The sequence below is a fragment of the Acomys minous genome, assembly GCF_964271855.1.
Source record: "Acomys minous genome assembly, chromosome: 13".
Lineage (NCBI taxonomy): Eukaryota > Metazoa > Chordata > Mammalia > Rodentia > Muridae > Acomys > Acomys minous.
The window spans coordinates 58,527,226-58,598,644 of record NC_140495.1 but is presented as its reverse complement, the minus strand read 5'-3'; the positions used below and the strand labels follow the sequence as shown (position 1 = coordinate 58,598,644).

Here is a 71,419-nt window from a genome sequence, read left to right as displayed (position 1 = left end):
ACACACACATTAATAAATAACAATAATAATAAACATAAACACCGGGTGTGGTGGCACACGCCTTTAACCCCAGCACTTGGGAGGCAGAGGCAGGTGGATTGCTGTGAGTTCGAGGCCAGCCTGGTCTACAAGTGAGTCCAGGAGAGCCAAGGCTACACAGAGAAACCCTGTCTCAGAAAAACCAAAAAACAAAACAAAACAATAAACATAAAATGTAATAAATAAGCAAAACAAAACATGAAAAACCTGGTTGCGAGGGCAACATCTGGTTGCAGATGTGACGCCACAGGAAGACGGGTGGGATTGGGCTGCACAGGGTGAAACTCACAAAGAATCAATGAAAAGTTTAAAAAAGAACAAGTAAAATTTAAATTAAGACAGGATCAGATAGGACAGTTTTGGAGAATCTGCTCCTCTGTTTAAATCCTCTCGAGGACTTTAGACTTGGACAAAAATCACACACCTCACAGTCTCCAACCAGATCCAGAGCATTAGAGTGCTCCCCTGCCATCTTCTCTCTTCTGCTCCAGCCAACAGGCCAAATGTGTTTGGCCGCAGGATCTCCACACAGCTCCTCTCTGCCGGAAGACCCTCCAAACGTTGTCTGCCACGCCCCCTGCTTCATCCTGAACTCGGGTGGAGCACGCATCCTGCATCCTCCTTTTCTCACGTAGTGAACAAATCTTCCTCCACCCTCTGCCTGCCTGATGCCACCTCAGGGGCCTTTGTGACAGGACCACGTCCCAGTGTGCACACTCTGCCTGTAGGAAAGGCTGCCTCAGAGACAAGTCTTTGAGTGGCCCCTACACGCTGAGGGACAACTTATGTGATAACGAGTTAGCGACTTCACTAAAACACGCAGTATAGGTCTGTACTCTGATCTTCCTGATGGGCTCAGAGCCAACAGGAGGAGGAGCCCTGGCCTCACACAGGATGACGTGTAGCCTGAGTTCCACTGACTAAGGGTCTTCAGGCCTCAGGCAGAAGGAGGCAAGAGGGACAGACCACCAGGATTGGCTGTAATGGTTTGGAGGAGAAATACTCTGATATTTAGACACTTGGGCCCCCAATCAATGCTGCCGTTTGGGGGATTTAGGTGGTCCAGCCTTGATGGAGGAAGTACGCCCCTTGGGGGGTGGGCTTTGAGAGTGACAGCTTCCTGCCGTTTCCACTTGGTTCTCTCTGCTCCTGCCGCCATGCTGTCCCTGCCATTATGGGCTCTAATCCTATTGAACTGTAAGCCAAATAAATTCTTCTATAAGTTACCTTGGGTGTGGTGCTTTAATCACAGCAACAGAAAAGAAACTAGTGCACTGGCCCATCCCACACAGAGGTCTTTGTTGTAGCTCTGCATCCCAGCCTCCCGCACCAGGCCGTGGCTCTCCACAAGAGGCTGCCACTTGCTCTACCCATTGCCAGCTCAGCCATCTGTGACAGGCCCCAGCTCTCCCTCTTCCATCGTGGGGTCTCCTAGGCTGTTCTTGGACCTAGATACACTTCCTCCTTGAATCAACCCATAAGCTCATCTGCTTCCTTGGGAGGCCCCACGCCCTGCATCCCAGGACAGACAGGATGCCCAGCCACATCTCACACCTCTGATCCCAGCTTCACAGCATCCTTTGCTGTGAAACTCCCTTGCTGAACTTGTTACTTCTCTCCCTGCTGTGACAAAACACATGACAAATACAGAATAAGAGGGAAAGGCTTTATTTTAGCTCATAGTACATATAATGTGCTATGTACATAGTACATAGCTCATAGTTAAGGAGAGAGTGAACCGAGCACCAGCCCCACCTCTCTCTGCCTCCTATAGTGTGTGACCAGCTGCCTCAGGCTTCTGCTGCTTGGCTCTCCCCACTGTGACTGACTGAACACCGAACTGTGAGCCAAAATAAACCCTTTGTCCCTTATGTTGCTTTTTTTCCAGGCATTTAGTTACAGCAACAAGAGAAGTAACTAACACAATCCCAGAGGCAGGGTATTGACATCTGAGTGGAAGAAAAGCCCCAACTGGTCTACATAAAAGGGAGAAATGTGCAAGTTTTAGAGGATTTCATTATAGCAGCAAACTGTAGCCTTTTCTAACTGGTACAAGATCTGAAAGTATTATGTACTTTAGACAAATGCCTATGACATGTTTTCCTGACTTTGTCACCTATGAAACTGAGACATCATGAGCATTAAATGACTACTACATATATGTTATTAGGTATGTGGCTTTCACATCATATTTTCTGTGGTTGGGACTAGTGTCCCCCCCCAAAGATCCATGTGATTAATTTTAAAACTAAAACAAAATATGAAACAAAAATAAAAGCATGTCAAAAGCTTTTTCTTCCCCCAGTTTTTCTTTTCCTTTCTTTCTTTTCTTTTTTTTTTTAAGATTTACTCTACTTTTTAATTATTATATATAGTGGGGTTGGCATGTGCATGTGAGTGCTGTGGCCAAGGAGGCAAGAAGGTACTAAATTCTCTGAAGCTGGAGTTATGAGTGTAGCAAATGCTCTTGACTACTCAGCCATCTCTCTGGGCCCTTACATCACTAGCTTGCTACACAAGAATTTTAGTGCAATTTAGTGAGGTACCCATGGGTGTTAAATAACAAAAATACCAACTCCTGATTGAAAAGTCAGCTTCAAAGACCCCTACAGAGGGCAGCAGCATCTCAGGTCATCATCATCTTTGCCCTCTAAGCCGTTGCATGGGCCTGCGCTTCAGCTTAAAAACAAATGACAAGAAAGTTTTGAGAGGAAAATAAAATTGTACCTCAGGCCCAGTGAAAATGACCTGGAAGAGTTCAAAAGAATGACTATACGTGTGTTCAAACAATGAGTGTGCTCAGGAAGATAGAAATCTACTCCAAGGGAGCAAAACAGGGAGGAACGAAGTGATGAAGTCGGTCCTAGATAGGGAAGTTGAGATGTAATGGCTGAGCAAAACCCAAACTGAAATGATAGGAAATAAAAGCTGAATAAGTGACATAAAAACCTCAGTGGTGGAACGGAACGTGTGCAAAACAGAATCGGAGAGCAAGGCAGAGGAAGCGGGCCACACAGACCGAGTCAATCAGACATTTTAAAATAAAAAAAGGAACAAAAAGTGAGCGCTCTGAAATGCCACGAGAAGACCTAATCTTGGATTATGGGCATGGAAGAAGGAGAACACCATAGCAAAGGCATAGATAAATAAGATCATAGAAGTAAACAAACAAACAAACAACAAACAAATGGAGGGAAAGACATGCCTGACCAGGAACAGAATTCCAAATAGACAGGACAAGGAAAGAATCTCCACGTGACATACTATAGGTTTTTTTTAAATAAATAAATAAATAAAGGATATTAAATGCTGCACGAGAGAAAGGTCAAGTCACTTATTAAGACAAACCCATGAAAATAATACCTGATTATTCAACAGAAACTTTATAAAGCCAGGAGGGCCTGGGGCAATGTATTCCAAGTTCTGAAAAACAACTATTTTAATCCAGAATATTATACCCAGAAAAACTATCTATTAAAAATGAAAGGGAAATAAAAAAAACTTTTCATGACAAAAGCAGGCTAAAGGAATTTAGCAAGCTCAGCAGAGGACAACAGGCGAGATGATTCAGCCTGAAGGCAGGAATAAACACACTCAAGCAGTCACAAGGAAAAAAAATTTTTTTTTAAAGATTTATTTATTACATATGTAGTGTTCTACCTGCATATAAGCCTGCAGGCCAGAAGAGGACATCAGATCTCATTTCAGATGGTTGTGATCCACCATGTGGTTGCTGGGAATTGAACTCAGGACCTTAATCTCTGAGCCATCTCTCCGGCCCCCAAGGAAAAAATTATTATGGAGCAGTTTATCGAAAGACACCTAAGAAAATACCACAAAAACAAAAAATAAGGATATACATAGTTCAATAATAACTCTTAATATTAATGGTTTAATTCCATAATAAAGAGACGCAGACTAGCAGACTGGATTAGAAAACACAACTCAGCTTTTTGCTGTCTCTAAAAAGCACACCTCACCATCAAAGATGTAAAAGGATAGAAAAAAAAATTCCAAGCACCTGACAAAGAAATAAACAGGCACAGCTAGTCTGACATTGACCAAAAAACAAAAACAAAGACAAAAACAACAACAACAAAACCCTTCAAACCAAAACCAGTCAGAAGAGCTGAAGAGGGTTACCTCATACTCATTGGAGGAACTATTTATTTATTTATTCATTTATTTACTATAATTTTTGAGACAAGGTTCCTCTGTGTAGCCCTGGAAGTCCTGGAACTTTCTCTGTTGCTTCTTTGATTCCTATATGCCAATAACAAATATACCAAGAAAGGAATCAAAGAAGCAACTCCATTCACAATATCCTCAAAATTTATTGAACAAATCTAACCAAGGAAGTGAAAGATTTGTACAGTGAAAACTTTAAGACTCTAAAAAAAAAAAAAAAAACTGAGGAAGATATCAGAAGATGAAAACTGCTCTGATCTCGTGTGGTTTGATAGAATTAATAATGTGAACATGGCTATTCCGCTTTTAAGACTCTGCATCTGTGCTGTGGTTTTGTCTTGGACTCCTCAGTGATCTCAAGAAAAAGAAAAGGATCTGTCACAGCCACCTGCTAGAGGCTAACCTGATGTGTGGCTTTGAGGCCTTCTAACTGTATGCAGGTTTGATAAAGTTTTGTCTGTCTTGGGAGTTTATTTAACACAGAACCTCCTGAGTGCTTTTTTCCCCCTCTCTGAGTGCTTTTTTAAAATCTAAGCGTGGCTTTTAATCCCAGCACTCGGGAGGCAGAAGCAGGCAGATCGCTGTGAGTTCAAGTCTAGCCTGGCCTACAAAGCAAGACCGGGACAGCTAAGGCTACACAGAAAAAAAAAAATCTAAATTTGAAGGACTTTGCCATAGTTGTGCCCCAATTGTCCCTGTGCCCTGTGTAGAAGGATCTGCCTGTAAGGTGTGAGGCCCTCTTTGGTCTCCCCGGGTAGAAATTAATGGTGCTCATGTCCGTATTCCCTGTAAGATCACACCATAGGTTCAAGACCAGACTGGGTTACAGAATTTATTTGTATTCTAAATATTTGTGATATACCCCACAATTCCGATGTTAACTGTTCTGTGAATTAAAGTAGACTTTTAAACTTGGGGGGAAAAAAAGGAAAAGAAAGAAAAGAAAATGGCTATTGTATCAAAAGCAATCTACAGATTCAATGCTACCCCATCAAATTCCCAATGTAATCCTTCACAGAGATTGAAAAATCAATCTTAAAATTTATGTGAAAGCAGAAAAAAACCCTGGACAATAAAAATACTGCTGGGGAGTGAGAGGAATCAATAAACTAAAATTCGGATAGCAATTGAGATGTAATATGAATGATTTTATTTTTCAATTAAAAAAAAAATAAAACCAAAATTCAAGTTGTATATAATAGGGAAAACAACATGGCACCAGAAAAAAAGGGCCACAGCTATCAATAGGCCACCATCCACACACCTGTAGCCACGTGATTTTCAACAAACATTCCAAAAACATACATTGGAGAAAATATAGTATCTTTACTATATGGTGTTAGGAAACACAGGATAGCTACACGTAGAAGAATGAAACTAGATCCTTCTCTCTTACTCTCCTGCCAATCAGCCCAAGGGAACTGAAGAGCTCAGTGTTAGGCCTGAAACTGAAAGGTCTAGAGGAAAGATCACGTGTACACTCCAGGACAGCTCGGGTAAGTACTTTCTGAGGAGGATTCCAACTGCCCAGGAAATGAGACCAACATAAATAATCAATAAAGGGAACTTCATGCAATTAAAAGGTTCTTTACTGCAAAGGAAACTTAATCAGCTAAAAAAGGTAGCCTGCAGGAGAGAAAAGCCTTTCTCAGCTATACATCTGGCCAAAAATTAGTGTCTAGAATATACAAGGTACTTGAAAAACTAAACAATAGGAAAACAAACAACCCAATCAAAAAGTTGGCTGTGAAAGGTCGGGCATGGTGGCGCACACTTTAATCCCAGCACTCAGGAGGCAGAGGCAGGCGGATCAATGTGAGTTCGAGGCCAGCCTGGTCTACAAAGTGAGTCCAGGACAACCAAGGCTAACAGGGAGACCCTGAATCAATAAAACCAAAAAGAAAAAAAGAAAAAGAAAAAGTTGGCTGTGAAAGTAAACAGTGTTCTCAGAAGATATAGAAGTGCCTAAGAAGCATGGTTTTTAAAATATTTATTTATTTATTCTTTATTTATACATATTCTGCTTGTGTGTGTGCCTGTCCACCAGGAGAGGGAACTAGATCTCATTGTAGATGGTTGTGAGCCACCATGTGGTTGCTGGGAACTGAACTCAGGGCCTTTGGAAGAACAGACAGCGCTCTTAACCTCTGAGCCATCTCTCCAGCCCCAAGAAGCATGTTTTTAAAAGTATTCACCATCCTAAATCATCAGAGACTTGCAAGTGAAAACTACTCTGAGATTTCAACCTGCCCCAGTCAGAATAGCCAAAAACAAACGCTGGTGAGGATGTGGGCACTGGGGGACCCTCCTTGCTGGTGAGAGAGCACACTGGGGCAGCCACCGTAGAAAACAACGTGTTGGGGACCCACCATATGACCCAGTTATACACTCCTGAGCACATACTCTAGAGACGCCTACTCACCCATGCTGTGGCTGCTCTATTCACAGCAGCCAGGACATAGAGACATCCTAGATGCCCACCAACTAATGAATCGATAATAAAAACACATACCTACATACAGTGGAATTTTATCCAGGAAAAAAAAAATCTAATTATGAAAATTTCAGGTAAGTGGATAAGTCTGGCAAGCATACTGAGTGAGGTAACACAGACTCAGTAAGACAAATGTCACACTTTCTTACTCATACGTGGGTCTTAGTGTCAACTCTCTTGATTCGTGCGTTTAATTTGGAGTTGTTATGGAGACACGGGAAGCTGGAAAGGGACCATGGGTAGAGAGGGGGAAGGAAGAGCCATAAGGGCCAGTGATACGGAACGGAAAGAGAGGAAGGGCTTCAGTGGGAAGAGGGCAGAGGTGGGGCTGAGGGAGGGATAACTAATTCCAAGGATGTTTGGAAGACCATACGGAACTTGGTGGTGAGACCCTATGGCCAAAGTCACCACACACACTGGCCACAGAAAATGGAGCAATCAAGTCAGTACTGGCCAGGAAGTCTCCTCCTTTTGGTTAGTTTTCATAGTGCTAGAAAGTGTTATGCAGGGTTGGTTGGTTGGTTGTTGCAGTGGGGGAGGGGGTCACCAACAGTCTTCTTACCCAACTGTGAACACTGTGGACTACAGTTATGACCAGCATGGAAAGATATGCCCATTGGTAAAATAGTGACATAAATATTATGGCGTCAACCAGCGACTTACTGGTTCAATTTAAGACCTGTTCCATGGAGAAAACGCATGCTTGGTACAATAAAACTGGCCAAGAGCCGGGCGTGGTGGCGCACGCCTTTAATCCCAGCACTCGGGAGGCAGAGGCAGGCGGATCTCTGCGAGTTCAAGGCCAGCCTGGTCTACAAAGAGTCCAGGACAGCCAGGGCTACACAGAGAAACCCTGTCTTGGAAAAAAAAAAATAAACTGGCCCAGAACCCATGGTTTGGAAGCTCACGGGTCTCCAGATGAGCCTATGACCATTAGAGTGTTAAATCAGCAAAGTACGAAACTTCCTTCTAAATTCACACCTCTCTAGCCACAGGCCGCTGTTACTCCAAACTTTATCAGAAAAGTTCCTTTGTGCAGTGAGTGGTGGTTAATGCAGAAAGGCACTGCTGGTTAGAGGGCAGGGAGTAAGTGTCAGTGGAGTGTCCATCCACAGATGAGAGATCTATCTCACTCCCTCTCTGAGGCTCAGGGAACACTGTGAAAAGGGATATAAAAAGACCGAGAGAGCCAGGGGTCAGGCGTGAGTGGCGTGTAACAGTGTCTTCTGAACACAGCATGACTGCTGCCTTTGTGAGCTCACAGGGCTGCGATTGCCTTCACGTGACCTGCATGCGACCGAGCCAGCCAACATTCCAGCATGTGGTGGGAAAGTGGTTCAGGAGCCACTCGCCTGACTGAGAAACTATGGGTATGTGATGGCTTCTGGGCGATGAATAGTCAGTTTTGTTCTGTTTTTGTTAAGGGTATGTATGTATCCTGGTAGACTGACCATGCTCTAGTGGACACACTCAGAAGAGTATGGACCACATGAATCAGAGTCAATGGGTTTCTGACCAGGCTGGCCTTGAACTCATGGAGATCCACCTGCTTCTGCCTCCTGAATGAGGGACTAAAAGTTTGTGTCATCACACCTGGCAAATTTTTTTTTTTAAAACAATTTTTTTTTTAAAGAACATAAACTTGAGTGAGTCATGAGATGAGGGAAGATCTGGGAGGAATTAAGGGGAAAAGTTGGCATGAATGTGATCAAAATACATTGCATGAAATTCTCAAATAATTAATAAAAAAATGCTTTTAAAAGAAGGCAAATGGCTCCTGAGGAATGATGGTGCTCAGGATGAGCCTCTGATCCCTGAACACACATACATACCGTGTGTGTGTGTGTGTGTGTGTGTGTGTGTGTGTGTGTGTGTGTGTGTGTGATATATATATATATATATATATATATATATATATATATATATATATATATATATCAGAAGAAAAACAGGTCTGTGCAACAAGAGAAGAGCAGATGTGATGCAGCACTCATGGCCATGTGCCTTGCGGGCCCAAGTTTCCTCATTTCCAAAACCATCACACCTGTCAGTACCAAGTAACAAAAAAAGACCACTGTGGCTAAAACAAGTAGGGATTATTTTTTTCCCAAAAAAAAAAAAAATCTGTAAGTCAGAAGGTAAGCCTCTGTCTGCCCGGGTCCAGCTGTTCATCTGTGGTATCGGAGTTCCTGGCTCCCATCTCTCTCCACTTAACTTCTCTTAGTAAGTCACCGTCATCTATCAATTTATGCTCTGCTGTCATCATGACCTCACGGCTATGAGAGAGCTGCGGTTCCTCCAGCTTCTATGTGGTTACAGGAAGGAAAGGGGGAAATAATAAATACATCTATCTATGCTTTCTTCAAACCACCATGACCACCACCACCACCACCACCACCATCATCATCATCATCATCATCATCATCATCTCGGCCCACATCATGGCTCTTACCACCAACACTAGCATACCATCACCATAGCTCATCAGCATCATCTTTGATGCCACCATCTCAACACCCACCCACCCTCAGCATCAACATCATTTCATCACCATCATCACCATCACCACCTCCAACATCACCTCTATTGCAGCTCGCCTGGCAAGGATGAAGACATTCTAAAGAGATGCTTGTGTCCCTCATTTTGGATATCAGACTATTGAAATAATAGGCCCCAAGAAATTAGAATTCCCCTCAGGAATCTCATGCTAGGAGAAGAAACCGTCAAGAGCTTGAGATAGTCAGGTAGGTAACTTTTCTCTCAGAGATTTACTTTTTTGTCAGGACATCTTACAGAAAAGACAATGGTGTGTCAATGATGGGTAAAAATCACAAATTGACCAGGACTGCTTAGATATGCATAACTATAGCCGGCTACTTACAACTTAAGCTCACTTTAAGATCCCAAAGATCTCAGGATCACTGGCTCTCTTTCCCTCTTTCCAATGTGATCACACTGAATAAACGTCCTTTTTCTGTTTTTCAGCATTAACTTGGCTATTTTAATTGTCTTATTGAGAACAGATGACTGAACTTGGCTTGCTGGGACATAATCTAGACCTTAAGTCCAGTGGCAGCAGCATCCCTAACATTGCCACCACCACTGCTACCACCACCATCACCTCTAACACAACCATCATCACCACGACAACCATCATCCCTAACGGTTACCGCTACCATCATCCCCAGCAGTACCACCACCACCATCACCAGCAGGCTCATCATCCCTGAGGAGTACCTATCTTCCACACTGTCCTCTCTCTATGTCCTCTGAACCCTTTAACCTGTACTTTGAATCAGTCAGGGGGTGAATGGGTGGTGCACCTCACATGTTCCTGGCCTGGCCTGAAGTTAGGATTCACACATCTGTGACAATCGACGCCAGAGACTGAGATCCCGTTGTCCTCGCCACTCTTACCACCCTCTGTCTCTGCCCTTCCAGTCCACACACACACTTATTTCCACAAGATTCCAGGATGACAAAGAGGACCTTGGTGGGGACACTCTTGATTATAGGTGCATTTAAGGAACTGGCTGAAGAAAGAAAAAGTGCGATCTCACTGATGAGATGACTTTAACCAGCCCAAGAAAACACACTGTTCAGTTGAACTCACAGTTGCCATTATATAGACATCTCGGGGGACATTTGTGTAGTGAGTACAGAAGCAAGATCTGAAGATAAAGTCTATGGTCCAAAGTCTGCTATCGGCTCTCAGCTTTGAAATGTGTCCTTATTTAAAAGTAATAAGTTTCCACCTTTTAAAAACCAATTAAGAGCCGGGTGTGGTGCCGCATGCCTTTAATCCCAGCACTCGGGAGGCAGAAGCAGGCGGATCACTGAGTTCGAGGCCAGCTGGTCTACAAAGTAAGTCCAGGACAGCCAAGGCTACACAGAGAAACCCTGTTTCAAAAAACTAAAAAACAAAAGAAGAAGAAGAAGAAGAAGAAGAAGAAGAAGAAGAAGAAGAAGAAGAAGAAGAAGAAGAGGAAGAAGAAGACTAGGGGCTGGAGAGATGGCTCAGAGGTTAAGAACACTGCCTGTTCTACCAAAGGTCCTGAGTTCAATTCCCAGCAACCACATGGTAGCTCACAACCATCTATAATGAGATCTGGTGCCCTCTTATGGCGGGCAGGCACACATGTGGACTGAATACTTACTGTATACATAATAAATAAATAAATATTAGAAGAAGAAGAAGAAGAAGAAGAAGAAGAAGAAGAAGAAGAAGAAGAAGAAGAAGAAGAAGAAGACTAGACTTGCAGAAAGTTCCACCTGAATAAGGTAAAAAGTCCTAGGGTTTGATGACACTGTGGAAGCTGGACCCCATGTCCCTAGTGGGAAGAACAAAAGCCATGCACACATCTGTGTCATATGGCCTTTGGTGGAATTTGACAAGACCCAAAGTTGTTTCCAGGTGTATGGGAGCAAAGTGCGTGGAAGTGCCTTAGAGGTGAGAGGTGAGCCCCTGGTTCATTAAACAGTTTGGGTGTTTTATTTTTAAAAAGCACAGAATACTTTGTTAGAAGGTAAGCTGAAGCAAATGACATTCAAGGAGAAAATTTTACTTTCTGAATTGCAAAAGGAAAATCTGTTAGGAAAGATATTACCACTTCCAGATTTGCATGCTTAAATCCACTAATGTTCTAAACGCCTACTATTTCCATTTTTTTTTTCTCCTTGTGCTATTCCTACTGGCAATGAGTTGAATTTACTTTTCAACAACTGAGAGGGATTATGTTAGCTTTCCGTCACTGTGCATTAAATCCACTTTTAAAAAAAAAATAGTTGCCGGGCGTGGTGGCACACGCCTTTAATCCCAGCACTCAGGAGGCAGAGGCAGGCGGATCGCTGTGAGTTCGAGGCCAGCCTGGTCTACAAAGTGAGTCCAGGATGGCCAAGGCTACACAGAGAAACCTGTCTCGAAAAACCAAAAAAAAAAAAAAAAAAATAGTAAAGGTGCAGTGAGGAGACGCCTACATTGGTGAAGTACTTGCTACGCAAGCGTGAAGACTTGAGTTCCGGTCCCCAGAACTCATGCACGAAGCATTAGCACAACACTGCACAGCCGGAGCCCCTACACTGGGACAGGGAGAAGGAACAATTCCTTGGCCTCCTTTCCAGCCAGGCTAGCCAAATTGATGAGCTCTGGGTTCAGTGAGAGACCCTGTCTCAAAAAATTAAGCTCGAGACGTGATTGAGGAAGGCACTGACGCACATACATGTACATGCACAGAAATGCACAACCAGGAAAGGCTGGTCCTGGTGCTATAGTTGTTGGATGTTTGGGTTAGGACTGTGGCAAAGCAACAAGCTATGGCGGGGGTGCTTGGGAAAGGTTCACTTACCTCAGTGCAGCCAGAAAACAAAGACAGACAGGAAGGGAATGTGCTCCTTTTTCCCTTCCGAAGGAGCTTCGTCTCCAGTGGCGTAACTTCTTTCCCAAGGGCTCCACCTCCTGAAAAGTCTCACTGGAGCTCATCAGGGTCCCAAGCCTCAGACAAGCATGACACAACGGGTCAGACCTCCAGGTCTGTGATGTCATCACTTGCGGATGACTATCATACCACAAGCATCTGCAACCCCAAAGCATTGAGAACAAGATAGAAAACAGAAGCGGGTGACAGCCTGGAACAGTAGTTCTTAATCTGCGGGATGCTTTCCCCACAGGGGTCGCCCTGCAGATAGCCTGCCTATCAGATCTTCACATCACAGTTCCTAACAGCAGCAAAATTACAGTTAGGAAATAGCAATGAAATAAGTTTGTGGTCACCACAACATGAGGTCACAGGAAGGAAGGCTGAGAGCCACTGTCCTAGAACATCCACACATCAGAGAGAAAGAAAGAGAGAGAGAGAGAGAGAGAGAGAGAGAGAGAGACAGACAGAGAGAGAGACAGACAGACAGAGAGAGACAGAGAGACAGAGAGAGAGAGAGAGAGAGGGAGAGAGAGAGAGACAGAGACAGAGAGACAGAGACAGAGAGACAGAGATAGAGAGACAGAGAGATGCATGCAAACACCATTAAAAAAGAGATCCCAAGCTGGGCGTGGTGGCGCACGCCTTTAATCCCAGCACTTGCGAGGCAGAGGCAGGCGGATCGCTGTGAGTTCAAGGCCAGCCTGGTCTATAAAAGGAGTCCAGGACAGACAAGGCTACACAGAGAAACCCTGTCTCAAAACAAAACAAAACCAGACCAAAAGAGATGCAAACCACAGTGGCATCTAAGGTCATTGTGACCACAGCTCCAGGCACCAAGACAGATGGTGGAAAAGCAGTACCAACCCATAGAGGGGCCAAGCAGGACAGATCAGGGTGAGCTTGGGCCTCTTCTATTTTGCTCAATAAACTTTGACAGCTGCAAATGTGCAAATCAAGATCTGTCATATTCTCATCACCCCAGGAAGTTTCCACACACTCCTTTCCTCTTCTGACCCACACAGACTCAACCACTGTCTTAGTGATGAAGTACCGTGACCAGAAGCAAGTTGGGGAAAGAAGGAATTTACCTCATGTGAGGTCTGGGGGCCATGTGACTGAGGAAGCTAGCCTGGGACAAGAGTGACGTCAAGGTGTGTCCAACCCTGAAAATCTCGTGTGGAGACCTGCAGAAGTAGGACTAATGCCTCCCTGTTCTGGGCCCGCATGTCCCGGCCCCCACAGCATTACAGCCCCCCACCTCTGCCACTCTTGAGGGTTAGCCTGGCATGTAGCCTGGAAGCCAGGTTACAGGCTAAACTTCCTCTCCTTATAAGGTCATGTCCAGCAAGGACCTGGAATTCCTCTTTGTGCAAATAAGGCATTCCCAGCACCTTGCCCAAGCAAAGCCAGTGACGTACACTCACCCGGAAAGCCTTACAGCTGACAGCCCATTATAAAGGGGAGTCTGTGCAGGAACTCAAGGCAGGATCTGAGGCAGAGGCCATGGATCCAGTTACCCTTAAACCATCAATCCTCCTGCCTCTGTCTCCAAGTGAGTGTCACCACATCCATTCACACCGTTAATATTCTGAGGCTATTGTAGATATTTCAAGAGACAGATGAACCAAGGAAATGAATGAGAAATTTGTAGAAGGAGGAGAAACAAATGCCATGGAGAGACAGAATAGTTTATTACTTCATGTACTGGAATGCCCTTGTTTATTTTGGTTCAATGCTCCCTCCCTGAGTCCTGACCACAGTTCTGAGAAAACTGTAGCTTGTTACAGTTTCCATAAATCTGTTAAAATACCTGGAATGTGCTCACACATGTTGTCTCTCTTTGCTGTTGAATCCTTTAACATATGTTTCATAACTGCATTCACATCTGTCTGATAATTCCCACATCTGGGCCCACTTCTGCTGCTGTGGGTTATCTTCCCTCTTGGCTGTGGCCGTCGTCTGTTATTTCTTTGTGGCCTCACCACTGGTTTTGTATACCAGAGTCTATCTGTAAAATGATAGTTGAGACCGAAGTTAATGACATGCACTTCCAATGAAATATCCCTTTTCTTGATGTAGCCTCTGCCTTGCAGAGATAAAGCACATTTACTCTTAGTCATCTGGAGTTGGCAGGTCACGTGGATCCACCTTGTGCTGTGTGCTCAGGGAGCTACCAAGCCACATGGGGCTTCACAATGCATCAAGATGTTGGCTGTCATCTTTAGTATGGTGGCGCACACCTTTAGTCCCAGGGCTTGGGCAGCAGGGAGTAGGTTCTCTGTGGGTTCAACATCAGCCCGGTCTGCATAAGAGTTCCAGAAGTACCAAGGCGACATGGTGAGACCCTGTGTAACACAGAACAGGAGTGCCGGCTGCCTCCCCCCTCCCTCCACCACACTTTCCCTCCCCCCTCCCTCCCTCCACCACACTTTCCCTCCCTCACCGACCTTCCCAGATGAAAGCTGTCCTGACCTCCACCCACTTTCTGAAGTTCAGTATCTCATCGCTTCTTAAAAGCCCAGCTATCTGCTGAGTTTCTTAAAACAATGATCTGTGACTGAAGTGGTGGCTTATGGGGGCAACCCTTGACCTGCAGATGTGAGGACCAGCGTCTGAATGCCCGGAACCTATATACAACATACATACATACATACATACATACATACATATACATACAACATACATAGATACAACATACACAAACACAACATACACATATGCACACATACAGTCAACATACACACATACAACATACATACAACATATACATATATACATGCACATACCGTACATACACACACCATGCATATATACAGACATACCATACATATATGCATACATACAAGATTGTTTTAACTATGTTTGTAGTCTGTCTATATACACTATACATATACACACTATATACACCACACACACACAACACATCATACACAAATACACACAGATACTCCACACATACACACATCTATCCTTCTTTCACATGTAGGGTAAAATTAATAAGTGCTATTGAGAAATTGACTCATAAGTGAGTGTGGCGGCGCATGCCTTTAATCCCAGAATTCAGAAGGCAGAGGCAGGCAGATTGCTGTGCCTTTGAGGCCAGCCTGCTCTACAAAGCAAATCCCAGGACAGCCAAGGCTACACAGAGAAACCCTGTCTCAAAAACACAAAGAGAGAGAGATTTATCATTTGAATTGATTCATAACTTTGTCGTGTGTCAAAACTAATTCTAACTAAGTCTGAATTTTAAATATTAGAAAGCTAGAACAGGAATGAAGGCACAGTATAGTGGCGCAGCGAGAGGGCGCTCACCTAAGCACTTGCCCTGGGCCAGATCACTGGAACATACATGTTTATCTAATATGATTATATAAAAGAATGCATAGTTATGAGGTGTGAAGTGTTATAAATTATAACAGTAAGATAATAAAAGATGAAGGAAATGGATGGATTTGACTAAATAGAAAGGAAGAACTTATACATGGCCCCCAGATTAATTGAACATATAAAAACCTATGGGGGGCTGGAGAGATGGCTCAGTGGTTAAGAGCACTGCCTGCTCTTCCGAAGGTCCTGAGTTCAATTCCCAGCAACCACATGATGGCTCACAACCATCTACAATGTGATCTAACGCCCTCTTCTGGCCTTCAGGTGTATGTGCAGGCAGAGCATTGTATGCATAATAAAAAAAAAACCTATGAAAAGTATTTGTGAAAACTTCACAACTTGGGAGTTAATACCATTAATATATTTAAAATAATTAGAGGGATGAAAAAAATGACTTTGCTGGTGAAAGTACTTGTCTTGCAAGTCTGATGACCACTGTTCAGTCCCTGGAACCCACATAAAGGTGGAAGAGAGAACAGACTCAGCAAAGTTGTCCTCTGACTTCCTCACAAACAGCCAGGGCATGCGCGCCCACATGGACACATCACACACACATACTGTGCCTGCTAGCACTGCGTCAGCTTGACACACATGCACACATGTACACATCACGCACACATACTGTGCCGGCTAGCACTGTGTCAGCTTGACACACATGCACACATCACGCACACATACTGTGCCGGCTAGCACTGCGTCAGCTTGACACACATGCCCACATGCACACATCACGCACACATACTGTGCCAGCTAGCTTGACACACACTAGAGTCATCTGCAAAGGGGAAACCCAATTAAGAAGATGCTTCCGTAAGGTCAGGCTGCAGGCAAATGACTCACGGTTACCCCTCCCCCAACTCCTCTTGGATCCTTCCTACCTCTCCATCCATCCAACTCTATACCCTTTCTCTCTTGAAGACAAAAACAAATAAAAATACCTGCCCCCTCAACTCACAACAACACAAAAATGGAAGCCAAAATATACAATCAAAAGATCAATAAGACAAAACAAATAAAAAAAAAAAAACCAAACCAAAAACCAAAAAACTAAACAAAGAAAAAAGAAAAATACAATTTTTGAAAAGTATACAGAAATGTCATTGAGTTCTTTCTGTGTTGGCCATCTACTGCTGGGCATCGGGCCTGCCCTCAAGTGTGGTTAATATTCCCAGTAAGGCTCCACTAGTGAAAAAAAATTTTTTCCTACGTCAGCGGGTATCAATTGCAGATAATTTGCGTAGAGGTAAAAGCCCATGTGCAATCTCCAACACCCCCCCACACACACACACATCCCAGTGCTGGGACCCTAACTAGCTCAATCTCCTCAGGCCCTGTGCTTGCTGCGGCAGTCTCTGTGAGTTCATATGTGCATCAGCCCCGTTGTGTCTGGAGGACACTTTCCTAGAGTCATCCGTCCCCTCTGGCTCTTACAGTCTCTCTGCCTCCTCTTCTGCGGAGCTCCTGGAGCCCTGAGGAGAGGCTTTGATGAAAGCATCCCACTTAGGGCTGGGTGCTCCAAAGTCTCTCACCTCCGCACATCGTGCAGCTGTGGGTCTCTGTAATTATTTCCCATCTGGTGCAAGAAGAAGCCTCTCTGATGACGGCGAAGTGAGTCCTAGCCTGGTGTGGTCACTGGGGTCCCTAGTAGAAAGTGTTGCTGAGGATTGCAGCTGACACAGGGGGTGCTGATGAGCTAGAAGAAACGGCTAAGAAGAGGCTCTGTAGGAAAGAGCTACCCTGGGTACAGGTACAGTTTCTAAAACTTCCATTTCTTTAACCGGTTACTATTTCCTGTGTGTATGTGGTGTGCACGGGCACGTGTGGGTGTGAGTGCAGGAGCATGTGTGGAGGTCATAGGACCACCTGAAGTGTTGGTCTTTGCTTCCTCCACTCCCCATCTCCCTGAGGCATGCTGGGATTACAGATGCCTTACACACACATCCTGCTCACAGAGCAAGAGCCTAATCTACTCGGCAGTCTTCCCAACCCTTGTAGCTTCTATTTCTTGTCTACGACTTTCTATTTTTAAAGTGTTTCAAGAGAATTTCTAATTGCTTATTGAGGCTTTTTTTTTTTTTAAAGGATGGCTACTTGAAAATCCTTCCAGATAATTCCAACACCTGACTTAGCTGTGTTGGCATCAGCTGATTTCCTTTCCCTGCTCAAGGAGCAACTTGCCCTGTTTTTTTTTGTTGTTGTTGTTGTTGTTGTTGTTGTTTTTGGGGGGGGTGGGCGGGATGATGAGTGCTTTTCTTTGGTATGTCCCTTACATGTTTTCTATTAGATTAAGAAATGCGAGTTTTGTTTCGGCAGCCAGTCCCCACTAGGCTGAGCAGGCAGGCCACAGCCTGTGTGGCGGGCCTGGCTCTCCCGCACCGCCTCTGTCTGTGTGTGGTTTGTCTGGTTTTTCCGGTGCTTCCGTGGGCTGCTGCTGGTGACTGGGGGCCACGTGAACCAGCTAGTCCTCCAGGATGGGGAGAGATGTTCCCGCCAGTTGCGCACGGCAGGGCCTTCCAGGGTAAGAAGCCCCCCACTCTCCAACAACAAGGTCAAGAGACTATCGAAAGGGAAACAGCCTTTAATGCCACTCTGCAAAAAAGAGGACACCAGCCTAGAGAAAAGGCAAAAAGGCTTTGAACACCGCTGATTATGAGAAACCCCACCCTTTTCCCTACAGCCTGGCTTTCCACAGTTACACCCCTGCTCCCCTAGTCTTCACCCTATTGGTTCAGAAAGCAAAGCTTTGTCAGGCAAGGGGGTGCAAGCCTTTAATCCCAGCACTCAGGAGTCAGAGGCAGGCGGTTATCTGTGAGTTCAAAGCCAGCCTGGTGTACAAAGAGAGTTCCAGGACAACCAAGGCTATTACACAGAGAAGCCCTGTCTTGGAAAAACAAAATAGAATGCAAAGTTTTATCAAATCAATGTCCTGGGGCTTGAGACTGCCCCCCTTTCCTGATAGTGGACTCCTTCACGAAGCCTGCAATTTCCCATCTGTCAGAGAAGTTTCCAGCCACTTGCCAGGGAAGTGTGAGGCCCAGAGCCTCCTGCCTATCTGTGATTCTTTAATGAGCCCTAAGCACACTATGTACTCACAACGGGCCATAGTGATTTACCTCTTGTACAAGCTAGGCCACTCTGAGTGTGTGTAGGGGAAGGGTGGGGGGTGCACTTTGCTGGTGCCACCCAGTGACATGTGGGGACAGGGCAGAGGCCTCAGGAAAGGAAATGTCCCAGTCTAGTCTGTTATCACAGCACAGCCCTTACTGGAAGGAGATGCAAAGCTCACCTGGAATTCTCAATTGCATTGCTGGCCTATCTAGACAGGAACTCGCTAGATGGTCCATCTGTAGGGGTCTGGGGAGAGACACCCAGGGAGCCACACCCAGAGAGGAGGCACACCTCTTGGGGAAGACCCCGCCCAAATAACCCAGCTTTTTTTTTTTTTTTTGCTGTTTTTCTGAGCCCCGGGTTTCAGATCAGCTTCTCAAGGTCTCTCGCCTTCTTCCACCAGCCTCCTCTGCCTGTCTCGGATGCCATCCAAATGGTCCAAACAACAACAAAAAAGAGTCTAAACCACCTTGTCCAGACCAGAACTGGGACCACTACTTTGTCTCTACCTGCTCCAACCTGCCTGCGAGCCAATCCATTGTGAAGGCCAGAAAACCTGACAGAGCCACACCCCAGGGAGCTGCCTGATCCAGTAATTGCTGAGGCTTTCTTTTGTGCCTTAAGCTTTTGTTTATGACACAGAGCAGGTGGCATCACAGTGGACTTGCTCTTTCCAGTCTGTCCCACCCCCATCCCCCCCCCAACCCTAGCTAGAAGCACAGCAGGTGTCCCACAGCCCCAGGGCCTGGGGAACATTAGAAGCAAGCCCTAGATTTCTTACAGAGCCTTGTGCTGTTATCTCCCAAAGTCATCAGACAACCACTCGGCCCTTTGGACAGTCTGCTGTCTATTTGCATGGCTCAAGGGCATTTACAGTCTTTGAAGTTTCTAGATTTAGGGGATCTTACAGCCCCCTCCCCCAGCAAGCTAGAGGGTGTGTGATGTAAGGGCAAGCATTTCCTTGTGTGTCCAAAATCCAGCACGGTGAGGCTCTGAGCCTGCAAGAGGTGTGTGCCTAGGGTACAGGCAGGTCTGAGACTTGCAAGGACAGCCCCAGGTTTGACTGTGCTGGGGAAAACTTGGCCCCCGTGTATCTATAGCATCCTTCCTACCTTAGCCTAGATCTCTGAGCTCTGCATTTCCATTTGGGGCACAGTAGCCTCTGGGCCCTCTCTTTGCACCAAAGACTCCAGGGACAGCCTAGAGTGACTGCTGGATCCTTCTCTCCAAACTAAGGAGCCATGTGTATAATCTTCTGGACTTTCCTCAGTGATGGGCTATGGTGGGGAACTGTAAGCTAACATAAAGCCTCTACTCCCTAGGTTGCTTTTGGACAGGGCGTTCTATCACAGCAATGGGAACCCAAGTAAGGCACGAGGATTAATACACACTGGGTGAGCACTGAAGCAGCTAAGCTACATCCTCAGCTCAGAGCTGATCCTCATAATCTGACTCCAAGGCTATCCTTGGACCCTCTAGCCTAGCTAGGAAAAGTGGAAGAAATATGCAAAGCCCTGGTCACTCAAAAGCCATTCCTGCCCCCAGCACTTGCCAGGAGGCCTCTGTGTCTGTAGGGCCCTGAGCTCCATTCAGCTTAGCCTGAAGCTCTATGTATGGCCTTACCAGTGTGAGTTTACCCCCAAGCTCACAAAGAGGAGACAGAGAAGTCCCCGCCCACAGCATGCCCAGGGGGCAGCAAATGCTACCCTTGAGGGCTGAACACAGTTCCCCTGCTACCAAAGGGCCAGCTATTGTCACGTGACACACAGAGCCCTGAGCTGAGTGACCACCCCTCAGACCTGAGCACCAATCTCTACTGCTGAAAGAGAGCCACCCTGAGTGCTCCTAGTCCTTTAGGCCCTGGCTCCTGGTGGCCCCTGCTGGGGCTGCCCCTGCTACAAGGATCTGTTAAAAGCATAATCAGGTGGTGCCCTGTTTCCTGAGTGCTGTGGGATTATGTAGGGGTCACCCCACATGCCTGATACTCTTCTCTTAGACCCACAGTGGGTTGCTAGCCTCCCCCTCCACCCCAAACTGGTATGCACCCCTAGACCAAGCCCACTTCATTTGAAACCCACCCCTTAGGGGAGGGCACTTTATGAGGGCAAGGGTTAGATATGGAGGCAGGAATGTTGCTATTTGGGAGTGCTGGAGAGATCACTCAGTTGGTAAAATGCCATAACGAGGGCCTAAGTTCAATTTCTAGCACCTCCACCAAAAGCCAGGCATGGTGACACATGCTTCTAAACCTGGCCCTGGAGTGGAATTAAATGGACCTGCTGCTCTGATCAACCAGTCAAGCTCTATCAGCAAGCTCCGGGTGCTAGTAAAAGACCTTGTCTCAGAAAGCACAGTGGGTGTCTTTGGGGAGCAATACCAGAGGCTTTCGGCTTCCGTGTGCATGCACACGCATGTGCACCCAAGTGTAAATGCACCCCTCGCCACGGCCAGGATCTTGCTGGCAAAGGCCATCTCTGAAACACTGGCTCTCCCCTCAATGAACCCCAGAGTCCTGCCCTAAGAAAGCAGCTCCCACTGAACTCAGTCCCAGCTGACGTTAACCTGTTAGGAGAGCAACCGTTAATGTCGGTGGAGAGAAGCAGCGAAAGGCAGCCAGGAAGGGAGGAGCTCTGCAAGCACAGCTTCTACCACAAGAGAGATACAGAGAGGGCTTCTCAGGTGAAAAGAGGAGTCATCCAGTGCAGGAGACAAAGGATGTGAGCTGCAAGGCTGCAGAGTGCTAATACAGGCTCTGTGGGGCACAGGCAGGACAGACACCCTCTGTGCCTGCCCAGGGTGGCTCTAGGAAGGCCAGGCACAAACAGAACAACAAGACCTTCTGGTCCAGGTGGCTTGTCTCAGGCTGTAGGGTTCATGGCTCCATAGCACCCACTATATCCTCCCCTGTGGCTCCCTTACCTCAGCTGGGCCAGGGCCCCTTCTGGGAAAAGAAAAGCCTGGGCAGGAATCTGGTAGAAGGCACCCCCCCACACACTTTTTCAAGGCAGGTTCCAGCAGATGTTCCATGCAGAAAGGACCAGGCAGGGGTCTGATAACACTGCTGTAGAAGTGTGAGGGCCAGAGTTCCAATCCCCAAAGCCCATGTAAAAAGCCAGGCGGTCATGGTGGCCTGCCTGTAACCCCAGTCTTGGGAGACAGAGATAGGGCACCCCCAAAGCAAGGGGTTATCTAGATTAGCAAAACCTCAGGGACAGCAAGAAACCCCAACTCAGTGAATAAAATAGCAAGACTCAAGGAAGACACATGTTGTCAAACCCTGACCTTCACACACACACTCAAGCGCACGTGCGTGCCTCCTTACGTAGGAGGAAAATGCATAGACACACACATGCACAACAGTCGCACATGCGTGCAAATGTATGCACACATGCAACAAACAGGTAAAACCCTTTGGGTTACAGTACGGCTGCTCAGGTCTCGTCCCTTGCCCAGCCTGCCACTGGGGAGCTGCCAGTCTCAGAGATGTGCCGTGGGAAGAGAGGGTCAGCGCTGGAAAGGTTAAGAGAGAAAGAGGGGCTTGGAGTTAAGTTTCCACTCCTGGATGCACGGCCAGTGATGCCAAGAAGTGCCATAGTCCCCCTTACACAGGCAGCCTCCAGCAGGGAAGCGGGTGGTTCCTCAGGGGTGGCGCCAGCTTGCAGTAGACTCTTCAGACTCCGGTGAAGGAGGGTACAGTAGGCATTCCAGGGGCTCTGGTCACCACTTCAAGTCCGCCGGAAGTAGAGGTTTTTAGGAGTCAACTTGATCATGTATGTTCTCCTTGGATCCGAGCAGGCAGGCCTTTGCGGAAGACGTTGATAGAGCACTGCGAAGTTCTGGAGCAGGGGCCCACCCAAACACAGGACAATTCTGCCCTGGGAGGGAAGGGAACGGGAGAAAAGGTTGTCCGGTGGAGGATGCTGGGAGCTCCAAGAAAGAGACCAGGGGACAGCAGAGGGTACACAGAGCAGACGGGGTCTACGGGGACTGATGGGCTCAGATTCCACGAGAGCGGCCCAGCTCGGCTCCCTGGCCCCTAACAGTAGCAGCTCTGGATTCAGTCCATTAGCTTGAGATTCCATGGCTACACCAAGTCACCTTTAAAACTTTGTCCTCAAGCAAAACCTCTCTCTGCTCCCTGCCTGCAGCCCCAGGGGAGGCTCTAAAGACAACGTGACTGCCCCCTCCACTCCTTCAGAAACAATGGGCAGACAGCCGACGGAGAACCAGGGAAGCAAGTGTGGAAAATCCCCCAATTTTACAATGTCAACTGCTAAACCAGGGAGCAGCCGGTGGCTGTGCCCCCGCGTGTCCGCCCGCGGGACTGCACGCCATGGGGTGGCGGGGCTGTGGAGATTGATCTCCTGGTTCTCAGACTATAAAGACACATGGTGGGTAGGGAATTGTGTTAGCTTGTTAAAAATGAAATCTTAATCTTTTCTCCAACACAAGTACGGTGATCTGTTCTCTTGGGTCATCACATCCTACCACTAGCCCCGTCCTTTTCTTTTTCTTCTATATTAGCTCAGAGTTCTGAAGTCTGCATTTTGAGGACAAAGGTAGGGGACTAAGTAGAATCATACACTGAGGCTGGGCACTGCCTCCAAGGACCGCTTGGGGGGGGGGGGGTGTTCCTCCGCTTCGTGTGCCCTCCTAGGGCTATGGGGAGCCTTGGCTACCAGAAAGAGAAAGGAAACAGCAAATGGAGCCCTTCCTGAGTGCCAGATGACAGCTGGGCCTCATCGGTCTCACTGGCAATCCACAGCAAACCCTCAGTGTCACATTTCCGCCAGTTGAACAAGGGAAAGAGCCTGGTGAAGCCTGGCTAGTCAGGCTGCAAAAGCCTCACTCCCTGACCCAAGACTGGGGGGACCTGCCTTCCGGGTAGCTTCCATTCACCCGAGTATCAATCTGCACCTGGCCTTAAATCAGAAGACTGAGGAAGAGACAGAGAGCTTCCTGGCTATTAAGGGAGGCTCTTCAATCGTTTTTTGGCAACAATGAAGTCTGAAGAAACATCTTCTCTGGATGAGATGTTGTCCATCCTTGGCCCGAGGGTCTGTGGTTACCACTGGGTACCTGTCCCAGACTTCTGCTTTCGTGGGTCTTCGCTTTTCCCTTTGAGACAGCCAAGCATAGGTGGTTTTCTCTGGAATGTTCTGGGGCCACTTGGCAATAAAGAGCGTTTGGTGACCCTCTGCTTTGCCCTCTGGCCTTGGGGAGCAGAGATGAGCACGGGGCCAGGCAAGGAGCTTCATGTGGCCAGGAACAGAGGGGGAAAGGGTTTGCCTGGCTATGGAAATCCTCCCCTAAACCTGGCGCATAAACTACGCCCAATCCCACAAGCAAGCCTAGCAAGCACAGGCTAGACAGAATAACCTCTCTACAGAAGCGAAAACTCAGTATTCCTGCACGGGACTTGGTTGACTGCAGTGCAGACTTACAGGGCGTTGCTGCAAGCGAACCCATCACATGTTTTTGCTCAGACGCTGAAGGCTCTACCAAGAGGCAAAACTTAAAACAGAGCACCCAGCTTGCAGGCCAGAGCCCAGGCTGCACCCCACTTGCAGGCCGACCATCAGTCAAGGCTGGAGGTCCTGCTGCCAACCTCAAAATGTCAAAGAAGTTGGGATGTTTGCTTATCTTCATTGAGGGCTTTGGGTCATTGTCCCTATTGCCACCAGGAGAATGGTGAAGTCCACTTAACACTCGCATCAATGCCCTCAACCTCTCTTTTCCTTCCCCCACCCTCGTTGGTAGCCCCAAACTGCTTGGTGGTCCCGACTTCGAGCGCTCTCGAACGTGGAACTTCAGGTCCTTTAGTGTGAAGGTCAAAGCCTCCGTATTCCGCTGGGAGCCAGCACAGGTCAGACAAACTGTCCGGACCAGAGAAGGTCAAGAGACTCGGGCTCCCAAAGCCACTGCCAAGGCCCAAAAGAACCACCCACTCCGGGGCCCGGGACAACCCAGTCTCCAGCCACAGGTCTGCGAGCTGGAACAGATTCCCTTTCCGTAGCAATCGGCGATGACGGTGTGAGAGACACGCGACCCGGCGCCGCCGAGCACTGGCCGGTGCCTTGGTCTCCTCCCCCCTCCCCCAACAGGGCGCTCCAGAGGCGGAGCGGAGGATCGGAGCGGGCGGCGACAGCAAGAGACGCCGCGAGGGCGGGCCGGGGGCGGGCCGGGGCGGGGCCGCGACGGACTGCGGAGACGCGGCGGCGCACGGGGCGGTGCAGAGCGTTCTCGGCGCTGGGCTCTGCGGGCGGGTGGCGGCGCGCGAGGCTGCGGGGCGCTGTGGCGGGGGCCGGGCTGTACGCTAGCCAAGCCGGGGATCGGGGCGGGGAGCAGCCACGGCGCCGCGGAGGCCCGGGGCCCGCGACGCTGCGCACAGCCTGGGCGCCGAGTAGCCCGGCCGGGCCAGAGCGCGGGCGGCGGCGGCGGCGGCGGCGGTGGCGGAGCAGCTGCGCCCCCCGCCCTCCCAGGCCCGGCGCCCGGGCCGCCGGCGATGGTGACACATGCGGCGGCGGCGCGCCGGCGGCAGGACCATGGTTGAGCGCGCCAGCAAGTTCGTGCTGGTGGTGGCGGGCTCGGCGTGCTTCATGCTCATCCTATACCAGTACGCGGGCCCGGGGCTGAGCCTGGGCGCGCCCGGTGGCCGCGCGCCACCCGACGACCTGGACCTCTTCCCCACGCCGGACCCACATTACGAGAAAAAGTACTACTTCCCGGTGCGCGAGCTGGAGCGCTCTCTGCGCTTCGACATGAAGGGCGACGACGTGATCGTCTTCCTGCACATCCAGAAGACCGGCGGCACCACCTTCGGCCGCCACCTTGTGCAGAACGTGCGCCTCGAGGTGCCCTGCGACTGTCGGCCGGGCCAGAAGAAGTGCACCTGCTATCGGCCCAATCGCCGCGAGACGTGGCTCTTCTCTCGCTTCTCCACTGGCTGGAGCTGCGGGCTCCACGCTGACTGGACCGAACTCACCAACTGTGTGCCCGGTGTGCTAGACCGCCGCGACCCAGCAGGTCTTCGTTCGCCCAGGTGAGCGCCCGCTGCGGGCTAGTGTGATGGGGGTGGGAGGTGGGGCGGGGGGGGGGCGGGGGAGGCAGTGCCCTAAAGCCGGGGCCAGATCTGTCTCTTGGGGCTCCTTCCGATGTTCCGTATCCCATCTCATCTGTCCCTGCAGCTGCCACTCCTGACCTCTGATCCTTCCTTTCACCCTCTGTTCTGTGCCTCTCCTCACCACTGGCCTGGCTGCGCAGTGCCCAGACTTCCTCCTGGGTCACCGCCTGCTGCCCTCTGTCCACCTCACCTGCGCTGCACTGCTTGCTAGCCTGAGAGAGAAACCTTGGGGGACTAAGGGTTCAGTCTAGAGTCTAGAGGCAGAAAAACAGGTGTGTTTGCGTGTGCGTGTGTGTAGCCCGTACCTGTCTAGTACCAAAAGAGGAGCAAGAGAAATACAGTTCTCTTTCCTTGCACCTGAGGGATCTCTTCAGGCCCTCCGGTGCCCGCCAGCCCAGGGAGGAGCTGCCGGGAAAGGGGTGGGCTCTGCCTGCCGGTGTGTGCAGGTAGAACAAAGGCCCGTATGACCGGGCTGAAGGCGGGGAGAAGGCAGCAGTAGTACCTGGCTACCCCAGCCACAGAAGTGGAACAAAAGCCTCGGGCTGGGGACTGCCTTCCCTGGAAACCTATCCATCAACCAGATTAGGGATAGCTGAGGCAGTTAAGGCTACTTTTGCAGCCAGGGACTTTCCAGCAAGGCCCTTGGTTCTCCTCCTTGTTGCGGGTGGGGGCCGGTCGGGTTGGGCTAGCCGGTCAGGAAGCACTTTGTAAAGTTGAGATCGTAGGCCATGTTGGTGGCTCACAGATGCTTCTTGGGATCATCTTCCCCTTACCCACCACCTCACCCCTGAAAGGGCCCAGGAATTACGGTTTCTTGCCTGCCTTTGTTTCTCTTCCATATTCACTGTAGGACTGAATTTCCAGATGAGCTGGGAAGTGGGCGTGGGCTAGTCTTGACTGATGTCGCTTATTTCTTTGGTACTCTTGGGGCAGGAACCCGCTGGCTTCCTGGTGGTGTTGGGAGGGAGCGTCCAGGGTCCAGCCAGCCTGGAGCTGTTGGTGGGCTGCTTGCTTTCCAGTCCCAAGCCTTTATTTCCCAAACCATCAGAACACCAAGATAACCAGAGCTGAGTGATAAATCTACTTTCTTTTGCCATATACCCCCCGCGCCCCACCCCCTGCAGCTCCCAGTCTCAATGGAGGTAGGTGTTTCCAGGGCCCTATCCTGAACCCAGAGTCTCCTTTCTGGGCCCTTGAAACTGCTTGCTGTCCACAGTAGCTCTGCTGTGCACACATACAGCAGCCAGTGGTTTAAGCCATGGGCTAGATGGAGCTGGACCCGTCTGCAGCAGCTGTCCCCTGGCCCACCAGCCCCAGGCCCACGGGGGCCCTCTCTCTTGCAGGATGTGGGGCTTGAAACATCCTATTTATAGGCAGTGCAGGCAAACTGCACGCTGCTCTTAGAGCTACTAGAGAGGCCATAGCTTTGGAGTGAGCCTACCCCGTACGGACAGATTGTAGCCAGGGTGCTTTTCTGGCAGCCCATTGGGTTCCCAGGGTGAAAATCGCCAGTGCACCCTTGGCTGGAGTCTCAGGTGGCCTCATGGCTGTGAATGAGAGGAACAGGAACAGGGGAGCTGGGTGGTCCCCCAGACCCTGGGCACAGGCCTCCACTGCCTGCATAGGGTGCGGGGGGGGGGGGGGGGATGAAAAATGCTGTGTGGACTGTTAACCCCCAGCCAGGAAGTTGCTGACTCAACAACAGTGGGCTAGGTGGGGGAGGGGCTTCTAGGGCCCTTGCTTCTGAAAGCCTCTAACTGTGCCACCTAATAGGTGATACTGGTGGGTTCCTCTGTTACTGTCTTCTACCTCAGTCTGTTTGTTTCTTTCCTAGGCACTAGGTATATAGTTTCACACACACACATGCGCACACACACGCGCGCTAACCTAGGAGACTTATACATTGAGCTCAGGGGCTACATCTGAGTTCCTCCACTGAGTCCTGTCCTGGGCAAGAGCTTTACTCCCCCATGTACCCAGGACCCTGCCACTGTCAGGACACGGGCAGAGCCCTTGATGGCAGGGTGGCTGGTGTTAAGTGACACTCAGTATCTCTCTGTAAGGCCTGTTTCCTCTCCAGACCCCTTAAGAACTGGTAGGGTGGGTGTTCTCTTCACCTTCTCTCTGCCCTCAGGGTTATGCTTGGACAAATGGCTACCCCGCTCCCAACCTCCCTGTGGCACATCTGCCTGTGGCTGCTCTGAACTGGGCACACATTTGGGTGGCTGACGGGGCTGGACAGGTCTTCCGCTCCTTCCTAGGTTTATAACGAACAGCATCCCTTGTACTTCCTGCCTTGGTAGGGGGACAGGTGTGTGAGCAGAGCGTTGGAGGTTTCTGTGGCCTCTGTCTGCTACAGATGTCTCACATCTGCTAGCATAAGCCTGTGTGCTTACGAGGCCGGTCTGGGGAGACAGAAAGGTTGCTGCCTGGCCTCGGCCAGATGGAGCTGCCACGGGATGGTTGGTACCGAGGACCGCTGGCACCTGGGCCCGCTCTAGTCTGACAATATGACTCTCTGCTTCAGAGAGCTCTTTCTTCCAGTGGACACAGCATGCCCCTGGGGGCCAGTGAGTTCCACAGTTGGTGCCTATGGGCTCAGTTTCGTGACTTCATTAGTGGCCAGGGGTGGGAAGTGTGGCTGCTACTCTAGGTTGGTTCCGGCAGTCCAGACCTACTGGGCCCAGTAGAGAGGAAGAGGAGGAGTCTGGCGTTACAGTAAGAGGCCTTGAGTCTTCTGCTGTCGAGATGGTGTTCTGTGAGCCGAGAGGAGCCCGTATTCCCCTCCTGCGGTTTTGCGTATTCGCTGTGGGTTATACCGAGCTCAGCCTATGGCAGCTGCAGCCGGGCCCTCTGTGTGCCGGTGTTTAGCTGCCACATGCTAAGTACTTTACTTCTATAAGGAATGAGTGCCGAGTGGACACCCCTTTGGGAATTCCTCTGAGTAGAATGTGCAGCTATGGAAAGCATCCATGTCACCTTACGCTTGGGGATGTTCTTGCTTCGTGCACCCCAGCCTGCGCCATCAGAGTACCCTTCCCGGCTGCCGCCTCCCTAGGGTCACGCTTGTGGCTTTAAAAAGTTTTCTCAGGTTAAGAATGCAGCTCGGTTGGTGGAGTGCTAGCCCATCATGCAGGAGACCCTAGGTCCTGTCCCCAGTACAACATCAAACCAGATGTGGGGGTGTGCCCCTCTACTTCCAGCACTCCAGAGAATGGGAACATGGGGGTCAAAGGTCGGATGGTCTTTGGCTATATAGTGATTTCTAGCTTGCGCTGCACAAACAGTAACAACACATTTTTCTATTCTTCTCCTTTAAAAACCAGGCCCCAACCAGGAAGCCACTTTTCTTTTTTGGTTTCTCAAGACAGGGTCTCTCTGTGTAGCCTTGGCTGTCCTGGACTCACTTTGTAGACCTGGCTGGTCTCAAACTCACAGTGATCCACCTGCCTCTGCCTCCCGAGTGCTGAGATTAACGGCATGGGCCACCATGCCCGGCCCCACTCTTATTTTAAAATGCACTATTATTATTTCACTTATGTAGTGTGTGTGTGTGTGTGTGTGTGTGTGTGTGTGTGTATACTCAACATGGACATGCATCCAAGGCTAGAGAACAGCTTGTGAAAGTCAGTTCTCTCCTTCTTACACGCGGGTCCAGGTGATCAAGTCCCCAGGGTTTATGGCAGGCACCCTTTATCTACTGAACCATCCACCTTACTGGTTCCCCCAAAGCACTTATGTTTTCTACTGCAAATACCTGCCCTACTCATACCATTGATATGAGTAATAAGGTAATAAGACATGTGTCCTGTTACCCTACTTACCTCCCCACCTGCTTAGGGACGTCTTCAACAGGGGTCAGAGGGCAGACTGAGGTGCCGGGGTTGGGGAACACTTGTCCTCAAGCTCTTAGTGACAATCTCAGTTCCTGTGAAGCTTGGACCTTTAAGAGGTGGAGCCTAGGTATCTGGTTCTGTGAGGACATCTTCCTGAAAAGGGATAGGGAGGCCCCAGTTAGTTCTTGACAGAGTGAATCTGGGCTTCCTGTCCAGCCATGTGATCTCTCTTGCACGTGGTCCCGCCATGATGTCAGCTGTGCACCATAAGGCTGTCACTAAAGGTGAGCTGCTTCTGGCATCATGTATGTCCTTGAACCCCTGAGAACTGAGTCAGTAAACTTTGCTTTGGAAAGCACCCAGCCCCAGGGATTTCATTGTAGCAACAGGAAACACTGGGAGATAGTCATCAACACCCCCACAAAGCAGGTGTGTGAAGACTGGCCCACTTAGACTCATCAGAGTCTAAACCTGAAAGGCTGGGGCAGCATTTGGGTCTTTGTCTATCCTGAGCTCGGTGCCTCAACCAGCCCTCTACTGTCTCCTGCCCCTGTGGGAATGATTGTCCCCAGGGCATCTAAGCTTCCCATACCTGGGCAGAAATGTATGCTTGTACATGAAACCCGAGTCATCAGCTTACCAGAAACCACCTGACAGCCTTTCACTAGCTAGCTGTAGGGCAGGAATCAAGCCATGTCCTCTTGGCTCTGAAAAAGGGAACACTGGCAAGTCTGCTGATGGTCAGCAGAGACCAGCCATGGCGGCACAGGGCAGCTTCTAGTAGCCTGCCCTGCATGGCTGGACTATTGGCCAGTGGTTCCTTAGCACTAGGCTGCCCACTCCACCTCATACACTGGAAAGGGCAGACGGGGTCCGAGGCCGTGCTATGGGGACGTGCCAACCTGTCTCTGAGTGCTTGGCACTCTGCACACTGAGTGGGTGAGCTGGAAGCCAGGTGCTTTTCCAGCCTTTCTCTTTTGTCCCCAAAGCAAAGGACTTGAGAGATGTTTCCAGAACAGACATGAAGCCACTGGGTTCCCCACTCACCTAGAGGGTTTGAAAAGAGTAAAGCACAAGAGGCTATGCTTACAGAACAGTGAGAGTGAGGGCCAGGTGAGTTCATCAGGCCAGGCTCCAATCTGAAGTGGGTTGGTTGGTTGGTTTGTTTGTTTTTCGAGACAAGGTTTCTATGTGTAGCCTTGGCTGTCCTGGACTTGCTTTGTAGACCAGGCTGGCTTCGAACTCACATCAATCCACCTGCCTCTGCCTCCTGAGTGCTGGGATTAAAGGTGTGTGCCACCACACCCAAGACTTTTTTATTTTGCATTTGTGTTAAAGGGAAAGTATGTTAGTCTGGGAGTGGAGAGGAGGGTGTGTGTGGTGCCAGTGGGAAGTGATCTGGGCAGCAACCTCTCCTGTAGGTAGGGTCTTGCCCGATGGAGGAAACTGCCCTCTGGAACCAGTTAAGGTTTGGACATGCTACCCAAAGTTGGTGACAGGGATGAACAAGAGCAGAGCGGGACCTAGAGATAGCCCAAGTGAGAGAAACAACCCAGGCATTAGTGTCTCATCTGCCTTAGAATTCAGGCCTGTCATTTGCTGGCTGTTGAGCTGCTGGTCTTGTTTGTCCCTGAATAAAATGCCCCTTCCTGCTTTGGTATCGTCCCAAGTCCCCAGAGTACAGGCCCTGTCACTTTGCAGAAACAGCATGTGCATTTTCACACACAGGAAGTCTAAAAGCCATTCACTTCCGACCTCTGACCCAGAGAAAAGTCTCTCTCCAGCTTCCAGGTAGTTTCCACTGGAGACAGTACGCCTTGCGTCAGCCTTGGTGGGAAGCTGGGGCCTGGCAAACCTGTCTTGGGCAAGCCTTCTTTCCTCTACCACTGGCCCCTCTGAGGCCAGGCCCGTTCTCTGGGCATGGGGGCTTGGCTAGAGGCACCCCCGCCCCCAGCACCCCTTTCCTGCTGCTTTTAGTCTACACACCTAGTCATTCATGTTGAGGAGGCTTCTCTACCCTCTCTGGCTGGCTCATGCTCCACCTGAGATACCAGCCAGGCAGTTGGATCATTTGGGGGGGCTCCACCCATACGCCCAGTTACCCCAGTTATTCATTCACGGATTCACTGAGCCACAGACTTTGGCCTGGGCAGCCTGTCACAGGAAACAAAATCCAAGTTCCAGGAATGTTCAGATCTTTTGTACACACAGGGCTTAGGGACCAGTAACCTGCCTGCCTGCCTGGGGTTCCGAAGCTGAACCCTTGAAAGAAGAGGGAGCCTCTTCTGCCTTGTGACCAGAGCCAGTGACTCTGGGACTCAGTAGGACACATCTCCAGCTTTATAGTAGAGATATCTGTCCACCACGGGGATCTAGAGAAGGACAGGTGACCTCACAGTGCCTCCCTCTTGTGGGAGCCGCAGCCACTCATGACCACTAGAGTTCCACAGTCTGCCAGCAGGGAGGGCCCAGCTCCCCATCTGGAGAGCAGGATGTCTTTGGTACCATGGTGGGCACTGCTGGGCGGCCTTGCGCATGTGCTTTGGAGAGAAGCCATTCCCACAGCCCGGCATCTGGCCCAGCTTTGAAGGCCATGAACGGAGAATTGCTTCCGTTTGTTTACATGGAGAATGTTCCCCAGCAGTGAGGAACATCAGAACAAATCAGTTGTCTGGAAAGATAGTAAGTGGACATGTTAAACTGGGAATTAATGGGTTACAGAATGGTACAGCACAGAGGTCAGTGGCCAGAGGCATCTAACTCCCCACTCCCCCCCCCACCCTACCCCACCCCCAGTCATGAGCAGGTACACGGCCCTCCCCCTCATGGCAGGCCTCTGCCATCGTAGGTCAGGCTACTTAAGCATAAGGTCCTCTACCAGCTAACCAGCCACTCTCTCAGAAACTGCGCACGCCACAGGGACTCGTGTGTGCATCTGGAGTCAGAACAGTATAGGGTCCAGCTTGGCTGTTCCCTGTCTGAACCACTCAAAAGCCACGTTTTCCCTCATGGAATGGTGAGCACTAGAGCCCAACAGGGCCACCCCTGGGGAGACAGATCCAGGAGAGCAGGAGCTGGGAGTGGCAGGCATCCACAGGGCCATAGTGAGGTGATCGCAGAGTAGGTTCGGGATCCAGGCTTAAAGCTGGTCCAACCAAGTACAGTCCCAGCTTTGCCTTCCATGGGCTTCACAACATCTGTTGAGAAGTTTTCCCTTTTGTAAATTGTCACCTTGACTGTGCCTGCAACAGGGGTAGAAACCAGGACCTGCCCATACAATTCCCCCATGGGCCTGTTTCTTTGAGGGGTTCCAATGAATCTTGCCATTAGTGGGGACAGAAACAAGGGACTCCCCGCCCCAGAGCCATCTCTTGACTTTACTTCATGACCCCGTGAGATCTGAAGCCAGCAGCTAAAGCCTAGGCAGGGTCTCGTGTGTATCCCTGGTTGTCCTTGAACTCCCGCAGGTAGCAGAGGGTGATCTTGAACTGATCTCACACTGAATGTTGAGGTTAGAGGCATACACCACTATGCATGCTTAAATCAGTGTTGGGGGTGGGGGTTGAACTCAGGCCTCCACATGCTAGGCAAGCACTCTGTCAACTGAGCTACATCCCCTAGCCCAACTGGAGACAAGGCATGTAGAGCCTGGTGTCTGTGGACTGACTCCCCTCTGAGACACTTGACAGACAGACCTACAGGAACTGAGGAGCTCGAGGTAGGAAAGGTGAGCATCCCATGGGGCATGCTTCTTGGAATGTGGCTTTGGGGCAAGCCCAGGCTCTAATCACCCCCACGGGAGTCTGCAATGGTACAGTGAAGAGCCTGCTGGGGGTAAATCCACTGTTAACCCATTGTAGGCCCCAGGTGGAGCCTCTCCACAGCTACCCGGCCTGCTGGCTGTGGTTTGTATCTCCTTAAACCACACACTAAGCTATTTTGATGTCGCAAGCTTTCTGGGCCCTGCATCCAACTGTACTTGGCCTCCTGCAACCTGCTGTCTGCGCCCAGCCTGCCTCTGAGGTGTTTCCTCCCCGCTTGGTCCATGATGCGCATGTTTAATCCATCCCCCTCCCAATTCAGCCCCATGGCTGTCTAGACACAGTTCCTGTTTTCTCGGCTTTGTTCTGTAAGCAGCCTAGAGGGAGCTTCATTTCATGTTGCCTGCCACCGTCTCGCTTATTAAAGCTGCACCTGTCTGTGGTCCTGTATACCCCATCCAGTAAGTCGGAGTATTCCACGTTCGGCCCAGAACAGGCCCTGCATGCGGTTTGTCTGCTCTGAAATAAACACCAGTGGCCTCGGGGCTCACGTGTTGACTGTCGAGGCTCTCTCTGCCGTGACCTGTCTGTGCACTTGGCCTTCGGTTCCCTCTGTGGGGTTGTTTATGCTCTCCCTGTTGTTTGGTGGGGTCCTCTGTGTGTCTTAGGGCCAAGTTCCATGGGTGATCTGGCCAGCAGACGTCACCTCCTGACGTCACCTCCTGCGTGCCTAGCCACCTTTAATGTGACTCTAGGCTTGTGGCTTACACGGGTACCTACAGTAGAATCCGAGCCAGCCCAGGCACCCTGTGTCCTGTCTCTGGGGACCATGTGTACATGTGAGGGGAGGGTGTGCCTGCTCATGTCTGAATCCCTCTGGGACCTTGCTGATAGAAGCAGTCTCAGTCATGGGGAGTGGACAGATGGCTGTCTTATTACTGTCCCCCCAGCAATGCGGATACCCCAAGTCTGCCTTCAGAGGTACTCAGCAGGGCCCAGCTACACAAGCTGAGCCCAGGAAAGCAGGGTAAGCCTACAGGGTCTCCTGCTGCAGGCCTCATTTATCAGGGTCTCTGAAGGACTGAATTGGAAGAAAAGACGTTACAGCTAAAACCAGGGCTACTTGGAAAATGCAGGCACCATCTCTATGCATGGAGAAGGGTTGCCACAGCCTGACCGGGAGCTTGGACACTGCTTGTCTGCATCTGGTACCTGGCCCTACTCCCTCCTCATCCATAGTGACCACTGTCTGCTGCAGCCACACCCAGGGCTGCTCTCTGCGTGATGTTGTTTTGTGAACAAAGCTCCTAGCACTGCCCTCCCAGAAGACAAGCTTATCATGGGATGCCACACACACACGCGCGCGCGCACACACACACACACACACACACACACACACACACACACACACACACACATATACACAGAGCCCCAGCCTCTATCATGGGATGCCCCCACACACAGGAAGCCCTGGCCATTATCATGGGATGCACGCACGCGCACACACACACACGCACGCACGCACAGAGCCCCGGCCCTTGAGGCTTGGGACGAGAGAGCCTGACCCCCCCCTGAGGCCCTTTCTAACTGAGAATTCGACCACTTCAGGCCTTGCAGAGCCCAGGGGACAAATGTAGACAGTTGCTTCTAGCTCGTAGGCAGCAAGTCGGCACTAAAACACCCATGTAAATATTTACCTCTCAGGAGCTTTGGTGTCCTTGGGAAATAGGGACCGGAGGCACTGAGTTTTGGTGTTGGCGTCACCGTGGTGAGAGGAGAGATGGATGTCCTTTCAAGCAGGGAAATTGGGGGTGTAGGGTATAGTATGAGCCTTCCTGGACCCTAGAGCTCAGGGAGAGCTTTGTCACAGGCACTGCTGGAAACGGAGGACTCAGGGAAGACGCACAAGTGTGGTACTGTAGAGGAACCAAGGACAAGTGGTAACAGAGACCCACTACCACCCTCACTCAGTACCAGGCTTCCTTCATTCTACCCTCATCATTAGGAGCCCCATTCTGCGGGCAGTAACCTGAGGGGCAGAGAGCTAAATAAATTGTTACATCAGGTCGCCCATGGCTGCAAAGTCCCCTCTATCCCTCTCCTACCCCTCCCCAGTGACAAGGTGCCCCTCCCCCACCCATCACCACCACCAGGAGATCTAGGGTCTTGGACCTACGGTGCTATCTGTCTGTGATGGGGGCAAATGTGGCTGGTCGTGGCGGGCCTGTGAGAGGCCCGGGATACCGTGAGAGGCCTGGGTAGAGATCCCTGAGTGGCTGCCAGGTTCCTACAGCGTCTAGCTGGATAAACTGTTGCCTCGGTTCGTTTCGTGTGGCCTGGTGGCTCCCCAGAGATCAAAATCAAGGGGATGGAGTGAGCAGACAGTCTCCCTAGACATCCTGAGGCCTTTTATTTTATTTTTTTTTCCCTGAGGCCTTTTAAAGTATAATTTGTAAAGATGTATTATTCTGTTGTTTTTATTTATGTGTGTGGCATGTATGTTTCTGTGTGACTGTATGCCAGGTGTGCGTGGGTAGCTTTGGAGGCTAGAAGGCGGCACTGGGTTCCCTGGACCTAGAGTCACAGGTACGGGTGGTCGTCAACCGCCTCCTGCGGGTGCTGGGAGCCAAACTCAGGTCCTCTGCAAGAGCAGCAAAGGGTCTTAACTGCCCAGCTCTCTCTAGCCTCTAAATTTAATTTTTAATCTACTTAGGCGCCGCATGTGGAGCTCAGAGGACAAGTTGCAGAGGTGGTTGGTTCCCTCCCTCCACCATGTGGGCCCCAGGAGTCAAATTCCGGTGGTCAGGCTGAGTGGGAAATTCTTTACCTGCTGAGTCACCTTGGTAGCCTGAATCTGAGGCTTCTGGTAGAGAGAGAGGCACTGCCCGGGCAGGAGAGGATGGGCCAAGGGAAGACTGCGTTATAGCTCTAAGACTTTGGTGGCCGTGTCCAGCTCGGCCTGGAGGGACGTGGGCTTCCTCTGCCACCTCTGTTGTTGTGACAGGCGGGTGGGCAGGTGTGGGTCGTTTTGCTCACGCAAGTCTAGGCATGCTTGCCAGCCCACCTCCTCAACTCTGAGAGGGGTCACTGCCTTCCCCCATCATGCCGCCTATAGCCAGTTGAGTCCTGCAAGGACAGGTTTATGCCTTCGCTTTCCTGGAAGCTGGGCTGGCAACATGCCCAGCAGAAAATGCAGCTTCTGTAAGGGACAACCAGCCAATCGGCAGAAGGCAGGAACAGGACCAGTAGGCACGTCTCATGGGAGCAGGCTTGGAAAGTGACCTGACAGTCATCCATGAAATACATGTCAGGCCATCAGCCGTGGAGGATCCGGAACTCATCTGGCAGCCTAGGACTGCCGTGTTTAGCAGGTGTTTTAGAGGAACAGACCTGGGCAGGGTGGGGGTGTTATTAGAATGTTTGGGTGTCCACATCAGTGTGCGTGCTGGAGAGGCTAAGAGCCCAGCCTAGTTGCTGTTGAGTCCAAGAAGGAGATGCCTCCGAAGGCCTAGAGCATTCCTAGAGTACCCAGCTCTTCAGTCTGTGCTGGAACCCAAACAGGCTGGGGGCTGATGTCAGCAAAGAATGGCTGCCCCACCGTATACGTGTACCCTTGACCAAGGAGTGAAGGCAGCCAGCAAGCAGCCAAGCTTTCCTTCTGACCTCTGCACATCTGTGCAATTGTCTTCATCCCCAGTTCCTGGAAATGTCTTGGTAGACCTACCTGGAGACGTCTCTTAGCGCATTCCAGATGCAGTCAAGTAGACACAGGCATCTTTCTCGGGCTCAGTCCGCATCACAGGCCAGGCCCTCTCTTGCTTTGTGGCTTCCTCAATTTCTCACAGATGTTCAGAAGGCTTGAGGATTAGAAGCCATGCAGCCAGGGCTGTGTGTCCCCTCACACACTGCAGCATCCTCTTTGCACTCAACACTTTTTTTTTTTTAAGATTTGTTATTGTGTGTACAGTGCTCTGCCTGCATGTACACCTGCAGGCCAGAAGAGGGCACCAGATCTCATTATAGATGGTTGTGAGCCACCATGTGGGTGCCAGGAATTGAACTCGGGACCTCTGGAAGAGCAGCCAGTGCTCTCAACCACTGAGCCACCTCTCTGGCCTGTACTCAGTACTTTTTATCTACAAGTGAGCACCCAGGCTCCCAGACAAGAAGCTGTGTCGTTGGGGGATTTGAACCTGAACTGTCCAGGTCCTGCCACCCATCCTCGTTCTGTGTATCCTTCCTTAGCCTCTGGCCCAGTCCCCCACGTCTTTTGCTGGTCAAGATGGGACCATGTGTGGCCTTGGCTTAGTATTGCTTTACAGTGTACAGTGGAAGGAGTGAACTAACATGATACATCACAGGAACTTTGTCAGGTCCATAGGAAGGGTCACCACAGAGCCATGGGGTGATGCCCTGCAGGGTGTGGTGCTTAGTCATAAGAAAAGGAGCATATGGCCATTCTTTGAGGAGCTAGGTGCTGAACTGTTACAGTGGGGGGGAGGGGTCCTCTAACTGAGCTAGACTTCAGTGCGCAGCTGCTACACTGCTGGACTGCAAGGTCTCAGCCGGGACACAGCATCTTCACTGTAGCCTCTGAGGTTCATATCCTAGCTGCAGGCAGGGGAGCCACTCAAGAGTTGAGGGACTCACCATGGCCCTAAGCTGGTCATCGGAAGATGAGCTAGCCCAGGGTCTTTCCAGAGGCCTGTGTTAACATGTTTCCAAGGCTGCCCCCGAGGCACACTGTACTTTTAAGAGTCATCGGTAGGTGATTAGTTTTTTACTTACTCCACAAATGACAAAGCGCCTGTGCTTGGAACAGCATTGGGCTCTGCCCTGAAGGCCTCATGGCCCCCTTCTCTTCTGTCGTAGGCAAGAAGGCATCAAGCAACGTTGGGCAGATAAAGCTTTGGGAAGGTGGGCATGGCCAGCAGTGTCCCCACAGGGTAGCGTGGCTGCACTAGTTCTCCAGAGAAGCAGAACCCACAGGGAGGGAGGCTGACGAAAGTGAACTTAGAGGAATTCACTCACATGGTCACGGAGGTTGCGTTATTGCAGAACGTGTTCTCTGCAAGCTGCAAATCAGGGACACCGTGGCTCCGTCCAAGTCTGAGGGCCTCTGAACCTGGCACACAGATCACCTGAAATGATTCCCAAGGGCAGGAGGAGGGCATCCCCCAGGTACTAAAGAGCAGGTGCCATTTCCTTACGTGCAGACAGACCCCTTGGCCGTTCACATGGTGCCTGGCCACCCTTGGGGAGAGAGCCTTACTTAGTCCCCACATTCCAATGCCAGGGGAGCTTGCTTCTCCAGCCCTCTGTGAGTCCCTTAGTGCAGGCAGCTGACAAAGTCAGTCATCATAACACCCAAGGCCAGAACCAGTGTGAGGTACCCAATCAAAATGACCATCATTTCCGGGGACCTATCTGATGGCCCTAAAGGGCAAGCTAGGCATTGCAGAACAACTGGATGTTGATTTAATGGTTAGAAAGTGACAAATGTGCCGGGCGGTGGTGACACACCACATGCCTTTAATCCCAGCCCTTGGGAGGCAGAGGCAGGTGGATCACTGTGAGTTCGAGGCCAGCCTGGTCTACAAAGCGAGTCCAGGACAGCCAAGGCTACACAGAGAAACCTTGTCTCGAAAAACCAAAGAAAAAGAAAAAAGAAAAGAAAGTGACAAAAGTGACCAAGTTACCCCCTCCCCCTCCTTCACGCCTTCCATCCCCACCCCCCCACCCCCCCCACCCCCGCTGTGGATGCCCAAGCATCCAGGCCCCAAGAGGAGAGAGCTGGGTAGCCATAGGAAGCAGAACAGCTCAAGGGGCCAGGCCCAATGAGGCCTACCCTTCCTTCAGCACTGTGTTAAGAGAGAGGCTGGTCCCCTGGTGTCCCCTGCAAGCCATGTTTCCTCTTTCCAGACTGCTAACTGCTGCTACTCATACGGCGCCCTCAACTTTTGGCTGCTTTTGTCCTAGGTGGCTGCCACTCACAGAACAGGGTTACACACCCTGAGCTGTAGCAAGGGTGACATGAGACCAGGTGTTAGCACAACACAGATGTTCCCCAGACCTACTCAGGCTGCCTGTGGCTTCCCTACGCTCTTGCCAACAGAATCGCAATTAAGTTCTGTCTCACGTGGCAGGAGGTTGTTCTGTTCGCACTCTGTGGCTAAAGAAACACATAGAACCGGGCACGGTGGCACACACCAGTCATCCCAGCTCAGGGGAGGCACGGGCAGGCCGATCTCTGTGAGTTCGAGGCCAGCCTGGTCTACAAAGCGAGTCAGAGAGCCATAACTCCGTATGAGGCAGTCCGTAGGCAAAGGGAGCAGGATGAGTTAGCTGAGTGATGTGGCAATAGTATATATTGTGGAGAGCCTCTGCTTGGTCACCTTCTTAAACCAGGGAGGGACTTAGACCCCTGGGGCACCACAGAGGGACCCGGGGAAGAGGCTGTTGTGGGTGCAGATGTCCTCAACTGAAGGCTCAATGAAGAGAGCGTGTTTGCACATTTTCCTAGTCCCAACTGAACAGGCCTAGCCCTCTGCCCACCCCCACCAGCAGCGCCCCTAACTCCAGGTCAACGTTTGTGACCTCCGGTCCTGCAGCTGAGTAGCTGCCTCTTGAGTGGCTGGACCCAGGAGCAAGTGTCTTCTTTTGCTACGCATAAGAGTCCCCTGAGAGAAAAGGACTAACGGAGCACGGGCCTGGCCGGACCCCCAGTGCTCAGGGTCTGCACCCGACCTGCTATACACAACAACGCCCACTTCAGTTTGCAGTGGGGACCGACTTTAAGACACTTCTCAATGGGGTGTGTATGTGTGTGTCGGTCCCTTCTCCATCTCCTCCTACTGGGGATGTTTAGACCTGGGGCATGGGTGCTTGCCTTTATCCTTTCAGACCCACACTATTTGGACCCATGAGGTGCCAGCATATGCCCTGTCTGCCTCACTCTGCTGCCCCCCGTGAACCAGTGTAGAAACAGACTTGCCATGCGTCGAAGACACAGCTGTGATTCTCCGGGATCCTGCTGGAGACTGGGCTGCAGCAGCTGAGCCACAGGTCTCACCTGCACATAGGTACCCCAGATCAAGAGTTTGGGAGAATCCCGGGATAAAAGCAGAGGCCGACAGGATAGGATGCCTGCTCTCAACATATATACCCTTACCCCAATACCTGTGTGTGCATGCCTACTCATACATGCGCCCACATCGGCTCATGCTTTGCAGCCAGTGGTGACTCAGACATTCCAGAGTGGGAAACCAGTTTCCTTATGAGCACTTGGCACTCGGATATTTCCCCCTGCACCAGAGCCCGCTAAGCACCAAGCGCAGGCGGGGCGGTTTCGGCAGCCTGGCTCTTCAGAAGCCCTCGGAATGGCCGGGATGTAGGAGGACGTGTTTCAGGAGTGACCTCTCACTGCAGAGGGGGTGCTGAAACCTCAGCCCGGGGTCAGGTCCCCAGGGCGTGCAGCGACTGTTGCCGGCGTGCCCGCCCACCACGTATCTGAAAGCTTGGACGATGTGAGTGACCTAGGATGATTGTTTGCGTCTTAGGTGAAATGTGTGGGTTGTGCTATCACACTTGTCCTTCTCACAGCCAGTGCACGCTGTGACCCTCCCTTGAGAACGACAAGGGACCAGCCACTGGGACAGACTGAAGAAAGCGCTGACCCTCTGTTCTAACAACGCAGACGACAGGCTTAAGGTCCCACCTCGGGCTCCTATTATTGGGTCGACTAGAAGGCAGCTCTCAGCACAAGGAACAGGGTGCGGTTGGCAGAGTCGAGTGCTTTTCACCTGTGCCAGCCAGTGCCCCCTTTCCAGATGTTACCATGGCTCAGTCATGACCAATGGGACCCTGGCTGGAGAGGCACCGGGAGCCAGTTGCCCTTCTTTCTCATTTTGGGGAGTGGCCTCCAGGGACAAACTAATGAGGGTATGCAGGCGTGTGTATAAGTGGGCATCCTGCCTAGCCTCTGCTTGGTCCCAGGGGTCTCCAGCCTTGCCCACCTACCTATGTTAGAGAATGGGGTGGGGGATGGGGAACAGACAGGTCTCATGTGTTCCCTGGTCACTGAGGTCCCCCTGGGGTAGCAGCTCCTGAAAAAAGGTACCTCCTTTCCTGTGCTGCCCAGAGGGCTCCAGGAGACACATCCTGCGCAGGGCTGGCTGTAGTCACTTCTCTCTGGGAATATCTGGTTTTGAGTTGTTTTCATAGCATATATATGTATGTATGTATATATATAAACAAACCACTTTGGCATCTTAAGTGCCTATGTGTATGTCAACCTCCAGAACACCATCATATACCCAAGATGAGACCTCCATCTTCTTAAAACCCTAACTTTCTGAGCCTCCTCCATGGCCTGTAGCAACCACAATTTGATTCTGGCCCAAGGACTCTACCTACTCTAGGTGCCTTATATAAGTGGGATTATATGGCATTCATATTTTGGTGACTGGCTTAGCATAATGTCTTCAGAGTTTATTTATAATATGTCCAGAAAGCCTTTTTTAAAGTGCTTTGCATATGTATGTGTTTTGCGTAGTCTCACACGTTCTAATGTGCAGGTGCGCATGTGCAAGCCAGACGTTGACAACAGGGTTTCTCACTGAATGAGGAGACATCGGGGGTCTTTCTTACTCAGTCACTCCCCACTTCATTTCCTGAGGTGGGGTTTCTCACTGACCCCAGGGTCTGTTGATCTGGCTAGTCCACCTCACCAACTTATCCCAAGGATCCCCTGTGTCTGTCTCCTGAGCCCCACAACTGCAGACACACTGCCACCAGCTTCTTATGTGGTTGCTGGAGATCCGAACCCTAGTCTTTGTGTTTGTGGGACAAGCACGTCATCCACCGAGACATCCATCTCCCAGGCCTGATTCCTTTGTTTAAGGCTGATCAATATCCCACTGTATGTATATGTTGTGTGTGTTGTATATACATATACGCATGTATATGCTGCATCTTTCTGGCCTGTTCACTTATCAGTGGTTATTTGACTGCTTCGCTTTCTTGCGAATGATGCTACTATGACATGTACCCCGTGAGTGTGCAAACGTCTCCTCAAGGTCTGTTTCAGTTCTTTGGTGGTAAATATCCAAGAGGAGAATTAGTGGATTGTATGGTGAGTCTCCGTTTGTCCACAGGCTTCCAACAGGGATGAACAGGATTCTAATTTCCCCTCGTACTTGCCAGCAGCTCTTATTTTCCCGCTTGCTTTGTTTGGTGATCATGTTTCGCCTTGCCCAGGCTACAGTACAATAGCTATTCATAGCCTGGCCCCACTATTGTTACTCACTGCATAGCACACTCTAGCCTCCAACTCTGGGCTCAAGCAGACCTCTGCCTTAGCCTACAAAATAGCTGGGAGGATGGCTGTGTACCACTATAGTCAGTTGGTTGCTTTTGGGGGGCGGGGAGTTGTTTTGGTTTGGTTTGGTTTGGTTTTTTGAGACAGGATTTCTCTGTGTAGCCTTGGCTGTCCTGGACTCGCTTTGTAGACCAGGCTGGCCTCGAACTCACAGCGATCTGCCTACCTCTGCCTCCCGAGTGCTGGGATTAAAGGCGTATACCACCACGCCCGGCTTGGTTGCTTGCTTTTTAATAGCTGCCATACTGATGTATATGCAGTGGTACCTAACGATGGTTCTGAGTATATCTATCTATGCCTTCATGTGTGTGTGCTAATGTTACGCTCAGCACCAGCTGTTTCCTTCCATCACACTCTCCAGCTTCTTTTGTTTTGTTTTGTTGTAGTTGTTGTTTTGTTTTTGCTTCTTTGAGACAGGGTCTCACTATGTGTAGCCCTGGCTAGCCTGGAACCTGCTATGTAGACCAGGTTGCCCTCCACTCACAGAGATCTTGCTACCTCCACTCCCGAGTACTGGGATTAAGGTGGTGTGCCACCACACCCAGCCTCCGCAGGGAACCCAGAACTCACCTATTGTATGGACTGTCTGGCCAGCAAGCCCCAGAGCGCCTCCTGTCTCTGCGTCCTGCCACACCCAGTGCTGGGCCTAAGTGAGCTGCAATGCCCTGGTTTTCATATAGCTGCTGGCCCTGGATCCGCTTGCTGTGCATCGAATGCTTTGCCCACCGGGCCGTCTGTCTCCCCAGCCTCCTCTCTGGGCTTTGGGATAGCAATCCTCTTGTGCTCGGTGGTGCTCAGCACCGTCCTGTGTGGGTCTTCGTCATCTGCACATCTTTGGAGAAATGCCTATTCAACTTCTTTACCTATATTTCAATGGGTTCTTGATGTTTTATTAGTCCTAAGAGCTCTTTATATATTATGGCTATCTAGATACCGGTCAATTACCAGATACAACGTTTGCAGATCTTTTCTCCTATCCTGTGGATTGTCTTTTCACTGCTCATGACTTTGACTCACAAAAGCTTTTAGTAGCAGTGGAGCCAGTTGGTGTCCTTGGTAAGAGCTCATCATCCAGTCCAGCCTCACAAGCTTTCCCCAGTGTTCAATCGCTTTTTAGTTCTACATTTAGATCATGATGACCAGTGTGGCATTGGTGTTGATAAGTGAAGGAAGGCAACATTCCAAGGGCTGAAGGCACAGGCTGAGCGCTTGCCTCACCTACGCCAGGCCCTGGATCCCCAGCACTCCAGGGTGGGGCGGGCCGTGTCTTACTTAGGGTTCTACTGCTGTGAAGGGTCACCGTGACCACAGCAGCCCTCATAAAGGAAAACAGTTAACCAGGGCTGGCTTACAGTTTCAGAGGTTTAGTCCACTGTCGTGACGGGAAGCATGGCGGCATGCAGGCAGACACGGTGCCAGAGAGGGAGCTGAGAGGTCTACATCTGGATCTGCAGACAGCTTCCGGAGACTGTCCCACTAGGCCTAGCCTGTGCATAGGAGACCTCAAAGCCCACCTCCACACTGACACCTAAGGCCACACCCACTCCAACAAGGCCACACCCCCTGTAGTGCCAGTCTGTGGGGGCCATTCCTAGGTTTCAAGTTCGTTCTGTAGGGTATGGCTATCTAGTTCTGCCATCCCTTTCCCTATAGAATGATCTTAGCATCTTTGTTAAATCAGGGTGTGTGTGTGTGTGTGTGTGTGTGTGTGTGTGTGTGTGTGTGTCTGTCTTTCTGTCGTCTGTCTGTCTGCAAAGTACTTATATATATGCAAATGTGTATGTGTGTGCCTGCAAAGTGCTTATATATGCAAACATTTATAATGTGTGTGTGTATAAACATATATATAAACATAGACTTATATGTGTGCAAGTGCTTATCTCAAGGACTCCTGGTCCTGTTCTGCCTCTGACTTTGTGCCAGTGCCACATTGGTTTGGTTACCACCGTGTTGTGGTAAGTTAGGGATGTGTGTCCTTTAGCTTTGCTGTTTATGACATACTTTGGCTATTTGAGATCTCTTCCCTAAAACTCTAAGATGAGCTCTATCTACACGGGAAACATTTTGTGGTTATGGGAGGTATAATGCTCTGTAGGTTGGTTAGGCCTCGGACTCCATCAGCGTGAGTGCCCTACGTCTGTCCGTGCCATTTCCCCTTCCCTTCATCCATGCACTACAGTTTTCAGTACACAGATCCTTTGCGTGGGTTAAGCTTACTTCTAATGCTGCTGTAAACGTGGTCGTTTTCTTCATTTCCTCTTCGGATTGTTTATTGCTAGTATGTACAACCACTTTTTAAATTTGTATCCTACAACATTGTCACGTTAATTAGCTGTAGTTTTCTCTCCCCTCCCGTTGTATGGGGTCTTACACATATGAAAATGTTCCCCCTGCAACCATAACTTTATTTCTCTCTTCCTATTTGGGTGGCTTTTATTTCTTTTTCTTGCCTGTTTCTAGGATCTCTATTTCTAGGATTCTGTTGACTAGAAAGGGTAAGTGGGCGTCTTTGTTTTGTTTCTGATACCCCTGAGTTTTTTCCAGCAGCTGTCCCTCTGCCTAACTGGTTGCTGACAGCTCCAGAAGCCAGTATCAACCACATAGAGGATTTCACGTCCCTTACTAGTGGCCTGAGCCCACCCTGTATCCATTGCTTGTGTCCCCAAAGCCTCAGAGGCCTGGCTTTATCAAGGAGCCTGTGCCATGTGGGCAAGGGTTGCAGCAGTCCTGGGCTGCGAAGCTAACCTGGGCACCACAGGGTCTCTAACCCAGCCGACAGCACTGCTCACAGCCAGGTCACAAGGCAATTAGGAATCAGTGCAGAGCCATTTGCACACCCAACAGCAGGCCGCTCTCCTGTGGGTGGGAGCCTCCTCCAGCCCAGGGACCCTGGAGAGCACCTGGAGGGGCTTTCTACACGGGTTGTTATTGTTGTTTTGCTCTTTTCTGTGAGAAAGTGTGTGTGTGTGTGTCTGTCTGTCTGTCTGTCTGTCTGTCTGTCTGTCTATGAATTGAGCTTCCTTTAGAGCCTCAGGCCAGGAAAGTCAGGGAAGGGAATTTGACCGCTCCTTGCCTTCTACTCCTGTGTCCCCTCTGCACCCAGACCCACTCTGCTTCACAGGCCCAGGGTGTGTGTGTGTGTGTGTGTGTGTGTGTGTGTGTGTGTGTGTGTGTCTTGAGAATGGGTGGACCATTCCCCGGGGTGTAGCTCTCTCAGCACCTAGAGACCCTTCCGCAGTTTCTGTTCTCCAGATCTTTTCTCTGCTGCCCTGACCACCCAGGGCTTCCCTGCCCTCCGCCCAGCGCTTGCTGAAGACAGTCACTGCCAATGATTTGCTCAGTTTTAGGGAGTGGCTTTGGAATTGTTGGCCAGTGGGCTTCATGCCAAGCCTTACCTCCGAGGCTTAGCTGAGGCCTCATTCTGCCCAGGCCCCACGGGGCCAGACTAGTGTAGAAACAAAGCCAGAGAGAAAAACAGCACAGCTCTGCCTGGTGCGCAGGGCCCAAGCCAAGAGCAGCACTCCCTTATAAGCAGACAGGTGTGGGGTGGGGCTGGCTTCAAAATAGCGTGGCAAGGTATCCTGCTGTGTTGTGTGTACAGCACTGGGGTGGGCTCTCCCATGGAGGCTGTTCATAGGCGAGGGGCTTCAGCTGAGCCAAGCCCAGGTGCCCCCTGGGTGATCTGTATGGCCCTTCTTGAGAGAAAGGGAGACAGGGAGGGGGAGGGGGAGGAAAGAGAGAACTCCACAAAGTTGTCCTTTACCCTTTATACACGCACATGGCATGCACATACATCCATACACAAATAATAATAAATATATATGTTTTTAATTAAAAAGAAAAATGACAGTTCAGTGGTGTTCCAGTGACAGAGCTGGGACATGCCTTCCAGAGTCCCTCCGAAGAGCTAGCAAGGCCAAGGTTGAGGTGGCCTTTCCGCAAAGGGCCATGTGACCTCAGTGCCACCTGCACCAAATCCAGGGTGCAAAAGGGTCTGTGTGTTCTCATGGGCACACCGTTGGTACTTGAGACGGATCATCTGGGGATGACAGGGCCAGGCCCCCACTCTGAACCATAAGGAGACAAAGCCAGTGGCAGCCACAGTGGGACCATGTGGCCACAGCACGGTACGGGAACCCTAAACTCCAGCTCTGTGGTCCTGCTGCGTGAGGTTGGACACTCGGGCGCCTCATGCTCTGCCATCCAGGCCTTATGGTGCCCTGCTTCATGACTGGATCCTCCCGTCCTGTACACCTCTCACATCTCTGCATAACCCAGGGACTCGGCTCTGACTCTCAGCTCCTACCCGTTGTCACCTCCCTACCAGGAAGCATGTCCCCATCACAGGAGGAGCTGTAGTGACAAGGACAGATGAAGGGTCAGGCCACAGCTCCCAGCTACAAGCCTCCTGTCCGGGGCTTCTCCTGGGTGAGTCAAGCCTTGTTTCCACTGGGAGCCTGTCAGCTGACACCACACCATTTGTCCCTCCCATTGCTCTTCTGAGTCACTAACCCCCCCCTCCCCGATATCAGGGACTCTGTGCCTTTAGCCTTTTGCATCCCATATCTGGGGTCTAGCTCCCCCTTGCTGGTCCTCCTCCTCCATACCTGACAGGATGACCAAGCCCCCTTTGCTGCCATTGCATATTGACACAGCGTGTGCCTCAATCTCCCCACCAAACTTAGTTTCCTCAAGGCATTGAGGGCCGCAGCATCCTACCCAAATGCCTGGTCAAAGTGAGCTCTCACAGTACTCCCAGGAAGTGTGCTCCACAGCTGCTGGAAGGGAAGGCCTTTTTTTTCCCCCTGGGTGAGCCTCAAACCCTGGTGTCTCTACCCAGGTGGGTGTGGGTGTGCCTACCCCTGAAGAAGTGTCTGGAAGACAGAAGGGCCATAGCAGGAACCTAGCTGCTCCCAGGCAGAGCGGGTTAAAGCCACCAGGGCCCAGAGCCATCCAAGCCTATGCCTGTCCAGGCCAGCCTGGGTGATCCCCCTCAATCCTCTTGTCCTGTCTTAGTGCAGTAAGAGGGCCTGGGGCACTGGCTGGGCTAAGTCCCTGTTGTGTTTGCTCTGCCCTCCCACTTCCCAGTTCTAGCTGCTCCCTGTTAACCCTTTCCTTGCGGGGACTGCCCCAGCCTAGTGCAAGCCTGACTTCTCAAAACACTTTAAGGCCTTCTGGACTGCACTGTCTTTCACTCTCACCCTTGGCTCGGGGAGAGCTTTGTGGTACTGCCCAGGGCTGGGCAGGAGAGGAGGACTGAGAGGACAGGTAATTAGATCCTCAGGCAGGGGTGCCTATGGGCATGCAGCCACGCCCCACATCCATCCCCAGACTCCCACAGAAACAGAAGGAAGGCAGCAGGGCACTGGCGAGGCCCAGCCTTGCCCGTGTGCATGTCCGTAAGCACCCTGCCATGGGCTAGTGAGAAGGCGCCCTGGGTAAAGGTGCTGACTGGAAAGCCTGATGGTCTAAGTCTGATCCCTGGGACACACATGGTGGAAGGAGAGAACTGACTTCCACACCCTGTCCTCTGACACACACACACATACACACTCACACACATAGATAAACACCCTATAGGCAGGGCATACAGCACTGCTCCTTGGAGAGGTCCACCTTCCTCCAGGCAAGGTACCGGCCCCTAGAGACCCCAGAGCCTCCCTGAGGGTGTTGAACTGTGCCCTGGCTGACGCACTCCTGAGCTCACTTGGTGCCCAGGAGGCCAGGCCAGTACAAGGAGGAGATGGCTAAGGAGGCCACTGCCACCGCCCCTCCCGCCTCCAGCCTCCAGCACGCACAGTCTCTGGGAGCACATACACAGCTTAGCTGCTAGGACCCAAGGCAAGGGCTATTGGTTGTGACGTTGTCCGCCTTGGAGTAGGGCTTCCTGCTGCCCAGCAGTGCCTGCATGTAGGACGGAGCCTATGGACAGTGGTGCCCCTGAACCCTGTGTCACTTTGAAGAATTCTCACATGATGGGAATTCTGTCTACCTCCTTTCTGGGGCCTTAAAGCTGAAGAGGCAGTCCATCTTGGCAGACTCTTCCTGAATGCTTTCTGAGACCTAGAATCTGCTCAGTGCAGCTCCCCCCACAGGGGAGCTTTCTCATTGCAGTTCATCTTGCACACCTGGCGTGGTACTGTACTCTTGATTGTCAAGTTGTTGGTTTAGAATCATCATGGAAACAAGCTGCTGTGTGTGTCGATGGGGAGTTTCTGGATTAGGTCCATTGAGGGGTGGGAAAGAAACAGCCTCAGTGTAGTTGGCACCATCCCACAGGCCCAGGTCCTAGAATGACAGAGAAAGGGTGCTGGGCTAAATTCATCTCTGCTTCCTGACTGGGGGGTGTAAATGTGAGCTGCTGCCTCACACTTGTGCCCTCCCCCTCATGACGGATTGCGCCTTCAGACTGTGCGCCTTCAGACTGTGTGCCTTCAGACTGTGCGCCTTCAGACTGTGCTCCTTCAGACTGTGCGCCTTCAGACTGTGCGCCTTCAGACTGTGCGCCTTCAGACTGAGCGCCTTCAGACTGAGAGCCAGAACAAACCCTTCTTCCTTAAATTGCTTTTGCCAGTTATTTTGTCACAGCAACAAAAAAGTACCTCATGTGCCTGTCAAAACCAGACCTCCCCGCCACCCACAGTACAGTGTCTCCATGTTCCCTCAGAAGTGAGTGGACCAGAGTTTCATTTGGGAAGAATTTACTCCAGAAGACACAGGTCAAACATGCCCATGCTCCCACATTAATTCTCTGCTGATGTAGAATGTCACAGGGTCCAGGGGCACCACTGCCCATGGGCTCCCTCTTACATGCAGGCACTGCTGGGCAGCAGGAAGCCCTACTAGACAACTTCACTCCCAACTTGACATCTGTACAGTGGTGAAATTGGTTTGAACATTGCAGTTCTGTTGTTTTGTCATATGCCCCAAAAAGCAGTGGCATCTCCTTTCCTGTCTAGGAGAAAGCACCTAAACATTGGATAACCTAGTGTTTTAAATTTTGGTAGAAATAAGTTGGCGCTCTTTTAGGAATTTTCTCCCACATTTTTTAATTTGGAAAAACACCAAATCAGAGCCAAGAAGGTGGCTTAATCGGCAAAGTGCTCACCACACAGCATGGGGACCTGAGTGGGTTCCGACCCTCAGCATTCACGTAGAAAGCTGGGCATAGCAGCACAGGCCGGTGACTGAGCATAGAGAACAGGGGAGTGGAAGGAACCCTGGGCTTATCGGCCAGCGAGTCCAGCTGCAGTGAGGAGCTCCACGCTAGTGAAGAGTGACAAGGGAAGACACCCGGTGTTGCCCCGTGCTCGCCACACATGCACACACATGTGTACATACAGAATCAGATCATCAACCAGCTAAAATAATAGTGAGCTTTCCCTTAACTGTATTTTTATTTGTGCTTGTGTATGAAAACTCACTTAATTTCTAAATGCACACGTGAACTTGTAGATATGTGTGCACTTACATGTCTGTGTGCACACCTGGGTGTATGTGTGTGTGTTTGCTTTAGGTACCAGTTAGCCACAGCTGCTCCTTGGTGTGTGCTGTAAGATGGTTAGGAAATTGTATTCTGAGGTAGGTTCTTCCCGCTATAGCCCAGGCTAGCCTCAAACTAGTAATTCTCCTGCTTCAGCCTCCCAAGTGCTAGGATCACAGAGACACATCACCACACCCAGAGCTCGTAGGGAGATTCTCGGTTCCTTTTATTTGGGGTGGGGCAGGGGCGATGACACAGGGATGGTTGTGCACACATATGTGTGGTTGTGTATATGTGTATGGAGGCCAGAAGACAACCTCAGGATGTTCCTCAGGTACCACACACCTTGGTTGTTGAGGCAGGGTCTCTTACTTGCCTAGAACTAACTCATCAAGTAGGCAAGGCTGTCTGGCCAGAGCTCCCTAGGGACCCTCCCGTCTCTGTCTCCCAAGGGCTGAGATTATAAATGTGTTCCACCATGTGTGTGTGTGTGTGTGTGTGTGTGTGTGTGTGTGTGTGTGTCTGTGTATGTGTGTATGTGTGTCTGCCTGTCATTGTGTCTGTCTGTCCGTGTGTCTATGGGTGTGTGTGCGCATGTGCATGTATAAGTATGTTGGAGTGCACGCATGCATGCACGCATATGTGGAGGCCAGAGTGGGGCATTGGCGTCTCCTTTATTGCCGTGAGGCAGCGTCTCTCACTGAGCGAGATACTCACACTTTAGTCTTAAGTTGGCCGGCCAGCAAGCTCTGAGGATCTGCCTGTCTCTCTCTCCAATTCAGCGGTTAGAGCCTGCCTGGCTCTTTACATGGGTGTTGCCGACTCAGACTTGGTCCTAAGGCTTGCAGAGCACGCGCTGTCACCCACCGAGCCCTCTCCCAGTCCCTCGCTGGCTTTTTTATGTGGCTCTGGGGGCATTGAACTCACAATTCCCATGCTTGTGAGACAAGCGCTTTACCAACTGAGCCATCTGCGCCGCCCAATTCCAAGTTTACTTTTGAAATTATAGGTCTGTCTGTGCTCTTACAACTGGGCATTTTCTACAAAAACTCTCTGACAAATGGTTTCTCTTTCTCCTGCGTGTTCTGGTATCTCTTCTTCCACTGGTGACTGGTGAGACAGGCAGGTGCCTTTCCGTGCTGGGCTGCGCCAAGCCCAGCTGGACCCCTGCTCCTGCTGGGTGCCATGTTATGGACCTCAGGAGATGATGTACTTTCTGTGTTTCACAAGGAAGAAACATGTCAGGGCTGTTCTGTGGGGACCCTGTTCCAGCCGCACAGCTCACAGTGGCAGAGTCTTTGGCAAGTGGGAGGCTGATGCTGACTGTGGCACACCCAGGTCTGCCGGGTGCCTTGTGAAGACTGTCAGTGATAGATCATAGACCTGTGTGGCCCGTGGAGTCAGATGCCCCTGGGAGCCTCAGTTTACCAAGCTACAGAGGGTGCTAATAGTGACCAGGAGCAGGACCAGCAAGTACCCGACAGGCTCCCCCACTTCTTTGGAGGTGTCAAGCAGAAGAGCACTCATTGGGGAGCTGAAGTAGCCAGGTGTAGCAGGGAAGGATTCCTGACTGGAAAGACCTGTAGTCCCCAGGACCTGAGGTTGGCCCAGGTGACAGTGTTCCCATTATATCAACCAAAGGTGGCCAGCACCTTCCCTGTGAACAAAGCTGAGTCATCAGGGCCACAGGCTGATAGAAACTGGGAGATGGCAGCTGATTTGGGCACAGAGTTGTCTAGAATGGCTGTCAGGGCTCTCATTTCTTTGGGGGAAGTAGTCTCCTATCTTGGGCAGAGGTGTGGTGCTTAGGAGTCAGCCTCCTTCTGAGGAGTTCTGCTTGTGATGGCTGCCTTTACAAGAACTCCTGGTGGGGTATTGCTAAGGATTGTGGGAAAGAGGCAGCCCCTATCTTTCGAGTTCAACAAGTGGGGCCTGGAGGGTGTCCCACAACGCCCTACTTGGTCTTTAGAACCTTACCAGCCTTCCTGACCCCAGACTTCCAGCTTTGGACATAGCATCTGCATTGTACATTTAATTCATTGTATGTATGTATGTATGTATGTATGTATGTATGTATGTATGTGTATGATGTATGTATGTTTGGTGGTGGTATGTGTGAATCAGAGGACAACTTTCTGGAGTCACTTTAGATTGTATACATTTTTGTGTTTCTTTGGCTATTAAAAAAAAATGGAAAAACACAAAGAAAACAAAGAAACTTCTAGCCAGGTCATTAGGCAGAGGCCCCCTGTGTAAGGCCCGTGCCTCACAACTGTCCTGCATGTAGCAGTCAGTATGTCGCTGACTGGCTTGAAGGCCCTGTGCACATCTAAGCCTGGCAGGGATGGTTTCTGTCAAGCTGCGGCATACTGCTTGGCGCGTTGTGCAGTTAGGGCTGTATGTAGCATACGTGCCTGGCACAGATAGCCAGAGTTGGGCGCTGCCTGGGTAGTGGCAGGAGCAGGTGGAGTCTGGCTATGGGTGGGTTCCTCAGCCCAACCAAGCATATGCACCGTGCACACAGGCAGAGCCGGCCACCACCCTCCTCACAGGCCTCTGTTTCCCTTCTTTGGCCTGGTATTCCTGGCAGGGAGGAGGGTAGAAGCCATTTTCAGGTGAGGAGGATGTGAGGAAGAACAGCCTGAGTTCTGAGCACCCAACCCTACAGAGGGGAAGAGGCCAAAAGAGCAAATTGCCCTTCCTCCTACCCCCTTCCTCCCCTCCTCCCCTGTGTCCCCCTCCCCCTGCCAGCTCTCAGCTCCAATGGGAAGACTCCCAGCTCTGCAGACAGGTCTCTGGCTGAATGAGCAGCCTCCTTCCTGCACACACCCAGCAGAGGGACAGTGTTCTGTCACCTTCCCTTGTCCTCAGAGTATGAGTGCATGCGTGCAGAAGTGACATCTTGCCTGCCCAGCATCAAAAGCCAGAAAGTACCAGGCAGGTGGGCGTGAAATATGAATGAGTTACAACAGGCAACCCCTCCCCCCCCCCCTTCCCCTGGCATGAGGCCCCAGGCAGCCTCTCTTCTCACTAGGGAAGCCCACTCCCTGGAGCCCTGCCTGGATGCCTCAGCCAGATGCCAGGGCCAGGCCCCGCCTCTACGTAGGAGGGTCCAAGCAGAGCACTGCTTAGGATGTTGTCAAGAAAACCCTGCAGCCAGACTGACAGGGCGCAATAAGCCAGAGCCCCCAACCCAGCCACTCAGTCCCTCTTCCCTCAAGAGAGCTGACAGCTTACAGATCTGGCTTTATGGGCTGTCCTGCATTGATAGGGCCTCCTCCTTCAGCCCCTCCCTGGGTGGAGCTCCCCACCAGCACCTCCCCTGATACCAGCCAGGTTAAAACCATTCATGGGCCTAGCATCCCAGCCCTAGCCCAGTCCTCTCGGCTCCCCAGGGAGCTCATGGTGAAGGGCTGGGGTTGTTCCAGCAGGTAACTAGGAAGTGTGCCATGGGGGAGGGGCCTCTCGTGTGCCTTGGCATACCCAGTCAGTGCACAAACTGGGCCAGGAGGCAGCTCTGAGCTCTCCTGGGCTTTGTCTGGGTCTCATGGGATCTGCACGGCTCTAGGAACTTTGAAATCGCTTGCGCTTCCCCTGGGGTGGGACCACAACCCCTGGTCCTATCCTAGGGGGAAGAGGGACTTTGGGGACCCTCGTGCTGCTGCCCAGATACCCATGCAATAGCTCAGTCTCTCTGTGGGTGTAGCTCTTTGGCAGTAAGGCCTCTTGGTACAACAGCCAGGCTCATTTATAAAGTGAGCAAAGATTTTTCACAATCCCACTGAGCCGCTGGGTGCTGCCAGCAGGGCAGGACCATTGGGCTTCCTACGGCTAACCAAGCCGTGCTGCACTTGCTCAACTTTTTTTTTTTTCTTTCAGTTTGGCATTTTGAAACAAGAATGAGAAACGTCATTTTATTCATGACAGGGCCCTGGCTTGTCCTGCATACAGGACATAGCCCTGGAATAGGAGAGGGGTCAGCAAACCAGAGCTGAGAGGGTGATGCTCCTTCCTACGGCTCGGTGAGGCCTGGTCCTTCTAGGCTAGCCAGCCTGTGAGCTTCTTCAAGGGCTTGCTTGCCGGCACTGAGATTTTAAAAAATTGAATGCAAGGACCTACACTGAGGTTGTCCTCTGACACACACCTCCCCCCACATATGTGCTGTGGCATGTGTAAATGGCACATTCATGTATGCACCCCCAAAAGAGAAACATAGAAAACTAGTTCTCTGGAATGGAACTGCCCTGGGCCTCAGCAGTCTGCCCTACCCAGGTAGGACCTTTGGGACATACCACCCACCCCCATGCAGTGCCTGCTGCCCCACATCTGTGTGTGAAAACAGTGTGAACCAAGTTCAGTGAGCATGCTTAGCCTTCTAAGCCCATGTCCTCAGGAGAGTGGCCCCAGGTCCTGGAACCAGTGAGTGGGTTAACTGGAGAAGTTCTGTCAGGGGATGTTTGTGCCTCTGGAGACCAGAGATGAGTTTGCTGTTGCAAATGATCCGAGGCCCAGAGCAAGGCACAGCCCACCTGGCCAGACCACCAATGGCCAAAGAGGGGGTGGAGGCACGGAAGGTGCAGTCACATCATCCACTCATGCCCTGGCTATAGTCCAGGAAAGTCACAGCCTGTCAGGACTAGGAGTTAAAGGAAAGGGTGTAGACACTGACGTGTCCAGGGCTTTAAAAGAAAGGGAGACCACAGTTCACAGACTGGGTGAGCACCTGTGGTGTGCAAGGCAGATGGCCGTGACCTAGAGCCAAGCGTGGCTGGGGACAGATGGGAAATACTCAAGGGGAGGCCCCGGAGATTAAAGTAGGGATCAGTGTTAGTGGGCATGGGCATGGGCCCCAAAGCATGCCTGAGACATGGACCGCTGAACCTTCAAAACACCAAGCTGCAGGCTTAGCCGTAGAAGTCTGGAGGAAGGCCCAGGCCAGGCAGCCTGCCTCTTGGCAGTAAGGCCAGAGCTGAGCGGGAAGGATGGCCGGGGACTTGGCTGAGAGAGACAGTGCTCAGAATGAGGTTGCGAGGCTGTCCTGGGGGTGGAGATAGGGCACATCCCAGCCCATTTCCTGCTTGATTCGGGCCAGTTTTTCTGTAGGCAAGGAGCCTCCCTGCCCTGACTGTTTTCAGCCTAGAAGTGAGGCTCTTGCCAGCGTGTCTGATTTTGCCGCGTCCATCCACACATATATTTTCCGGAGCCTTAGGAGGTGCAGTAGAGACTGCCTGAGTCTGGGGAGCAGCGAGGGATCCCCAAGACTTTATCAAGAGGTTTGGAGACCTCCTTGGCACAGACACCAGCACCCACACCCCAGCTAGGAGTCTACTCTGCTGACTGGTCATTGGAGTAAGGCTCAGGACACCCCATTGGCAGTCTTTGCACAATTCTGGGTGTGAATGTAGCCACTGGAGGCCACCACTTTACTCTATAGAGTAGAGACCCAGGCCAGACACCACCTCCTCTGGGGACCTCTCCTGTTTCTAAGTTTACAGCAAATCTTCCAACAGTATGGCTACATAGTAACACTTGGGCCACCAGGATCCATACATTACCTGGGGTGTCTCTGACCATTTCATCACTATAGGAACTTCCCAGGGGAGAGGCAGAGGCGTAGCACTGCTAAGCCTAAGGGTCAGGGCCTCTTCTGGCCAGGCCTCAGCTATTGGACGGGGTGACAGTGACAGGCCTGCGCTTTCCAGTACTATGAGCAGATTCCAGTGTGTCAGTCTGACAGCCCTGAGCACAGCCACCAAGAGGCATTGTTAGTGTTACCCCATCACTGTACAGAGGGCAGCTAGGAGGACTATGTCCCCATTTCAAGGCCAAAGGGAAAAAAAGGTGTATACCATTGCTAGGGGCCTGGGGTTTAAAATAACAGCCAGGTTTTTGCCCAAGAAGTGACCCAGAAATGGAATTAAGTGGAGTTAGGGATATATCTCGGTTGTTGGCGTGCTCCCTAGCATCAAGCCCTGGGTTCAGTTTCCAGCTGGTCATAAGTGTGATGGCACCTGCCTGTGATCCCAGCCCTCGGGGGAGGGAGAAGAGAAGGCCAGAAGTTCAAGGTCCTTCTCAGCCTCCATAGTGAGATTGAGGGCTCCATGGGACCCCCCCGACCCCTACCCCCTTCCAAATAACCAGCAGGAGGAGGCCCTTCGTGTGTCAGAGACCCCCTAGACACCACGGTCTCTTAGGCTGAGGACTTAGTGTTCGGACACCTGTATGGCCTGCTGAGCAGGGGCGCGCTGCACCCTGGGATGGCTCAGACTCCTGCCTGGCAGCTGCACTTTGGACAGAGTTGGGAGGGGGCAGGGCGGGGTCAGTGAGTGGGGGTCATTCACAGCAGCCTTTTCCTGGCTCCATCTGTCTTTCCAGGGACACAAGGGCACTGGGAGGATCAACACGCGTGTCCACGTCCTCTAAGCACCCAGCATCTTTTTCTAGGAGAAGCTATTAGGATTCTGGTCCTCGGCTATCTGCCCTTTGACTCTAGGGTGAGATGGGGGGTGTGCGATGGGGGGAGCCTAAGAGCTCACAGCATGGCAGAGGCGTCCAGGATGTATGCTCTGGCCCTTTGGACCGAGCCATTTCTGTCGCTCACCTAAGATGCTGCATTTTTGCATGGATCACCGAACAGGGTCGTCTAGGGCTGAGCTGCCCTCACCCCCCACCAAAGACAGGATCCCATCCCGCTGTCCCACAAGGGCTGTTTGCTGTGGGCACTCCCTGCTCTAGACGTCCTGAGGGCAGAGGGAGCTCAAGGGGAGGAGCTCTTAGGAAGGCTGTGATCAGGGTCTTGCCTGCTGCTGTGCCCACACGGCACCTGACCCCGCATGTCATGAGGCCTGGACCTGAACCCGGGTATTTTTGGAAACAGACTCAGTGACTCAACAGAAATAACCACTGATTTTCTTTGAGCATTAGCAGAGGGGCGGCCTTGGGCCAGCATTTTCTATGCTGCATTTGGAGACACACACACACACACACACACACACACACACACACACACACATTTGATGGGGTGGCTGCAAGAGGGGTGCTCGGCCCTGCACACAGGGGCAGGAGCAAGGAGGTAAGAGGCAGGCCTCTGCAATGTACTCACTGAGTTGTCTCCTCCAGGGCTTCCACTTCCTCAGCCTGCAGCTGTGCCCTCTTAAAAGGGCGACAACACAGCCTTGTGGTCTTGTCCATAAGCCCCATTCTGCTACTAGAGAAAAGGAGAAGGTAGCCAGCCCCACGTGGCTTCTGTCCCACAGTGGGACTTGAAGCCAAAGTCACACTTCATTTTTCTAAAGTCCTAGCGGGAACCCAGGAGCAGAGGTGCACAAGGCCACTGACGGGTAGGAAGCAGCTGGCATTGGGGAACTGGTGGCAGGCAGTGCTCAGGACGCTAGCCAAGGTGCTTTGTGTCAGGGGCTCCTCAGCTTCGGCAGGCTGCCTAGTGTTCCCTTCCTTGTCAAGGACCTAGGGCAGGCCCGCTGGCTTCTCACAAAGACTCACTGTCCTGCGCTGTGACGCCCCATGCTCCTGGCATGATGGCAGTAATCACAACAGGCTAGGGAAGGGGACCTCATGCTTGCCTGTTCCCCACTGTGTCCTTCTTGGGCCTTCTGAACTGGAGTTAGATTCTTTTTAAGGGTTATTTATTTACTTGTATGTGTGTGGCGGTCTGTGAGTTTATGTGCATCATGTGCAGACAGGAGCCTCCAGAGTTCCCAGCAACCACGTGGTGGCTCACAGCCATCTATAATGAGCTCTGGTGCCCTCTTCTGTACATGCAGGCAGAGCACTGTATACATAATAAATAAGTCTTTAAAAGAAAAAAAAAAAAGGCTGGGCGTGGTAGTAGCACTTGGGAGGCAGAGGCAGATGGATGGCTGTGAGTTCAAGGCCAGCCTAGTCTACAAAGTGAGTCCAGGACAGCCAAGTCCGGTCATCAGACTTGGCAGCAAATGTCTTTACCCACTGAGCCACCTTGCCAGCTCCCTCCTGTGAGTTTAGCTTACTTAAGAGGCTCCAAAAGACAGTGCCCACCAAACCAGTGTGTATACACACACTCACACACACACACACAGAGAGGGGGGGGGGAGGTTAAAATACTGAATGTCTCAGAAAAAGATTAGGCCAGCCATAATTAGATAATTAAGTGGGCCAGGTCTGATGGCACACACCATTAACCCCAGCATTTGGTAGGCAGGCAGGTCTCTGTGAGTTGGAGGCCAGCCTGGTCAACATAAGTGAGATCCAGGCCAGCCGAGCTGCACAGTAAGTAAGACCCCGTCTTTAAAAAGCCTTAAGGGAGAGATCCAGAGATGCCAGAGCTGACAGCGGGTTGCAGGACTGGAATTAGCTGTCCGTCCATGGCCGCGAGTCCTCTCGGGTCTGCATTATCTGTCGGTTCTATGCCCGGGCCATTCCTGACTGAGCCTCTACCCTCTCACCTCTTCCCCTACCCCACAGCGGCGTGTGCAGCTCTGCAGGTGTCCTCAGCTGTACGGGTGCATACAGAGGCCAGAGTCTGACACCAAAATCCCTTCCTCTGTCACACCGCTGCTTACATTTTGAGATGGGGCCTCTCGCTGAACCAGCTCATCATTTCGGCTAGATCAGCTGCCCCGCAAGCTCCAGGGTCAACCTGTCTCCCTCCCACTCTCCTGGAACCCCAGTACAGGGATTATAGATGTGTGCTGCCATGCTTGGCTTCTTACGTAGGTGCCTCGGACCCAAACTTGAATCCTTGTGATTGCGCAGCAAGAGGCTTTATTCACTGAGTCACCTGCCAACCCCTCCTAGTTTTTCTACAAACTGGGAAGATGCTCTGGTCTTCACCACGGGCCCTTCCGAAGTCAAAACCCTGTGCTCTCATCCCTGTACTATCAGGCAGTGCTGCCCACTGCCCCGGGACTGACCAGTGCTGGCACCTCCATATTTTTGTTTCCCCCTGAGCCCTTGACAACCCCTCTGTGGACAGGTGTCAGCATGGCTGCTGTCGGGAAGGCCAGGTGCTGCCATTTCATGTCCACACCGAGTATTCCGTGGAGGTTTGGGGAGATCCTGCTGGGGGAGCTCACCCTTCCCCTGTGGGGAATTCTGTCCTTGGAGAGAAAGGGCAGAAATGCTAACTAGGCCTGCACTTGTGGCCTCCAGCTGTTGCTTAAAGAGACCCAGCCTCCAGCAGAAGTACTTCATAGCTTAAACAGAGAGGCATTGTCATAATCTTGTCTAAACGGCCACCGATGGTGATCCTTCATGATTTTCCTGGAGGTGATTTTTTTTTTCTTCCCCAGAGCTAAGCGAGTTATAGAAGCTGAGAGCTGCAGGTTTCCAATTAGCAGGACTTGCTGTCTCCGAGGGCGTGGTCGGTGGTCACTGCTCATGTATACCTCTTCCAGAAAAGAGGGAGGAGCAGGCAGGCTCACACAAGCAGACATCAACAGGGTGGGCTTAGCTCAGCTCAGCTCAGAGGCAGGGCTCCCTTGTTCTGTGTTCTTATCCCTGTGTCCCCCCAAAATTCCCTAGTACTCTTGTTAGTCATGTGTGTTAATGTTAAAGCTTGCGACTTCCCTTTCCTCTTCAATCCCACCAACAACACTCACCCCAACAGATCCCAGGTGGCACCAGGAAGCTGGCAGTGTGGGTGTTGGAAGAGGTGAAATGGGCACCCTCAGCTCCCCTACCCCTTGACCCAGATCCACCACCCCTCTGGTTGGCATGGGCACTGAACACACTTTGCAATGACGGTTCCACCCAGCACAGTGTGGGCGGAGCTACGAGGGAAAACAGGAGTGTCTTTGCCCTCTGCCAACCCTCACCCGCCCGCCCACCCCAACTCCATGGCCCCGGGCAGTGTCAGCTGGCTGGAATTACCTAGACTGGCTGAAACAGGCCAACTTTCCCAGAAGTTCAGGAAGATAAGAAGTGAAACATAGCTTGGAGCCGTCAACTGCAGCCCTGAAGTGTGGAGGTGCTGTCCCAAGAAGGCTCCACCTGATCCTGGAAACTGAGGCCACATTCTCTGATGGAGCAGCACGTGATCGTAACCACTGTGTCATCTCTCCAGCCCCTCTTTTTTTTTTTCTTTTAATAAAGATTATATTTATGTGTGGGTTCCCACTAATTACAGAAGAGGGTAGCAGAGTTCCTGCAGCTAGCATTGCAGATGGTTGTGAGCCAGGACATGGGCAAGAACAGCAAGTTTTCTTAACCTCCGTCACCTCTCTTTTTTTTTTTTTGGTTTCTCTGTGTAGCTTTGATTGTCCTGGACTCACTTTGTAGACTAGGCTGGCCTCGAACTCACAGCAATCCGCCTGCCTCTGCCTCCCAAGTGCTGGGATTAAAGGCGTGCGCCACCACGCCCAGCTCTCCGTCACCTCTCTTGCCCCCCAGTTTTTTATTTCTTTTTCTTTTTCCTGAAGTGTTTGAGGCACATAAGAACTTGCATCATGTCTATGAGCTATGACTTACAGCGGTGAAGACCCGTACCCTCGCTGCCCTAAGCCCATCCTAAATGATGGTGTCCTGGGGCCTCCACCCTCAGAGCACACACCAGCTCTAGCCCTGTCTTGAATTTCCAAATATACCATCTCATTTCAGTGAAATTATGAATGATTTCAACATAAATGCCTGTCACTAGGTACAGCTCCTGGGGGTTTTCTCTTAAGTTTTATTTTGTTATTTATGTGTACATGTGTGTTTATCAGTATGTATGCTTATCTGTGTGTAACTGAAAACCAAGGGAGCACCTCAGATCTCCTGGCGTTGGAATTACTGACAGTTGTGAGCCACCCAACATGAGTTCTGGGCACTGAACGTGGGTCCTGGAAAAAACAGCAAATGTTTCTTTAAACTGCTGACCTATCTCTCTAACCCCAGGAAACTTGATAAATATTATTCTATATAGTTACAGACTTATGGGAAAACCTGGCCTCCGAGGCCAATATATACAATAATCCAGGTGACCATGCAGATAGAAAATATGATGCTTTACTGAGCCCTAGAGGGTATGGTGGGACCTGTCAGGGTAACCTGAGCCATGGCAGGTTCTTGGGGTGAGGAAACTTAGACCTGGGGGTTGCTGGCTCTCAGCTACACAGCGCTTACCCAGGAGGAAGACAGCCCTGTTGAGAGGTACCATAGCCCGACCTTTATGTTACCATCTGTTCTGTACTGATGGGCATCTGACACCAAGGTCACAGAATGCCCCCAAAGGGCAGAGGCAACCATACAATGTGTCATCAGAATATATAGGTCCCACGCATAGGCCAGATGGGCCTCATTCAGTTCCACCCTTTGAGGGGTGCAGCACCATCTGACCAGTGCGAGGAGAAACATCTGTGGTCCCATGTCATGTGCCTGCCCCCACCCCACCCCCACACTGCATCATATCACACACACACACACACACACACACACACAGCTTCCTATAGCTTGTACAGCCCGTGCCTCCAGGGTGCCCTGCATCCTGGGAACCTTCAAGGGTATGGCCTGAGCCTGCCAGCCCTCAGGAGCTCCAGGACAGTGACAGGACATTGGAGGGACCAAGAGCTGCCCTGAGGGCTTCCTCTGCAGGAACACCTGCTGGTGGGCCCCATACAAGAGTGGGGGATGGGGAAGTCAGAAATTTAACCAGGCCTTAGCCAGGAAAACCCATGGGTGTGCTTTTGTTCACTGCCTGGGAAGGGAAGGGGGGCCCGTATTTACCCATGTGCCTACAGTGCCCTGATGTCCCCCAAACTAGTCATCAGAATGTACCCAGGAGAGATTGTCCTGCCTGGGTCTGTGCTGTACGGAGGAGGAGACACTAAGGTCATTCTTCCTGCGCCTACATGTATGCACGGTGGCAAAGGCCAACCTGGGTGTAAGGAGTTTGGCGGCCCGGTTCTCCCAGCAGGATATGGTCCGGTTGACCCTCCATGAGTTGGAGACTGGGGCAAGAGGGAACTGAAGCCAGGCACTACCAGGACATCGTTCTGCCGTCCTGCTTAGAAGGCATGCCCTTGACAGGCTCCTTCCTCAGACCCCAGGCTTCTCTACTCAGAAATGAATGGCAGAGCTGAGAGTTTGTGCTGCAGCTGGGTGCCATCTACCCGAGGGGCCACAGTCGCCACTGCGGGCACAGCTCTTATTCCTTCTCCCTCTTAACGGTCCTGACCTCTTCCCCCATTCTCATTGTAGAAAGTTCTACTACATCACCCTGCTGCGAGACCCAGTATCCCGCTACCTAAGTGAGTGGCGACATGTCCAGCGCGGAGCCACGTGGAAGACCTCTTTGCACATGTGTGACGGGCGTACGCCGACCCCAGAGGAGCTGCCGCCCTGCTACGAGGGCACAGACTGGTCAGGCTGCACGCTGCAGGAGTTCATGGATTGCCCCTACAACCTGGCCAACAACCGGCAGGTGCGCATGCTGGCCGACCTCAGCCTGGTGGGCTGCTACAACCTGTCCTTCATCCCCGAGAGCAAGCGGGCCCAGCTCCTGCTGGAGAGCGCCAAGAAGAACCTGCGGGGCATGGCCTTTTTCGGCCTCACTGAGTTCCAGCGCAAGACGCAGTACCTGTTTGAGCGGACGTTCAACCTCAAGTTCATCCGGCCCTTCATGCAGTACAACAGCACGCGGGCGGGTGGCGTGGAGGTGGATGAGGACACTATCCGGCACATCGAGGAGCTCAACGATCTGGACATGCAGCTCTATGACTATGCCAAGGACCTCTTCCAGCAGCGTTACCAGTACAAGAGACAGCTGGAGCGCAGGGAGCAGCGCATGCGCAATCGCGAGGAGCGCCTCCTGCACCGCTCCAAGGAAGCGCTGCCGCGGGAGGACACAGAAGAGCCGGGTCGCGTGCCCACGGAGGATTACATGAGCCATATCATCGAGAAGTGGTAGTGGTGGCAGGGGCAGAGAGTCACGGGCAAGATTTAATGGGGAAAGATGTGGGGCCAACAGTTGGTCCTGTTTGGCCTAGAGGGAAGCGTGCTAGTACGATGCCCAAGCCCCCTGATTGATGGGCAGGATAGGACCTCTGGGGCAGATGGCCTCCCTGCTCTCCGGGCCCCAGTGTCACAGTTAAAACTGATGAAGATTTGAAAAGGACCGGCGAGGGGACATGTCTACGCAGCTGAGAGTCCCACACCTATGCACGCACTGGCCCCCAATGACCAGCCCTCTAGGAACATGTGACTAGCTCCTAATAACTCAGCTGAAGCTCCTTGGCCTCTGGGGGAACCCTTCTCCTTGAGAACACAAGTATATCTCTGAGGCGTCCTCAGACCTGGAGTGCCCCGCCCCGCCCCCTCGCCCATCAAAGCTGCTTTCCAGGTCAGGGTCAGCCCCAATTATGACAGAGAAGACTCAAGTCTGGCACCTGGCCACTGCACTCTCTGGGCCACGATCGGAATGTACAGGTGCGTCCTGGCTTTGAGGGAACCAGGCTCAGGCAGGGAAAGGGATGGACCCTCTGCTTTCTGATCCACTGCCCCCAGCCCCAACACTAGGACCTTTATACAAGGGCTCGTGTGCCAGTGTTCCCACCATACCAGCAGCTCTTCAGGCCCCTGCATAAAAGCATCCATTGGCTGGGTACAGGGCCACACCCACCTGAGTGGGTGGTACTGAGTAGCCAGGATGGAGACTTTCCCATTCTCAGCTAATGATGGAAGAAACCATTCTGTGTGTCTTTTGGGGACCCCCTATGCACAACCCCCCCCCCCCCACCTTGGCTCTCCCTGCATCTTCCTACCCTTCACAAAGTCTGACCAGGCTGTTTGCAGCAGCCCCGTGGGCTGGCCAAGTGACCCTACTAGAAGCCATGTTGCATATCTGTTTTTTAGGCACTTGCCTAGTGCCCTATCCCATATGTTCTCTAGGTGGCCCTGGTGGGCCCTTAGTGGAGATGTCATGACTTTTTCAGAGTCCATATGCATGCAGCCAAGGGTTGTGAGCCGACGCTGAGGTAGGACGGGGCCCACTCCCTGCATCCGTCTCCCTCAGCTAAGAAGGGTTGATGTCTCCACAAGACAAGAGTGGGGCCATATGTAGCACAGCAGTATTCCAGGTGTTGGCAGGTGGAGCTGCTGCCCCCAAGAGCGATGGCTTGATCTCCACATGTGTGTGGTATAGGGCCTACACTCAGGTATGGGGCACTTGACCTTGGGCTCCACAGGCGAGATGAGTTCTGATGGGCGCTGTCCAGCCCAGTCCAGGCACCTTTATGGTAGATGATCACACTGAGGAGGCGAGTAGCAAGATGAGTTGGGAGGTCAAGGTCACTGAGAGGAATTGGCTTAGTGAATAGACGTCTGGGAGGAGCATGGGGTCTTTGGGGGAACCCTGGGGTCTTTCACAGGTTATGTTGGTTTCTGTCAGGAAGTACCCAACTCCGTGAGGCACATCTTCACAACTTGTGTGCACACTCAAACATAAGGTCTGTCCTATACACACTGAGATGTGTTTTAACTTATACCTTATACCCCACCATCCTGGCTCACACAGAAGCATGGGTCTCTTCTCAATCTTTGCTGCATTTAAAAAATAGTCTTGTCCTCCCCCCCCCCCACTCCCCCCACCTCAGGCCAGTGGCAAGCTAAGGCATCCTCAGCCGCTGGGCTCTCCACCCCTGCCTAAGGCTCAGGCTACCAGCTTTGGAGCACAGCTTGATACTCAGCATCTCCAAACAGGGTGCTCCCCCAATCCTCCAGCTCTAAGGACTCTGCCTACCCAGGGATGTGCCCTGGGGCTGAGAGGCCATGCAAAGGCAGCAGCTCAGTCCCGAGGTACCCTGCAACCCTGCAGACACCCCCTCCTAGAGTGGGAAGCGGGGGACCACAGAACTGTCCGCTGACTCGTCTGAACTGGAAGTGACTCACTTGAACCCAGGAGCTTTAAAGCTTTATTTATTTATAGCTTCTTATTAAAAAAAAATAAATAAAAAGTGTTGAGAAGGAATCTTTTGGTTATTCGAACAGAACAAAGAAACGATGATGGGAAAGCAACTGGTTGTCTTCTAATTGTCTTTGTCTAGGTGGAGAATGGACATTAGCAGAGGAAATAAACCCTGAAAAGGTCACTGTGTGTTGTGGTCGGTGCTGACAGTCCTCCCAGGCACAGCAACCGTGTGCATCATAGGCGGTTAGGCAAGGGTAACAGCACGGGTGCAGGTGGCCCTGGCACAAAGTGAGGTGCTGGGTAAATAAAAATCATCCATAGATCAAAGGGTAGAAACAGTCATCATTTATTACAGCCTGTGGGCAGGTAACACCCAGTGAAAGGGAGACTGTCGCCAACGGCAATGCCAGTGCCACCTGTCACCACTTCCTCTGCTCAGGCGGTTCAGTTGGCAGAGTGTCTAGCATGCAGGACTCCAAGCACTAAGGAAGTGGAGGCCGGAAAGTCAGTTCAAGGTCATCGTGGTGACAGCAAGTCTGAAATCAGGTATATAGAACCCTGTCTCGATAAAGCTAAACTTATCCTTCATTGTAAGAAATTACAAGTTAATAGAAAATAGTTCATGTTGAGACGGGGGAGCTATTCTTAAGGAAACTATCAGTGCCATGTTGCTTTTTTTTTTTTTGGTTGTTGGTTTTGTTTGTTTTTTGTTTTGTTTTTTCTTTGTTTTGGCATCAGTAATCCTAGCAAAAAAGAAAAAGTTTGTTTGCCTCACAGTAGAGGGGCTGCTTGTGGTAGCCCCTCTGCTGGCAGATCCCTTGCTGCAGAAGACAGGTCACACCAAGTGACCAGAGGCAAGTGAGCCAAGCATGAAGCAGTCCCATTTCTGCCCTGTCATCCCAGCCCTCAGGAGGTATAGGCGGGAAGATCGCAAACTCTTAGCGGCACAGTAGTAACCCTGTCTAAAGCGACAGGAAAGACTGGAAAGGGGCTTCCCTTGCTTAAGGACTTGCCTGACAAGCTTAAGGATCCAAATGCCTGAAACCCAATGCTGAGGAGACAGAACTTAGGCAGCCTAGCCTAGTGAGTTCCCGTCCTGAGAGACCCTGACTCAAAACAAGGTGGGTGGCACCTGAGGAATGACGGCTGGCGTTACCTTTTGGACTATTCACACACACACACACACACACACACACACACACACACACACACACACACTTACACACTTCCAGGTGCACACAACACGCACACACAAAATAAAAGAAGCACACGTATATGAGTCCTCTGATAAAACTACGTTATTTATTCATGGGATTCTACCCTCATGGTTTCTAATTCTAATCACTCCCCATGTGGGCCCATCTCTGAACACCATGGTCAGAGAAAGCCCTACTCTATTTCCCACTGTGGATTAAACTCCATACATGAAGCCTTTGGGGACACCCTAATCATACTGAAGTCACAGCAAGCCCCACGGGTCCAATGGAGGTAATATTTTATCACACGGACACACATGCACACCCATACTTGCTGAACTATGTGAAAGTAGGTTATGGTCATCAGACTCCTCCACCCCTAAACACTTGCACACATGTCAACTGTGAGGTGGCACTCTGCTGCCACATTCAACCCGACTGCCGTGTTCCCCCCCCATACCCGCCCCTTCTGCAGGATTGTTAGCTAGTAAGTATATCCTTGTCCCATAAATGTCTTCAGAACCAAACACTGCTTGTTCTTCTCCTGTTTGGCTTAACTAGAGGCCACACAGTCTCCTGGTCCTCCTCATAGTATTGATATTGTATATGTGTAAATGAAGGTACAGGCATGCCACAGTGCAGCATGCAGTGGTCAGGGGATGGATGGCCTTCGGTGTTAGACCTCACTTTCCATCTTCTTTGAGACAGCATCTCTTTGTTGGTTTTCTTCTGCCTACACCAGGCAAACTGGCCTACAAGCCTTGGGGGATTCTCCTCTCTCCACTTCCCATCTCCTTTTAGAAGTGCTGGGGTTACAGATACGAAGTGTCCAGCCTTTACTCAGGTCCTTGCAGGCAAACACTTTACCCACTGAGCCATCTCCCATCTCCCAGCCCCACCACTGATGCTATTGACTGATAGGAAACACTTATCCCTTAAAAGGTGCACAACCCACTCCCTGCTGACCCAGTTATTTAGCCAGCTTGAACCTGAACAACAGGCAGAGGCCTGGTGTTGCTGAGCATTGGGTGTGTCCTGGGGCCTGAACAAACTGAACCCTCCCCACTTGTTTCCTATGAAGGAAGGTGAAGAGTCACAAGGGACCCCAGTCATCCTACAGAACCCCCAGGAACTAGTAACTTGGCAACAAAGGGAACCTTTGTCACTGGCTGGGGCCTTTCATCAAGCTTATTGGTGACATGATCCCGGCTTCACTTCAGCCCAGGATATCTGTCCTCCACCAGAATCTGCCCAAGGAAGAATCAACAACTGAAGAGAAATCAGGCTTCGGGGATAGCTTAGGCAGCCTGCCACCTGAGTACGGGGAACCATCGCCCTGGGAAACGGAGCTAAGAGGGTCTCTGGGGCTCACTGCCCGGCTAGTCTTGTCCAGTCCAAAGTTCCTGGTTAGATGGGAGACTCTAAAATACAAGTCCCAACAAAGTGAGTTCAATGCCCAGAACTCACATGGTACACGGAAAGAACGGACCCCCAGAAGTTGTCCTCTGACCTACACATGCGTGTGTGAGCATGCGCGCACACACACACACACACACACACACACACACACACACTCCTCCAAGATGCCCATCAGCCCTCCTTGGCTGCTGGTGGTGGGGTGGGGTTAGGGCAGCCCAGGAGCTGCTGCTGGAAAGCACAGTGACTCTAGGGGTGTCCTGGCCCTTTGGGGGCTCTGTCCCTAGTCCTCTCCTGACCTCCCCCTACAGGCTCTTAACTACCCTGAGGGACTGAGGCTGGCTTCCCACCTACCCTGTTGCTCCAAGCACCATGCTCTCGGCTCTGACCTTCCCTCCCCATCCAGAGCCTTTCCCAGTGTCCAGTCCTGCCAGGAACCAGGGTTTGCTCTCCTTTCTTTCCAGGGGGTCTCTGATCCAAGACCCCTAGGGCTTCTTTCTTGAAGTTAAATCCTCCCACTGCCACCCCACTCCACCCTGGTGCTTCTCAGAACCCTGTGGTGTCTCAGAGGGGCCAGAGGGCTTTGGAAAACACTTTTCCTTTGTCAAACAAAAAGTCAAGCATTCAAGACACAGAGCTTAGAGACGCCAAGGAGCCTACTCCCTACCCCCCCCCCACACACACACACACCTCTTTGTCCTCTGGGGCCACCCCTTCCCCGTGTCTCAGTTACCACACACCTACTGTATTCTTCTAGCCCCAAAGGACAGTATATACCCCACATATGAATATGTGCATCCCCACAATGTCTGTGACATGGGCTGCCCCCTCGGGATGAGCTGGGCTCATGCAGGCTCTGCAGGAGAGGTGCACTGGCCTCATCAGGCTGTCGTCTCTACTCAGAACTGTGGATCTCCTCACCAATCTGCAGCACAAGATCCCTGGAAACTCAGTCCCCCTGCCGGGCATGGCTGGTGGCAAGGGATCTTTGTTATTTGTGTATCTGTGTCATGCAAAGCTATCTTAACTTCCTTGTCTGTTTTCTGGCCATTGCGTATGGGGTCGGTTTAGGGGTTGTCTCTTTATGAATAAAGTTGCTATCAAGTTTTCTTTCTTTGCCTTTGTGTAAAGTGTTATTAAAGGTCTTTGCAGAGCAACATCCAGCCTCTATGCACAGCTGCCAGACTCTGCTATGCTGCAGTCACTAGCAGAATAGCAGCTCTGGCTGGTCACCCTTCTGTTTTGAGATGGGGGCGGGGCCAGGCAGGGTCTTATATTTAGGTGCCATAACACTCAAGTGAAGAGGCAGAGGCTTCTTGGGTTAATCTTAGCACTTGGGTTCCAGGCATGATCTCCACTTTGACGTCCAACATATCCCTCTGAGCAGCATGTGGCCCATGCCATCAGAGTGGTTAACAGAGTCAACATTGTGGGTCATAAACATGATGGATATAGACCTCGGTCCTCGGGACTTTCCAGACACCATGACCTTGTGACAGGACAAGAGGATCCAGAGGTCCTTCCCGCTTGTATTCTTGCTGAGGTCATTTCAGGTTTAACTAGAATTTGATCTCCTTGAAGGCATCAAGGGATGGAGAATCCCTTGGGAAATTACCCAACTCTATTCTAAGATCCAAAGCCGCAAGATGTCCCAGCTAACTTAGTTTCTGTCGAACCATTTGCTTGCACAAAACTTCACCTGCAACTGCTAAGATGTGGATTTTGCCTTTAAAAGCCACGTGGTATACATGTTCAGGGCTACACGTAGGTCCCAGATACTTGAGACCCAGCTGGCTGGAATAAAGGCTTTCATTTGGCTATAAACTGTGTCAGAGTGGCCACCTCTGGTGGGCTCCCTGGAACATGTCGGAGGCCCCAGCAAGATTCCTAGGGAATAGACTCTGACACCCATGGGCCTCAGGACCCCTAAGAGTAGGGAAGAGTACATAAGCTGGAGAGGACTCGTGGAGACTGTGTTCCCCAAGACATTCCAGGACCCCAGGAAAAGCCTCTCCAGCTGATCACTGCCAAGCACTCCTGAGACACCCCTATGCCACCCCCCAAAAGAAAACAGGTAAATCAAAAGTCATTTATTTGCTCTGAACACCTCCAGAAGTAACCGTGGTCTGCAAGAGGCGCCATTTGGTTAGGACACAAGAGGGGAGGTCAAACTTAGCTGTACATCCTGTGTCTGGAATCACATGAGCCATCACTGAACTCCCCTGACCTGGTCAGGTGCGGGAATGTGTGCCGGCCTTCCTGTTTGTCTTTACTGTGTGTTTCTCTAATGATACTCTGTGCCTCCCTGTGTGTCTCTGTGCCTCCCTGTGTGTCTCTGCGCCTCCCTGTGTGTCTCTGTGCCTCCCTGTGTGTCTCTGTGCCTCCCTGTGTGTCTCTGTGCTTCCTTGTGTGTCTCTGTGCCTCCCTGTGTGTCTCTGCCTCCCTGCGCCTCCCTGTGTGTCTCTGTGCCTCCCTGTGTGTCTCTGTGCCTCCCTGTGTGTCTCTGTGCCTCCCTGTGTGTCTCTGTGCTTCCTTGTGTGTCTCTGTGCCTCCCAGTGTGTCTCTGTCAGTCTTGTTGATTAGAGAAACAGATCAAAAATGGGAGAGGGAGCCATCCCAAGGCCATTGCTGCTCCCTAGGCAGGGCATTTCCCCTCAGGCTCAAGGGCCATGCTGGACCACCCACTTGTACTCTGGTCGTCCCATCCCCCACCCCCTACCCCGCTTCCAGTGGTGACTGTGGCCCTACAGTGGCAGCTGGCTGGTGCTACTGCTATGGCAATGCCAGTGGCTCTTGAGCCATGGCAGTAGCCACCAATGGCTTCCTCTGGTTTGAGAAACACACACACACACACACACTTAAGAGCCATACCCTCATGTTGGGGACCTGACTCCGTTTGGCCCAATCACATTGCCCAGAGAAACCCAAAACCTTCATCTATTCTTTCATCCCAGCCAGAGGAAATTCACAACATCTACACACACACACACACACACACACACACACACACACACACACACACACACACTTTCTGCTCCAAAACGCTCACTTCTGCCTTGGTTAGCCCCTTGGCGTCTGTTTGGAGTTCCTGGTCCTGCTTTCTGTGTAAAGGCAGGGAGGGGCTGCAAGCCCTCTGCTTGTCTCTGGCCTGCTCTATGCAACTAGTTGCACCTGGGAAAGGGGTAATTCCCCAGTCACACCACGAGCGAAAGTAGACATTTACCTCTTTCTGCTTCATGGTTTGTGTTTCCTTCTCTACCAATGACTGGTGTAATTGGAAGACTCAAAACCCTCCATTTTCAAAGAAGAGAAGCCACAGGCCTTGGTCAGCCTGTTCAAAACTGTTTTAAGGTAGGAAGGCATCAGATTTTTTTTTTTTTTTTTTTTTTTTTTTTTTGCCAAACCTTAGCGGGAAGGTTAAAAGTGTCAGTCAGAAAACATGCCCACTTACCCAAGGTGGGTCAGGTTGCTACTCAGGGACCTGATGAATAGCCTGCTGGGTTGCTGGGAAAGCTCAAAGACATATCAGATATATGCTCCCACAGACCCAGATGCCCAGCGAGCCACTAATATTACCTTTGTCATGCAGTTGGCCCCAGGTATAAGGAGAAAACTCCAGAAAGTAGAGAGAGACTTGGAGGGATAATAGATCTCAACTTTTGGAAATCGTTCAGGAAGTTTACAACAGCCGAGATTCGGCTGAAGGCACAG

The 71,419-nt window shown here is 51.2% G+C and overlaps 1 protein-coding gene across 1 annotated transcript; it reads left to right on the top strand.

Moving 5' to 3' along the window:
* The first annotated feature begins 24,893 nt into the window (after window positions 1–24,893).
* HS6ST1 (heparan sulfate 6-O-sulfotransferase 1) lies at window positions 24,894–68,818 on the top strand. The gene is made up of 2 exons (XM_084754630.1): window positions 24,894–25,675; window positions 62,390–68,818. The coding sequence occupies exons 1-2, from the start codon at window positions 25,149–25,151 to the stop codon at window positions 63,096–63,098; spliced, it is 1,236 nt and encodes a 411-aa protein (XP_084610756.1). The 5' UTR covers window positions 24,894–25,148; the 3' UTR covers window positions 63,099–68,818.
* The last annotated feature ends 2,601 nt before the right edge of the window (window positions 68,819–71,419 follow it).

Coding starts and splice junctions, on each gene's coding strand:
- HS6ST1 (XM_084754630.1), top strand. CDS start 25,149: ATGCGGCGGCGGCGCGCCGGCGGCAGGACCATGGTTGAGCGCGCCAGC. Junction 25,676..62,389: donor GCAGGTCTTCGTTCGCCCAG/GTGAGCGCCCGC, acceptor TTCTCATTGTAG/AAAGTTCTACTACATCACCC.